This window comes from Acartia tonsa, chromosome 3 (genome assembly GCF_053477335.1).
Source record: "Acartia tonsa isolate MP-2025a chromosome 3, ASM5347733v1, whole genome shotgun sequence".
NCBI lineage: Eukaryota > Metazoa > Arthropoda > Copepoda > Calanoida > Acartiidae > Acartia > Acartia tonsa.
In genome coordinates, this window is record NC_137262.1 from 50258035 (window position 1) to 50330123 (window position 72089).

Here is a 72089-nt window from a genome sequence, read left to right on the forward strand (position 1 = left end):
AGTCTTATGTTAATATAATAACAGTAGTAGTTTTTAACTGGGTAATAAGATTATTTTCCTCCTATCAAAAATTGTATTAAATTTTATTTTTATTTGTTTTATTTATACTTTGAAAATAGTTTTAGGAGCTGAATTGCTTGAAGATTAAATGTATCCTACTTTTATCAATCCCTGTATCTCTGAAGCTCCATGTTATACATAAATTATGATATAACTACTATGTTGTTTTCTTGTATGAAAAAAATATGGCATACAATTTTAACTTATAGAATCTTGAAGTAAAATAACATTATCCTGTAATCTATTATTTTTTTCTTGCCTGTTAAACCACAGAACCAAATGAAGTCTTAATTTAGAGTAGCTTCACAGGATAGTCTTATCTTTTTTATGTTTCGTGATGGTTTTAGACTATTTTATGCAATATAGGCTTCCCTCAATAAGTTTAGAGACCTTAAATACTAAGGTTGCAGCCACAATTGTCAAATTTCTATGCTTTAAAAGGTTAGGATAGGTTTTTTGTCTTTCAAGATCTTGTTAGCAATTTGTGACTGCAATCGTGTTTTCATGCTGCAGGTTCAAATGATTAGGGATGGCGGTGTTCATACAAAACTGTCACAATTAGTTGACGCCCAGTATTAGCACAAACAGAGACATGCATTCTTGCCGTTGGGGGGGTATCTTAATAGTTCTTACAGCTGCCAATGCTATGGCAATTTGTGACGTTAAGTTTGATTTCGGGGAAAGGGAAACACATTCCTTTGCAAAGTTAGGACTTTCAGACAAGTGCTGTGTAATAAAATGAATATTTGTATATTATTTGTAAGAATTTTAATGCCATGGGAGAAAAGTGAAGGGAAGGGGATACAAGAAACAAATCATAAACCTCATCCCTGTAAAATATTTTCAATAGAGATCCAAGACATGCACTAGATGCATCAAAATATCTCAGCTACTGCTTTAGATAATCTAAAAGTATGTATTTTCTCTACAGGTTATGGCTATAAGCTGAGGCCAAAATGACACCTTTAAAGAACCATCAAAAAATATAAGATTAAACTGACTCTATGTTAAAAACACCGTTGATTATAACCGTCTATATCCGGCTCTATGTAATCAATCAGTTAGAAGCATAGGAACCAGAGACTCTTGTTTTACACATAGAAAAATAGGTTTAGTGTTATAGACACGTAGACAAAGAAACAGTGTAATAGATTATTATCAATTATATGAAGACTCTATGTAATCAATCAGTTTGAATGCACAGGAACACTAGACCCTTGTTTCAGACATAGAAAAATAGGTTTAGTGTTATAGACACGTAGACAAAGAAACAGTGGAATAGATTAGTATCAATTATATAAAGGCCTTATGTATTATGTAATCAATCATTTTGAAAGCATAGGAACACTAGACTCTTGTTTTAGACATAGAAATATAATTGTAGAATTATAGGCTCCATTTAAACAATCAGTTAGAAGCATAGGAACTCTAGACATAGAAAATGTTTAAAAGGTAGACCACAAAAATAAAATAGAATGACAACAAGGTTTTATAAGATTTTATGTAATCATTCAATAAGAATATAGAGAGTCAATATTCTTGTAAGAATAAGCTTAGAATCATGTTTAGGTTAAATATCTACATAATATATAATGTAAGCATTCTAACTGCTTTAAATTCTATAAATATATTAAGTATCAAACAACTAGTCTATGGTTAGTTGAATGTAATATGCAACCAACTTATTCAGTTGTTTTATCCAAATGTAAACGAGTACCTTTACATTCTACTAGATAATTTAATGATTACATGTCTATAAGTACCTGACAAAAAGTCTAGATATAGTTTTCTATGACTGGTTGAATGTTATATGCAACTAACTCATGCAATAATCAAATCCAAACATTCATTATTATCCCAGATTCATTACTATTTGCCCTGCCCCTGCCCTACTAAGCCATGGTAGCTAAATATTGTCAGGGGTTGAAGGGATATTAAACATGGATAAAAATTACTTTGCAAGTAAAGAATCATACTACAAGCTTATTGAGTTTTTCTTAATCTTACTTAAAAAAACAATAACCCATTTCTTTAAATTTAATTTGTTGGTGGAAACGTTTGAACACTGAAATAAACCAATAGGTAAAGATTTAATAACAATAACCAAATTTATTCAGTCAAAAAGTTAATGATCGCATTTATAAAACTTTGGGTACCAGTGAAATTTAAAGTACAATGTTTCCTCCCTTCCATAGTAAAACTTGGTCCAATTACGTGAAGATGGATGTACTACAATATTGATAAATTGATTGTCACGAATATTTTATAATGAGTTGAGATATCCTTTTACTTCCTGTATCAAAATATCAATAATGAAACATATGGATTTATACAAAATATACTGAATTGTAATTTTTTGTAAATGAAAATAAGTTTATATAATATAGTACTGTGCGTTTATATGTTATGCTTATTGTCATTCTTATTTAAGTTATTAAGTTATTGATTTGATATCTTATGCTTGCCCAAAATATCAACAAGATTAATTTTTACCAGTAGTACAGAAAGAAATTTATAGCTTGTTTAAAAGTCTAAATTCTCCAAACCTTGTTACTTACAACAGTTGTTGATTGGGTTTAATATATAAACTTGTAATAGAGTGCACTATTAAAAGGACAAGACATTCTATTCTATAGAATTTAAGGTGTTTCAGAGTAGTTTCAGACATTAAAATAAAAAATCATAAGATTAAAATTCGGTCCCTCGGATCTAACAAAACTGGTATAACTTTTATGATTTTTTTTAATATGCGTGGAAAATTGTCTGTAATATGATGCTTTACATGTTTTTTTCAGCGGATATTAATCGGTTCGAAGCAATACTGGAAAAAAATTATATTGTGTTAGTTTCTATTATTTTTTTTATTTATTCTTTGGGTTTTTTCGGCTATTTTTCTGCATTCTTTCCTCTTTCTAAAACAAAAACCTTAGATACTTTAACTGCAGCCACTAGTAAAACTGATAATAAAAGTTTCTATTTATTTTACAGTTACATTTTCAAGACAGATTAAAATAAGAATCAAACGGACAATAATAATGATAATAATAATAATAATAATAATAGTGATGTTTTGTAATAATCTTCCTTCTGATTGATAGGAAGTGAATTTAGACTTTTAAATTGTAATCAGGAATAAAGCTACAGATAAAAGGGAAATTAATTCATTCACTGAAAGATAAAACGATAAAACCGACTTTATGTAAACTTTCTGTTAAAGTTTCACTAATTAATTGCAAGTTAAGTTCATAAATACAGGACACTGTTTATAAGGACATACTTACTTTTATGTTATAGAGATTCTTAGGCTAACATATAATACCTTGTTGTCCTAGGAATCATTATTCCAAAAATAAGATAATTTTATCATTCAAAGTAGTAAGGACAAAAGAACGGACATACCGTTGAATGCAAGGACGGATGTACAGACCCTATTTATAATAGATATCCTTTGTTCTTTATTCTCCAATTTAAGATTAATTAAGACCCTATCTGAAAGTAATATACAACAATCTAGCCGTTTCCGAGATTCTACTAGACAGATAATTTTGTAGCCAATTTACCAAATCCTTTATTAATGACACTGACTGACTGCTTTACAAAACTCTCATGGCTAATCATGTAAACTTTTAATTTAATAAATACATCAAAATTTGTCGGAGTAAAACTGTTATAGATTTAGGCTGTGTCCGTTAGAAAACGTTTGAAAAATTGTTGGAAAGGGATAATTTTGTATATAGATTTATGTATATGGGAATCTTTAAACACAACTTGAAGATTAATGCAACGATAAGGCATTCTTGATGGTTGTTAATGTTCTAAGGTCATTGTTTTGTTTAGCTTCGCTTCTGTGGATGTCATCATTCTTGGATATATTTTAGATTTACGTATTTCAAAACACATCAATAATTTGATCAATTATTTTATGATTCTTCTTTTTGAATCATTATTTTGAATTAAAAAGATGTTATTTTTTATTTTAAGTAGCGGATACGCCCCCTTGGGGAAATTTAATTTTACTTTTTAAAAGAATTTTTTGAGAGGGGGTATTTTTTCCATGGGCGTTTTTCTCTTGGGAAGGTGGAAGAATTCTCTTCTAAAACAGTTATAAACCTTTCCTTGTTCTATAAGTTTAAATGAGTTTTAAATGAGAACCATATTGGTTCATTGTATACATATATATAAATCAACAGAAATCAAAAAAAATTATGAAGTTTATTGTTTAGAAGTTTACTTGAGAATATGTAATTTTACTTGTAAAATGTAAAACTTTTCATGTTTTGTGTTTAGACTATTTTCTTATGTGGTGTACTGTAAATTGTTCAGTTGTATTTCCCATCATACTTTGATTTTTTGAATACTTTAAACCGATATGTTTCTCCTATGCAATGTAACTTCTCATAAAACCCAGGAAGGTTTATTAGTTATTTCTCGTACCGTATTATAAACGGCTTTCGCGGATATAGAGTGTACAATTATAAGATTAAAACTAGTTTTTTTAGCCCCGAGGTGCTGGAGGCACCGGCTAAAAAAACTGGTTTTAATCTTATGATTGTACATTTCTATATTCGTAGAAAACTGGATATAATACGATGCTAGACATAGTTTTTTCGTATGGATGAGAACCGGTTCCTATCCACCGGATTCGAATGAATACGAGAAAACTATTTACTAGAAATCGCCCCTAAAAAGTGCCACTTCGTACTGCACTTCCTTGTGTAAAAGGGTACCGATTTTTTCTTTTCTATAATTTAAAGTCGACTTCCCTCACCCCCCTCCCCCCTCAAGGGCTTCAACAAACAATAAAATAACACGTACGTCATTATTGTTAAAAAATAGGAAAATAAACTAGGAATTACAACTGCACACTACCAAACTTGCGTTTTCAAAAATCATGAAATGTAGAAGGAAAAAATTGGCAATGTCCTTCATAATATTTGTGGAACACAAAAAAAAACTTTTTTAAAAAAGTATTTTGCTACATTCTTATCCTGGGTATGTTGATAGGACGTTACAGGGGAGGTAAAAACCTCCCAAGAACAAGAAAAATATTGCTTTCTTAGTTTTACAAAACATGTGAATCTTTGCGTTTCTTACACTCCATCCAAAGTTTCAAATTACTCTAGAAATAAAATTCTAAGGGGAGGATAAAGGATGTTAATGGTCCAAAAGTCATTTCAGGGATCTAACTAAATAATTTGACTACAGCATTGTATAAGATTTTTCCACATGGTAAGGTTTATTAGGGCTATAATATTCTCAGGGATATAAAGGGATAAGGCAAAGAATGTAAGTCCCCAATGGTATAAAACAAAATAACCCTTCAATAGATTTAAATTATTGGTTGAAAAGTGCCGACTCTGCAAGTTTGAATCAACCAATTACATAATAAAAGTACTAAATTGTTTAAAGAGAGTCTTTGGGTATCATTATAATTTACAATCCACTATTCCCTCTCTCCCTGATTTTTTTCATTGTTTTAATCAAATTTGTCGATAAAACAGAATAGCAATGGCCATGTAAGGGAAGACTTAAATTAATTGATGCATGATTTTGTGCTAATTTTTTAGAAATAAAAAAATATATCTCTCATAAAAACCATATGCAAACATATAAAAACATTAACATTATAAAAATATCTTCAAGCAAAAAACTGATTATCCTCTAAGTCTTGGTATAATACAAGACAGTCTTACTGAAGTGAAATATAGAGTTACAGAGTAGCTGAGCTATTGATAATTCTTTCATACCTACATAAAACTATAAGGGCAAACGACCTAATCTTTTCTATGTGTATTAGTAATTTTATAAACGCTTTGCTTTTAAATACACACGTGTGAATTAAAGTTTGTCGTTTAATTCATTCATTTACCAATATCTTATTTCCAACAAACACGAGAAGGATAGACGGAAGGACATATCTATAATACAATTTAGAATGATGTCTGTCCGTCCGTCCCTTAAGATCTCGGTAACAACTGAACCGATTGGATTCTACTCTTCAGTGAATATACCTACTGGTCCTGTGGTGGTTTTAGGCTAATTTCTTGGGTTGTGAGACATAAGCCATTTTTCGCGAAAATTTGCGAACCATTCGCAATTTTTGTCGGCTAGGTAGTTAATAGAAGATGTAATTATTATGTTACTCACATTATTATTTTTAGACACGTACCTAATATTTTTTTATTTACCTCTTTGGGCGAAGCCGATAGTAAGTTATAGAGAAGTTGCTTAAAAGTTGAGAGAATCATCACAGAAAAAATCCAAATTTTACAGAACGATTATTCCGGTTTGATTTGCTGAAAAGTTGGATTATAATTAATCTTCAGATGTCCCTGTATTCTTTTCTTTCTAAATTTAGGTTGGGTTAAGTAGGGTTAAGAGAGTCCCGCGAGGGCTAAACTTAATTTGTTTTCTTTATTTTTTGTGGGGGGGAGATAAAATGTTACCCGGGGAAAGAGTTCTGGCCGTCATTTTACATGATTCATGGTTTATCTTCCTTTAAAGCCATGGAAATCCTCCTTTGAAGTATTTGAATGAATGAGAGGGGGGCTTATTATAAGAAACAGTACACTTAACTATGTGTGTAATACTTCAATACAAAATATAACAAGATTGACAACATACATAAGAAGCGAAGCAAAGTATTTGACAAATATAAATGGATGGACAATGTGCATTTAATAGAAGAAAATAATATATGGAGAATCTTCAACAAAATTTAGATGTCTATATTGGATACTTTACAAGTCGAGTATAAACTTTTTCAAACCACTCCAATTCCCTAGTTATTTGTGGACAAACAGACGGAAGGACTGAGATATACAGTAGGTGCTTATTGGCAAGAAGAATCTTCACTAGAAATTACAGAGTCCTATCTTTAATAGGAGCCAAAATCAAATCTCACCCTTATAATTTCTCATGTTAATGGCAATGGGTAAATAAAAAGAGTAAGTTACAAGGAAAATTCTCTTTGGATTCGGGAATCTTTACGTGAAAAGTCACCAACATAAATCGACAGACAATCGACAGAAATGGTTAAGAGTATTAGCAAATTGAAATGAAAGATTTTCCTACAATGAAGTTGGACTTATATGTCCTTGACCAGCTAACGTACCCCCCCTCCAATAGTCCCCGTACCCATAGTATATGGCATCTAGTATATTGAAGGGGAAATGAGGAGTGGGTGACTAGTATTTGAGTGTGTGTGTGTCTGTGTCTGTGTGTGTGTGCATGCTTCTTAGACTTCACATCACTATTTAATTAAGGACTGTATTTTTGAATTTTTCTACGACAAAAACTTGGTCATCTACTTCACCTTTTTTTATTGATTATAGACGTAGACTTCAAACCTAACAACACCATTGTCTTAAAATTTTTTAACTAAATCTAAGAAAAATATTATCTATAAAAGAAAAGTCGAATGTACAGTCCTTCTAGGCACAATTCTGACCAGTCACGTGACTTTTACGCCCTCACCCCTTCTGCCTGTTTAACCACCCCCCTCCCCCCCCGGTATCACCAACTTTAAAGTAAATGTGCCTTCCCCTTTATTAAGGATTATTGAAATTCTTCCTATACTACCCCAAAAACAAAATCAACCCCTTCCCATTTTTTCTACCTTGTTCGTTCTTCCTTATTTCCACTTTCTCTGCGGCACATGTTGATGTAATATTCTTAAGTCATGTGTGCCTGATCAACTCTTTCATCTAAAAATTATTTTTTTGGTTGAAAATAAATTTTGACAAGACCATTAATTTTTGTTTTCTATGCTTATTTAAAAGTATCAGGTTGTTTATCTGTCTGTCTTGTGTTTAGTAAATTTCTCTAAACACTAGACCGTTCTGGTTATCCTTTACAGGAAAGCTTCTTATAGTCAAGAAAGGGTTTTAACTTTTAACTTGTAGAATGCCTTAACCCTTCCAAGAAAAATGAAGATGATGTTTTGAGCTTTTTATTCCTACCTAACAGCCTTCCAAAGTAAAATGCTTGGCTAAAGGCACTATGAAAGGGACTTGAGGGAAGAGGGTGTTCTTTAAGCGATTTGCATTAGGTAGGTGGAGGTACCCTTCACCAAAATAGTTATAAACCTTCCATGGACCTATAAGAATCTTCACTGAAAAGGTGTGCCATATCAATTCAGTGGTTAGAGAGTGCTTAAGCTACAGACAGACAAGCACACAATCTATAACTTATATAAAGGATTATACCTCCCATTTTCAATAATCTCACATGACATTAAACATTAGTTAGTTATACTTAGGATCGTCCGTCCGTCTGGAACGGATAGCTTTTTTCCGTTAATTTAGTCTCTATAATCGTTACCCGAATGTCCGTACGTATGTTTAAACATATTGATTATTAACTTTTTTAACAACAAATTTGTATGTGATAAAATTATCCGATTGATCTGATTTTTGGAATACTGATTCCTAGGACAACAAAGTACAATGTTATAAGCGAAGCATCTCTATAATAAAGTCCTAAAAACCTAAGTATGTCCTTAACCATTATCCTGTATTTACGCATTTTTTCAACAAATTTACTTTGACTTTTGATTCGACATTTATACATTTATGTTCTGATTTTTCAGTTCTGACACTCTACAAGTTGCCCTACCGTTTCAGAGCTTCGCTTTTATAGATGTTGTCATCCTTGTTTTTATCAAAAACACGAGTTTAAACAGCAAGGTTTTAAAAAATTTCTAAATAAGTATTGACAAATATTCATTGTTGAGATCCTAGTGTTGATCACACTGTATTTGAGAATGATGGCACACAAATCCTGCAAAAATTGGGCATTTCACACATGCACTACGCACCACACCGACGCACCACCACAACATATATGTAAAATAAGAAGATTTTGGTTGGGGGAGGGGGGGATTAATATACATAACATAGAGGATTATGGAGGGGGGGGGGGGGTAGATTTTACTACAGGTGGATGATATTGAAACATATTAACTCAAATACCTTCTCAAGTTAAAGGAAAGGGATGAATTTATAATGTAAAAGTATGTATATTGTATGTGTATATATATGTATATGTGTTGGCTTTCAACTTGACTCAACCAACCTATGTTGAATTCTATATATTTGACACATGTTTTGGATGGGTAGGCATATTTGGACTTTTGAAAATTTTCTTGGATTTAGGTTTTTGAGACTTTATTTGTTAACTACGAAGGTTCTCTATCTTTAAGAATGTCCGTCAGTTTATGATACATTTATTATTGGTAGAATTATTCTACTGTTTTTAACTTTGAATGAAGTTTTTGATATATCAGCGTAGTATTTCTATAAACAAGAACTAGATGAATATTGGTGTATTTTAGCAGTTAAGCCCTTAGCATCTAGGGGCTCTTTATTCGAAGGAGTACGGAAATAAAGAAAAATAGCCTAAAACCAATCCCAAATCTATGTGAAGCTTCCCCTAGATTAATGGAGAACAAATCGGTTCAGAAAAAAATCATAAGTCTACAGTAACAAGTAAATCTTATGTTTTTGATAGACCAAATACAAACAAACAAACAAGTTTAATAAAAGAGCTTTGCTTCTCCAAAAGTTTGTAAAAGGGTTGATTTAAAGATCTTAGGAATGCTTATATATTTTTGATTCCTGGAAATTTTCTTGCTTTAAAGTATTTGTAGGTTTTTTCAAGGCATATTAGCATGTTTTTCAAGTTAGGGGTTTGTATTTTCAAAATATATTACAAACACAAAAAGGGCTAATAAAAAGTGGAGCTTCGTATAAGTTCTTTGATTGTTTTTGTCTATTTTTTGGCAGAAATAGAATAAGATCGTCATCTGGATTAAGAGAAATAACCCAAAACAAAAATTAATGAAAAACTGTTCTTCCAATGAATAACTTTTTACTCCATATATAACCGAAGCCTCTATATTAGAGGCTACTACATAGTTCCTATTTTTTTGGCATACTATTTCTTACATGTGTGGAAAAGTTTTTAAAAAAACCTAACCCTTTTCTTTTATTTTTGACCATGGCTTGAAGTAGGCAATGTAGTTAAATTTTATTAACATTGTGTGACAAATAAATGTAAGTTCCGTAGCTACTTTATAAATAGAAAAGATCCGTCAATGTGTACAAGTATGTTAACAGTATGTACATTTGGCGTGAATTTTTTTTACACATTTCCATACCTACAAGGCACATCAGAATAATTTATTGGCAGTCTATAACTCTAGTTGTTTTTTTAAAGCCTCGTATAATTGGATTGAATCATGTGTGACTTAATAAAAACATAAATAAGTCTACAAGAAATTCTTTTTTTTAGTTTGAAAGAATATTGTGTCCAATTGACTATCTGACGCATAAATATATTCCCAAACAAAACGCAGCGAACATTGAACTTGTCATGCTGCCTATGAATCAGTATTTTCCTTGTTGCTTAATAATGAATAAACATCATTTAATCAAATATTTTCATTTGTGCACATACAACCGTAGATCTGCAGGGATGGAACAATGGACGGTAAATTGATGTACATTCTTAATAATTATGATTAGATTAGCCCATTTGTAGGTTATAAATATGGGTTAAAAACTTTAGACAGTGCAGTGTTTGTTTTGCCCAAGAAATCAATATTTAATATTAGTACCGAAAGTTTTCCAGCGTAAGTGTCCAATGATTGTAGAGTGTGTCTTATTATAAAGTTTAGATTTTAATTGTAGAGTAGTTGCACTACTTTAAATTGGGGATGGGGATAAGGGTAGTTTGTTAGTGATATAATTTTGAAGAAAACTTTTCATATAAATCTTACGATGCTTTTCTATGTTGAGTTAAAGTTAAAGTTATGGGGACCTATTCTCCTGAAGCTTTGTCGTTAAATCCATAACCCATAAAGGATGGGTACATCACAAGAATAACGTCCTACAGATAATCAACCATGTAAATACTTGGATTTTGTCTGATAGCAAGCATGGTTCTATTTATATAGCTTTTTTAGGCCAAAGAATTCCATTCTTATCTTACTATTTTCAAGCGCCTAACATTGCAGCAAAACTAACTAATGCCACGCAGTTTTGGCTGGGACTTGAACCCACAACCATCTTGACAACGAGCGAATTTAGGCGTTTTACCAATTGTGAGCTCTCTTTTATTGTTGGGCTGAGAATATAATGAATTTAAGGAATGTTGTTTAGTGCCTAGGGTCACACTTGGAATACAAGTCTAGTTTAGAACTCCTCAGTCAGGCGTGTATCTACATATATACACACTCACTAGAGGTTCCACAGATTTTGCAATGTTGTAATAAAAAACATGACCACCTACTCTTGAAGATAGTACACTCACTAGTATGTACATGTATATTTACACACTCACTAGAGGTTCCACAGATTTTGCAATGTCGAGGTACAGAAACAAAACCCCCCAATTTTTAAATAAAACAACACATCAAGTATCCACTGATTTTGTATGTTGCAATATAGAAACAAGATATCTTACTTTAGAAGATAATTCATACACACTAGATGTTCCACAGATTTTGCAATGTTGGAGATCCATGGATTTTGTAATATTGGAGTAGAGAAACAAGACTACTCAATTTAGACGATAATATTAAAAAATATTTTTTTTAAAATTTGGTTAAGATATCTCTAACCACTCTAAGTGATCCCTAAATGGCAAAACTAAGAGTTTTGTTCTATATAAGTATCATAAAAATGTCCTTCTTTTAAGCTAAATTTGCAAACTGGTTTTCTGATTTCCAAATTTAAAATTCCGTGGACCCCTAATACACACACATACAAATATGTCCACAATTTTTTAAATAGATAATATAAATATATATGTAGATAAAAGGGGCGACTTTTTATGCCATTTACATCTTAAAACCCCCATTCTTCTTAGTTAAGTTAAGCAGTTGGATTGGATTAATTGTTACACATTTATAAAGGCATTTTTTTCTAAATGTTATGGATTCAAAATGGATGGATGGAAAGGGTCTTAAGTGCTCAAATGCATTACTGTAATTCCTATGTAACTGAATGTCCAAGTTTTGCCAAGAACAGTTAGATGGCGGACTGATAGCCCGTCCGGCGCTCTCATTGGCTGGGAGAGCGGATTGGGCTGCGGATAGCACCTGTTGGGCCGCGGCTAGCGTTCTATGGAACTAGGCTAGTGTGGCCTGTCCAGTCCTAGACATAGCTTAGATGCACAGATATAATAACCACCTAAGGATTTAAACCATAGCTTTTTTGACAACAAGATTTTGTTTGCAATAGAAATTTGTTCAATATTATATAGAAAAAAAGGTAGTTACTATCTTTGTAAACTAAAACTAAAAAAATGATGAAATTTAACAGGTGAAATAATATCAACAAAATAAATTAAAATATCAATTATTAAAATAAAGTTTTTTTTTCTTTTCTCCTCAACTAGTTCTCAAAAGGTTTTAAAAAATTTTCTTCATATTATAAAATATAACATTTGTAAAAACAAAAAAAGAAAAAAATCCAAATGTTTTTTCTTAAATATAAAAATGAAAGTGGTTTTTTGTAATTTGAATGTTGTCAATGTGGTATCCACCTTTCCATTTCTGCTACCCTTTCCCCATCCCCCACCCTTCTGACAAATCAACTTTCCCTGATATATCCCTCCTGTCCTGTCCCCATCCCTTCAGTCTTGAGCAAGGCATTTTGTTGCCCGAGGAGATTACTTCAACCTGTCTCTCTCATACACTCTCTTTTTCTCTATCTCTCTCCTCTGAGAGTGGAAATAGGAGGGTGGGGGGAGAGTGAGGGACAGGTTCATAATCTGCCTGAGGCACTATACAAAAGGGAGGAGAGGTTAGGGTGGTTGGAAGGGAGGGGGCAAGAAAGTAGGTTGGTCTACATGAGGAGAGAGAGAGGGGGAGGGGTAGACATTCCATGGTGCGAAGTGTGGTTATACTATATAGTTAAGGGAAGGTTATTTTCTAGGGGATGGGGGAGCATAAAAGGGTCAGGGGGGGTGGATAGATGGTTTAACTATGCCTCTGGGTTGTAGATAAAGTATATCTGACATGAAAAATATATCTTCTAACCGGTTTATGATAATAACAATAATAAATAGAAAATCTCATTATTCGCTCTTTTTTTAAGTGCAACTACAAATCCTAGCGATTTTAAAAGACTAAAAATTTTTCAGTATTGCTTAGAGCCAGTTCTAATCCATCTGATATAAATCGGTTTGAAGCTATACTGGAATATATATTTATCGCATTGTATTATAGACTGCTTTCCACAGTTATTTATAATGAAAAAATATACAAATAAAACAGGTTTTGTAGGCCCTGATGTGCCTAAGGCCCGTGGTAAAAAAATTAACATTAATTTTATGATTTTTATTTTAATAATTGTGGAAATTTGACTGTAATACGAAGCTAAACATGATTTTTCAGTATTGCTTTGAGCCAGTTCTAATCCATCGGATATAAATCAGTTTGAAGCCATACTGGAATAGTTATTTATTGCATTGTATTATAGACAGCTGTCTGCGGATATTAAAATGGAAAATTATAAGATTAAAACCAGTTTTGTAATAAAGGCCTGTGATAAAAAAAACTGACATTATTATTTATGATTTTTATTTTAGTAATCGTGGGAAAATGTGGAAATTTGACTTTAATAGGAAGCTAAACATGATTTTTCAGTATGGCTTAGAACAGGTTCTTATCCAGCGGATATTAAAATGGAAAATTATACAATTAAAACCAGTTTTGTGGGCTCCAAATGGCCGAAGGCCTGTGCTAAAAAAACTGACATTATTCTTTAGGATTTTTATTTTAGTAATTGTGGGAAAATGTCTGTAATACAATGCTATACATGACTTTTTCAATATGGCTTAGAACAGTTTCTTATCCAGCGGATATAAATCGGTTTGGAAGCCTTACTGGAATAGTTATTTTTCACATCGTATTATAGACAGCTGTCCGCAGATATTAAAATAGAAATACAAGAGTTAAAAACTTAAAAACGAAGTGAAAAATGTTATTCTATAGCCATTAAATTACTAACAATATTTGTTAAAAAGTATCGTTAAATTGGATGGTTTGTAACGTAAAAACAACGTAAAAAATTGATTAAAATAATGGTTATTCTATAGCCATTAAATTGCTAACAATATTTGTTAAAAAGTATTGTTAAATTGGACGGTTTTAACGTAAACATGATGTAAAAAACTATTTAAAAAAACCGTTATACTATAGTTATTAAATTACTAAAAATATTTTTATAAAAAGTATTGTTAAATTGGACGGTTTTAACGTAAAGACCATGTAAAAAAGGATTAAAATACGTTATTCTATAGCCATTAAATTACTAATAATATTTGTTGAAAAGTATTGTTAAATTGGACGATTTTTAACATAAAAACAACGTGAAAACGATTCTAAAGCCATTAAATTACTTACAATATTTGTGCCAAATTGTCTGTAATATGATGCATTTCAGTATGGCAGAGAACCAATTTTAATCTAGCGGATATAGCCATATAGGTTTATAAAACTTTGGGTACCAAATGTAATTTACAGTCCAATGTTTACTAAAGGTTATGAAACTTTGAGTACCGAGTGTAATTTACAGTCCAATGTTTACAAATGGTTATAAAACTTTGGGTACCAAATGTAATTTACAAACCAATTTTTACTAATGGTTATAAAAGTTTGGGTACCAATTAGTCCTGATTTAATATTGTTTGCCTTATTTATTATAGGTTTATTAATAGAGAGAAAATTGCCTGTAATATGATGCTTTTCAGTATGGCTGAGAACTGATTTTAATCTAGCGGATATTTATCGGTTGCAAAGCTGTACTGAAAAAATAAAAGATCCCTCATTCATGGAAATATTTACAAGGTAGAACATGTTGTATAGTTAGGTTGCTAATATGGACCTCATTTATTGGTAAGGGGTAAGGGGTTGGGGGCAGACCCACATGGCAGGATTTATGCTAGCTTTCGTTTACTAGGTTTAAATTTCGGATCAATTACTTTTTTCCTGTAACAAAATTTACATTAACTTTTCGTGCAAAAAAACCCACTAAAAATAAAGAAAGGAGTCTGAACTTTTTTGTAGATTCCTTAGGCAAATAATAATCGCAGTTCTATTATGCTTTGTGCCCGATTTTTACGTTTAAACCCCTATAGTTATGTAATATTTGTCCGTAGGTTTTTGGTTTAAATTTCGGATCAATTATTTTTTCCTTTCACAAAATTAATGTTAACTTTTCGTACAAAAAAAAACACTTAAAATAAAGATAGGAGTCTGAAATTTTTTGTGTAGATTCTTTAGACAAATGACAATCGCAGTTTTTTCATGCTTCATGATCGATTTTTACATTTAAATCCCTTTAATTATGCAATCTTTGTCCGTAGGTACTACATTTAAAAAAGTCTTTTTTTATACTATTAAATAAAAAATGTTGATTGTCTTTGAGTGTCGTTAACTCGTTGGCCTTTCAATGTAGATCGATGAAATTTTAAACATAGCTAGTTAAAGTAGTTGGTAGTCTCTGTATGAAATTTCATTAATATCACATGAATACAAAAAAACTTATTACAATCGTAAAAAACGACACTAAAAACCATAAACCCCAAATGAAAATAAAAAAAACATTTTTAAAATAAATTATTTAAGACAGTTCACGTTATCGTCAGCTAAGGGGTTAATACGAGCCCACTTATTGAAACCATTTTTAAGATTTTTCATGAAAGCGAAAGTGTTCCCCATTTTCAGGCCATAAAGGGGGAGAGGGAAATGGCCACAAACCGGTTTCAACATATCCAACACAATATAGAATTAATCTATACTCAATCATGCCTCTGACATACAGAGTGAGAGAGAGAGATGGTACCTGGTTGTGAGCATGCGCAGTGAGCGGCTACCTGCATACCTCAGTATAAACCAGGCACTTCACCTGTTGACAGCCAACTCACAACTGAGAACAGTGAAATCTTTGCAGCCATTTTTATGCCACAAATAGCGAATAATGTTGTGTGTTACAGGTGACAAATGATGGAATAGTGCATGCAGTTTCAAATTATAAAACTAGTGACAACAAATATTTTGCCATGGTGGAGTTAAATGAGTGAAAAGTGAGGTGTGGTGTCGTGGCCTGAGATAAACAGGTTTCATAAATAATATATACCAACATATATATTAACATACAGTCCTCATGTCTGTACTAACCAATATTAATTAATTAATAAAAAAATAACAGTTATATAGTTAACATAAAAAATACACATATAAAAAGTGAAAATAAAAATGCGGGGACATCCGAAGCGTAGTCCTGAACACCCTCACCATCACAGAGTATCGCCCTCAAGAAGTCGGGCTTCAAAACCATCGCCGGGGCGAGATCTAATGCGCGGCCCTAGCGGCGACCTAGACGACGGGCCGACGCCGATTTGCCGGTGCCGCGTCCTTTATTTGGGCTCCTCGGTGCCACATGTCACAAAAGACGGCCTCCAAGGCATCCAAGAGCCGCTAAAGGAGCTCTACCCTGAAGAGGGTGGTCTAGGCGCCAAGGGTATCGACTCCTGGCTGTCCGTATGGTCCAACGGGTTTCTGTTAGAGAACGTTGACGAGAATAGAAAGAAATTGTCCAGATTTTTCCCGATAGACTCCTTACATTACTGTGCCGCAGTTCGCTATGTGCAGGTGCCCGGGACCTCAGGCGAGAAAGTGCAGCGGTTCCTGCCTCTCGACTCGCCATTCGCCAGAAATCCCAACCTGAACCATCCGCCGCTGTTTGCGGCCATCTTGAGAAGGACAACGGGAATCAAAGTTTTGGAATGTCATGTTTTTATCTGTAAACGAGAGACTGCAGCTAATGCATTAGTTAGGTAAGCTAACCCCTGCGGGTGCAATTTTGATTATTTTTAGGTATTTTGTGGATAAGGACTGCTAATGTTCCAAAATTTTATGTGAATTTAGGATGTTCATAGTCCTAATTGGTTAATTTTGAGGACATTCTACAATAAAATATGATGTTGTTATTGTTATAAATCAAGAAAATGCTCCATGTTGGACTGTTGTTTTAATAGGGAAAAATTGATGGCTTTTGGAAAAATATATCTGTCCTTTTTAAGGATTCTATCTACATTTGATTTTTGATTTTTAAATTTATTTATTCACTTTAAAAATTTAATTGTTAAAGGATAAAATTTGCTTTGTATTTAATTAAAAATATGAAAATTAAACTTGTGAAAAATGCAGATGTAAGAAATGTTCAACCAAATGTTACAAATTTATATGTCAGATTATTTTAATGCAGTTTAAAAATTTAATTGGCTGATTTATTTTCATAACAGCTGATTTGTAAATCAGAATCCTTGTAATCAGAGCATAGCTGCACTAAGAGGGGGGGGGGGAGTTTTGACACATTTACGTAAACAGTGAGTATAGGCTTTATCTTTGGACTGAGAGGATAGGTTATTAGAGATAAAATCATTCTTATTTGATAAATTTTTGAGATTTTTTGGATTGGCCTCCAGGTTCAGGAGCTTCAGGCCTCCAGTTGCTCTAGACCGGTTAATTTTTTTTTGAAGAGTTAGAAGACATTTAAATAAAAAAATATGCATATTTTAAATGTTACTTACATATTTGAAGCAAAAATATGCATATTTTGTTTAATAAGTTGAACTATATATATCTCTTCAAAAAAATTTAATTGTTATATTTACCGGTCTAGAGACCACATGGAGGCCTGCAGCTCCTGAACCTGGAGGCTTATCCAAAAAATCTTAAAACTTGGGAAAATTCATCATATAAGAATGATTTTTTCTTTCATAACCTATCCTCTCAGTCCAAATATAAATCCTATACTCACTGTTTACGCAAATGTGTCAAATCTCCCCCCCCCCCCCCTCTTTATTGTTTGAATACAGATTCTACGCAATTTTTCTCTACATAATTTCTAATTTATATATGTGATTAAAACAATGGATTTAGTATTACTTGGATCTTACACCTGATTATCATGTACTCTAATAAAGTGAACTTCGTAGCTGACTAAAAAAACAACCCCCCCATCCATACCTTTACCCTATCCCATCCCTTCCTCTACTACTGGTTGAACGAAATGACCAATCAGTAATGTCCATATTAGCAACCTAAATTGACGACAATATTTCCCCTGTCATAATATCCACGAAATATATTCTATTTCATTGTGATAACCTTTACGTGATGATATAAGTCATGAGATTTTTAATTAAAATTACTGTTTTATAGTTTACTTTTCTACTGCAAGCTTTGTAAATTATTCTTCTTGTTTAAAGATGGTTAATTTTAACATTCACTTTTAATGTCTATAATAAAACAATTAAATAAAATGCATATTACTTAAATAAAAATGATAGTCATAAGTATTGGTTTTTATTGTGTTTATGGTAATGAATTTTATATAAATAATTTTATTATTTTTATTGATTATTTATATTTTTAAAAGATTTAATTTAGTAATCAGTAAATGTTTCTACGCATAGATTAACCTACTTTAATATAGAAGATGAATAAACCTAAGAAAATAGGGATAGTTCAATGATGATAAACAAATATTTGCTAAATTTTGCTTTGGTAGCTTGTTATTAATTTGAATAGAGGTCAAAATTAATTTTCTGCCATAGAACTTTCACTCTCTGGAAAAAAAAACCTGTTTGAAAACTGTCCTATAAAAAGAAATTTTATTACCCTTAATGTAGGTACGTACTTTAATCTACTCACATTTTTGTGTTAGCTCAGTCCAATATTTCGATTTTCTGATATGACTAGAAAAAACATCCACAAACCTTTAGTATCGTTTTATTAATTTGACAATAAGTCGCCTTTTTAATTTAAGCATACGATCATCTATGTATATGCTATGAATTATTGTTAAATTGATTTAAATTCATCCTTAAAATTTGCTTTTAACCAACAGTTGAATTTGTTTTTTTAGCCATTTATGCTCCCCAATTTTTAATTTGGTTCTATTTTGCTTGCTGTTTATACCTTATTACATGTATTTGGTTGATTAAAATACTTTGGGGGTATTTAGGTGTAGATTACCTTGATTTTAGTCTATTAGAAGTATTTTAATATAAATTAGACAGCATTTTTATTTATTTGCCTTTTTGTTCAAATGCCCATAAAAACATCAAAAATCTTAAATCAAAATTATGAACAGGTCTAATTTATATGTATGTAAATATTGGTCCTTTAAATGTAAGTTAGCGACATTATTTATGGGTTCATATCAGAAGGAAAAATCTTTCAATTCCTTAAACTTAAATTTGCAACCTTTTCAGACGAAAATAGCACAAGGAGTTTCATATTAAAAGGTGGAAAATAAGGGACACTAATATTAGTTTAATTTTGCCTAACCAAATTATTATGACAGTTAATAGATATACAGTTAATTGATATTAATAGATACAACCCTTCAACCAATATTTACCATTTACGTGGAGAATATTTTTTTTCTTTAATTGTCCTATCATTGAATCCTAAGCTTTATATTGTTAATAATATCACCTTAAATAACAGGCACTTTATATCTTGCCTTATATTGTGATAACAGTGCAAACAGATTGACACACATACATACTACCTAGTAATACTTACAGAGAAGCTTCTCTATATCTTTCTAAACGCCTAATCCTTATATTGCAACCTTTAAAATTACCCCCTTGGCTAGTATAGACTGGAGATATTTAGGAGACGTGACCACTTTAATTCAATTTACTTACAGCCCTACATAGAATAGTTAACCAGAAAAGAAATGGGTTCAATTCTTAAAAATAATCAGAAAGAAAAAGCGATACTCAAAATGGGGTTAAAGAAATGGGTCTTTTAAAATTAAAAGGTTTAGTCCTTAAATAGAAAAGTAACAGTAAAGCCATAAATGCAATCTAATTGTGTAATATGATTATTTAGGGTACAGAGAAAGTAAACTTATGAGCCCCTTTAAAAAGTTTGAATTAAGATTTCCCCATAATATGAAAGGAAGTTTATGGGGTCGATGACAAATTAATGCCACGCTGTATCACGGGATGGGGGCGTGATTTAAATGTGTAGTATACTCCTTTGATTAAACTCAATTTACGGGTTTTTATATAATTGCAACGTAGTTATAAGACTTTTGGTAGCAATAAATTGAGACGTTGGGTATCCCTCTAACTGAACCGATTTTTGATTAGTCAATGGTCTAAATTTGTCTCGGCCAGGATATGATTAAAAGCCTAAATCGGCCAAGGAATAGCCGAGTACAATATTTTTAAACTTAAAAAATTAAAAATAAAGAGCTAAATGATTTATTGCGTCTTTCTCTTTTTATCGACAGACGCACTTGGATATATTATTTTCATAATTAATTATATGTATTTCCCATGTTAACGTCACCTTATGTGTAAATTTGGTGAGCTACATTATTGAGCAGCGTTGTTAAGTTAGGATGGAAGAATTTTGTAATGAAAGCAAAAGTGGGGTAGAGGATAAGGGATGGGGTAAAACGAGTTATCAAAAGACCAAAAAATCTTGCCAGTGGAACAAATTCAACCGTTTATGGTGGTTTAGATTATGAAGGTGTAATATGCCCACACTGTAAAAAAATTCAGTTCTATATTTCAAACTATTATTACAGTTTTTCAATTTATATAAAAGATAAATATTTGTTAAAGTTCTTTATATCTTTCATTATAGTCTATTGGTTTACCTTAGGTTAGGTTATAGTGGGTAATGGGTAGCCCTTCGCAGGTGGTTGGCATACATCCCCCCCCCCCTCTAATCATCCTTATTTTCAATCTAATTCAAAATTAAGGGGGGGTCCTTGGCCCTTGAGAGAAAGCCCTTAAATCGTGTAACAAAAATTTAACATAATTGGATGAAATTATGAGAGTGTATGCGTGCCCTATTACTTGACAGATTAATTTTCATTCACAACTAATAACTACATTAGAAAAAAGGTTATCCTCATCTAAAACATGGACAAGAATTCAGAGATTTTGATAATGTTATGTTTGAGTTTTTTTTTGTGAAATATGGAATTATTTTGTCAACATAATTATGGTATTTTTTTACAATAGACAAATGTTAAATGTTGTCATAACTTACATGTTATCGACTTGTATCTAAAACTTTAAACACAATACATTTGGAACCAACCAATCAAAATTCAGTATGAGTATCCAAAATGTTTGAGCCAACGAATAAAATAGCATAACTTTGGGTACCAGTTACAGCCCCTTATTTCTGGCCATTATTTGTTTGAACTATATATAAATCACCAAATAACATTCCGTTTCCCTGATTTTTCATGTTCCTGGGTAAAAAAATCCCCCAAATTAATCTAATTAAATTTAGTCAGGGTCGTTGTAGAAAAATATATTAGGTAATTAATTTTGATTTTTAAATTTAAGTTTTTTTTCATAATTTAAAATGAATTCATTAAATAGTCGATTGAAATTTGTCATTTAATTATGGAGTAGTCAAGGCAAATTGAATTTATTTGATTTTGTGAATAAATCACTGAATATGAGAGTTCTAATTGGTTTTAATCAAATTATGCTATAAATTTTTTTAATGAAGAATTTTTTATAAAAAAAAAATATTATTAGAAAAAGTGTTTTGGCATTTTTCTTATTTAATTACAAACTAAACTTATTTCTTGAAAAATGAATAAAATAAAGAGAAATTATAGTTTATTTTGTATAAAAAAATGCATGAAAATTAACGGAAAATTTTTGTTTCTGATTGATCTAGGGTAATATTTAACTGTTAGAAAATTTTCAACTGACAGAAAAAAAATTTCTAAATATTTTCTCATAATTTGAAATATTCCCATACTGCAAAATTTATTAAAATTACAGTTTTTCTTGCTGTGCGATTGATTCATCTTTCAACTAAGAAAATCATTCATCATTTTGTAACGAGAAACATGGACAATTAAATCCAAAAGTGGCATTTAAAAATAGTTGTAAAAATGGATGTAAAATGTACGTGAATATTATTACTGAGGAAAAATTGTCGTCAATTTAGGTTGCTAACATGAAACTTGTTTATTGGTCAGTTCGTTTATCAAGTAGGAGGGGAGGGGATGAGATAAAGGGTGTGGAAGGAAGGAATCATTATTTTAGCCCGTTGCATTTTTCACTTTATTAGAGAACATGAAAATCTGGTGTAACATCCAAGTAAAAATATATCCAATGCTTTATAAGACTTGAATAAGAAAGTCCTTTTATTTCTGTTAAATGTTATGTTTGCTATTGCATATGTTTTATTTGATGAGTCCTTTTGACCTACGACTGATCGTCCAAACATATCAAAAATGGTGTAGAGGAGCTTTGCTCCATACAATTATGATTGTAAGGATGTCTTTATCTTATGTTGTGTACGTCATGTGCATTGGTTGTGGTAATTTTTTATCCTACAACCTCTGTAATTTATATTTATTATTATTGTCTTTAATTTCTAACATGTAGTTACATTTCATAATTATATACTTAAGAATAATTGATTTTTAGATGGAAAGCATCTCTAAAAGTATCTTTATTACTTTTTTTTCAATTTAACTTTTTAAAATTTAAATAAAAATTATTCTCAAATACATGTTCAACTGTTTATCCTGAAGTTATTTGTCGGTATTACCTTAAACATCATATCAGACAAGATATTACAACTAGAAAGCTATATCTACCATATTGGCATTGTATTATCGATGACATTTTCAAAATCTAATGCTAATACTAACACCAAAGTTTAACACACGACTATTCAGATTTCTTTATGAGAAAAAAGCATTTGTTGCAAATGCCTTTTAATGGCCTATAAGCTGCAAATATTTTGTATGTAAAACGAGAGGAATTTGATTGTATATTGTGAGGGTATCGTATTGTACCTACAGGGCGTTGCAACTAAATCGTCCACAATTCCTAATAAATTTTAAAAGATTAAACTTTAACTACAATGCTTCTTGTAAAAAGAAATGGTTAATGTGTAACATCAAACGCCATTAGTACCTAAAAAGTATATAATTTGTTTGTGAATCCAATGATTTTTTCAAGCTACCAGAGCCTTCATTTATAGTGACGCAATCCATCTAGGTCGACTTTAGTTGAATATTTTATCCCCCAATTGATTATTAGTTTTGAAAATATACAGATTCTGCTCATTTGACTTCTCTTTAAACATTCTAAAATAATTTGACAATTTTCCTGGCACACCCTGTAGTATAGTATTGTATAGGTTAATCTGCTCATTTTATTGCAATACTCTGTAGTATGTATATGGGACATTAAGGGTATAATCTTCTAAAAGATATACACATTTACTTCCATCAAGGGATAGGTCAATAAAAGATAATTTAATCCTTTCTTACACATATTACAAAGTAGCTTTTCTCTAGGATCTAAAGGGATAAGACAATTACCGATAAATTAGTGTACATCTCCAACGATGGTACACAAAATTCCCCATCTGAAGATTACAATTAGTGGTCGAAATGTTTGGACACTCAACTAATAACCCAGCTAATCAAAATTATAAAAAAAGTCCTCAAAGTTTTTAAGCCAATGAATAAGAAAATGTTATTATAAATATTATGGGCAATTCTGATATATGATTAAACATAAGCTTAATAGAACTATTTAGACTGATAACATAATATCCTGGCCACTTTATCTTTCATTTATCTATCCCTGCAGCCCTTATATATGTCCATAGAGACAGACTAAATTGAGAAAATTCTTTGTAAATGTTATTTTACTAAGAAAAGAACTGCAATGTAATTATAGTTGGAATCTTAGCATGGATCAGGGATATGACACTTGTAGAAAATATGTTTTACCTCTGATTTTTCAATAGTCTTGTTTAATATTGTATTATTAACTTTCTTACAATTACAATTACGGCATAGACAATTACAAGCATAAGTAGATACAATAAAGTCCAAAAAAGATGTATATACAGATAACTTCCTGCCCCCCTTTTCCAAGGACCTTTTTCTTCTGCTAGCAAATTGTTTTCTTCTACTTTGCTGTGTTAATATTTCCGACACTAATGGTTGATTTTAAAAGACCCATTTAAGAGTTTTTTTAAGGTCCTTAGGATTGGGACATACTGTTTTCTAACCCCTTCCCCTCTATTGTTTTACTCTAATCATTCAAAAACTTTGTTTTTCTTTAGTATCCCTTTTCTCTGTATTATCTGTAAGTTAAAACTATTCATTTTATATTTTTTCTATGTTATTTTACTTCCATGTTTCTTACGAAGAAACATATAGGTTTTTATATTTCTTTATTAAAGTAAAAGTAACCTAGTTCATAATTTTTGAGCTATTATTAGAAGTTTTTGAAATTTAACCGAATAACCTTCATAAAATCTTTAAGAAAATCTAAAATGCCCCCTATAGTTTTTTAGAATAGGGTTAGGACTTACAGAAAAAGATTGAGTCTTAAATCCACCCCATGTTCAAAATGATAATTCTTCGTCAAATGTATTTTTAACAGCAACTTTAACATATAAACTTTGCCTTTTGTGTACTTTTGCAAATAATTTTGCATTACATTTCTTACATACCTGTCTGTGTTTGCATTTGGATAAACCATTCCCTGTTAAACTTAACCTCTCGTATTATGTCGACATAAAATTATTGTCTGAATTTCAATAACGTAACATGTTATGTAATATTTTAAGACATCCCTTTTTTTCCCTAAAATATCAATTAGTCGACATAAACCATAAAAACTGTTAGTCAACCGAGGAATGCTAGGTTTAACACGGACTCTTGCAAAATATTATTTTTCCTTTTGAATAAATATGTACATAAGCTAGGTACGCTGAAGGTACAATAAAATGCTTTATGCAAAAACAAGGATGACAACATCCATTAGAGAAGCTCGTAAACATTAAAACAATTAACTTCAAATTTCAAAATAAAAAAAAACAGCCAAAATGTCCAGTGGTTTAGAGTAGAAGCTGAGCAAGAGAAACTTTACAGAAAATGTCAGACATTTATCTTTAATCGCAGCCGAGAAAATAGCTTTTTTCTCAGATATTTAATCCTTACATAACGGACTATTAGATATTAAAGTAAATGTCTCTTGGTCCAAAAAATATGATATCTTAAAAACGTAGCTTATTTTGAATTATAGAGTAGCTTCACTACTAAAAATGTGCAATTAATTACTTTAAAAATCTTCTTAATTTTCTCGTAGTAAATGTAAGTTAATTGCTTTTAATTTGACTCAATTAATTATCATGACTTACTTATACATTAATATCTAGTTTATTCAATTTTTATGAAAAGAACATTAAAAATTAAAACGTTGAACATAACTACAAATTATAACTTGTTATTGCTGCGCATTGTACAGATTTTAAGTAGTAAAAAAAGTTTCTAAATTAACATACAGTTGACAAAATCTTTTATTACCTTTTAAAATTATTTGTCGTCAAACATTTTTTATTGTGTTATTAATATTTCAATATAAGTTGTTTAGTATAGTATTTAAATCTATTAAGAAAAAAATTTTAGGATTTACTATCCTATTATATAAAGTAGTAAGCGTTTTTTGTCTGCCGAAGGATCTCGCTAATCGCTGAACCGATATTGTTCTCCTTTAAAATGAAGCTTCATATAGGTCCTGGGAAGGTTTTAAACTTTTCTGGGAAGGGTGTCATCACCCCCCTCCCCCCATAAAATATTTTTTTACTCTTTAGAAACTCAAATTTAAAATGGGATGCGCGGTCGACTTTTCCCCCTCCTACCTCAAGTGTTCCTAGAGGCTTCTAGAGGCGTAGCCGTTAGTTTCAAATAAACTCAGTATAATTGTTAGTGAAATTTCAAGGAGTTTGGGGAAAAGCCCCAAAAAATAGATAGTAAATCGTTAAGCTACAAGTTACAAGCTTCTAAGTCAGAATTTGGGGGGAAAATTAATTTTTCCTCCTTTATCCTATCCCTTACTCCCTGATAAAATTGGCAAGCGAAAAAAATAGTTTTGGGGAAGTGTATGGGAGGGGGATATAAAAGGGGGAATGGATGGTTGATATAAAATGTTATGGTGAGCAAAAAAATGGCTGCGGCCAAAAATGCTCTGTAAACAACCAGATTTTCTAGATTCTTTCTCTTTCAGTTTTAAGCGTAGCTTCTTTGTAGCTACGTCTGTCTGTCTGTACAAACATTCATTTAGTAAAGAGCGTATCTCTACCTGTTTTGACTAACTTTCAACTTTACAAACTATAAATTTTAAAATTCTCCGATAAAGCTATAAGTGAAGCGCTACATGTTATACAATCGTAATATTTTCATCCTTGTCATGTACATATGTATATATCTATGCCCTCTCAGTCTTTGCTATTTAATTTTCATTCATTAAAGCTGATAATAATCACTTTTCATTAAGACTGAGCCACAAAATATTCCTTTTTGCAAGTAGTGGTTCTTATAAACCCCATTTTATTTAGTTTGACATTTGATATTTATTTTTAATGTTTCTTTTAGGTAAGTTAGGATTGATAGAGTTCAGAAAAGCCCCTTATGGTTAGAAATAAGCCCTTCAAAGGGGGCGTTGATTTGTCCACTAATTGGAAAATATGTGTTTCAGCCAGTTAGACTTAGTTACAGAATTAAGACATGCAAGAAAATAGATGGAGGGTAAAAATAAACTACGAAGCTAAATTAGTTTTATAATAGAATTTATCGCATCGTTTTATAAACAGCTCTCCGCAGATATAAAAATGTACAATTATAAGATTCAAACATTTTTTTTATATTCGTAGAAAACTGGATATAATACGATGCTATACAGGATTTTTTTTGGCTGAGAACCGGATATTAATCGGTTTCGAAGCGATACTGGACCAGTATTGGTTCCTATTTAAAATGTCAACAATTACAAAGATATAAAATTCTGTATTTGTTAAGGGGGGAAAAGATTGAGATAATCTAAATTAATCTGCCATTTCATATTCCTGTATGCCTGGTGTTTTATGCATTGAATTACTTGCTTGCAAGTCTGTGAGAGCCAACAGGGATATAAGGATATGAAAAGCAAAGATAAACCAATTTTTCCCCAAAAACATAAGTTTAAAATTATGACTTATATTACTATTGCATTGGAAGGATGTAAATTTTCTGCTATTTACCTTCCCTTTATCCCTGAAAGACTAAAGAGAGTTGTAGAGAGCCATTTTCTTTGCTAGTAACTATGTACAAATTACAGGGATGTAAGAGGTTACATTTTAGAAAAAATGTGTATTTTTAGCTACTTTAGAATTCACTTGGTCTTTCCGTTCCGCTATATGGGAAATGTGATTTTTTTCAACTGCTTTTCAAGATAGACGGCTTAATTTTTAGAATATTCGTTATACTAAAAAGCATCCAGTGTGTAATTTATTTGTCCGTCGGTCTGTCAGTCATATTACAAAATGCCGCAGACGCTGATCCACATATGGACACTTAAACTTTACTTTATCCCTGCAGGAAACTAGAATTTCTTAATGGAGGGATTAAATAGGATTCTAGATGGATGAAAGCTACGAACACATACAATTTAAATTTACAAATAAACGGCAGAGCTATGGTAACTGAAATTATTTTGATTATTGGTCTTCCAAAAAGTCTTGATTTTTGTTATGCTATCGACTGCGCCTTTTGCATAAAGGGTTGATAATTTAGCCATAGACCATTGTGAGGCTACACTAAAATGGAGAACTCCATCGGTTGAGTGGTTAAAGATTACATTAGAGAGTACATACTTACTGATACACCAAACAATTTTTCCTAATTTGGTACATACCAAAACATTGACTCATCCCATAAAAATTTTAGAAATTCCAAATTTTGCTGTCTCATTAATTTAAATAAATTGGCATGTATGTCTTTAAATTCAGGGAGGGAGAGGACAATAGCTGACTAATTAATCTTGCAACAATTCCAACGAGTATATGGGGAGGGGTCGAAAGATTAATTTAGTTTCCAGTGACCTATCTTCACATGAAAGAAACATTTTATAAAATATTTGTAAGTTGATTAGATTAATAGATGTTGTAAGAAAAAGTTCTCCCATATAGAGTTAGTGTGCATTCAATTGCGCATCAAGCACAATAGCAAATTAAATTTTAATATCAATCAATTAATAATTGAAATCAGAGAGAGAGAGGACAATGGGCTGTTTATTAAACTAGTCCCCAAAGTTTTATAATAACGTTTTCTTTTTCGTTGGCTTAACAACTAAGGGGACTTTGAATTTTGATTGGTTGATTATTAAGTTGACTCTTCAAACGTTTCAATCACTAAGAAAATCTACAGAAGGGTTAATTTTGTGTACCATCATTGGTGAATTACATCAATTTATTGGCCGTTGTCTTATCCCTTTAGATCCTGATTTGAAATAATCCATATAATCATCAAAAAGTTGATTTTTTTACCTTAGTTGATGTCTCATGATAAGCGAAAAATGTCATTTAGCTGAAATTACTGCACACCCGCATAGAGTTGATGATAAATAATCATCATAATATAATATATTCATAGATGTACCCCTAAATGTAATGTTTATAAAATAGGTACCACATTGATAGTACATCATGGGCTTTATTGTACCTTTATTTCAAAACATTGTTTCATTTCAAAACAATTGAAAGATGATAGCTTTAAATGAGAGCAAAGCTTTATGATAATTGCTATCTGTATTAAATAGGTACCACATGGGTAGTACATCATCACCATTATTGTACCTTTTATTTCAAAACATTGTTTCACTTCAAACAAGGATGATTGTTTTAAATTAAATCAAAGCTTTATGATAATTGCAATGTTTTGAAAAATAAGTACCATATGAGTAGCACATCCTGACCATCTAGTATTTATTTCAAAACATTGTTAAAAAAGCAAAAATGATTATGTCCGTTTAAACGTTTAAACGTCGTACATAGAATACTTGTAGAATAGATTTGCTAGAAAAAAAGAAGGTTTGCCCATTTTAAAAATTTACACTGAAATATTTATATCATATAACTGGATTATTTAATTATTTCCCCAAGAAAAGTTTATTTGCCATTATCCCATCCACTTATCTTTACTATGAACAGATTAAAAATGGGGGGCAGGCGATTTTCTCGTAATGGCTTTAACCAACTTTTTATATCATCTCTCCTTCTCTCTTTCTTTAGATGATAAGTGAACAAAAAAACTGATCTAAAATCAGATAGGTTTTTTAAAGAGGTGAAAGAATAAGAAAAAAATCACCAAGAAAAGGAAAAATATATAATTTTTTAAAATAGTTTTGAAAATTTAAAAAAAAAATTTAGACACCCCTTTCATAAGACCGTTGATTACCTAAATTACTATAAAACGAGGAGATAAATTTATATTTTGTTTATTTATTTAATTATCCATTTATCTCTGTTCTCTTAACATTCTAACTTTGTTAACTAATGTGTATATATGATGTAAAAACTTATCAGCAATTGATTAAAAGTAGGTAGACAGGCGTTGGACAATGAATAAAAAAAAATCAGAGTTGTGAGGGCACAATGGACTGTAAATTATTCTGGTACTCAAAGTTTTATAGACACAATGTAAAACTTTCAGTATCCATACGTTTCAAGCAATCATATTAATCATCAAAAGGGATAATTATGTATATTGTAATTGGAGGTGTATATTTATAGTCTTATGTCAATTCCCTGACAATAAGAAGTTAAGAATATACAATACATACATGTATATTAGAAGAAGTAATCAACCTCTAAATCCTCCCTCAATATGCATACAAAAGACAAAAGTTTCTAGATTTTATTTCAGGAAAGATTATTTTGTCTTCCATTTTTCAATTCCTGAAAAAATGTTAAAGAATTGTTGAGAGTATAAAGGTGGCCATGTCCTGATAATCTCAATTAAAATATAATTTTCCCACAGATAACAAGTTTTAATTAATACAAAGCACACAAGCATTCAGTGTCCTATATTATTATTGTAATTAGGACTTTAAAAGTACGCTGTTTGGTGATGTTAATTTTTTTTATAAAATATCATTAGGTTAATTTAATATTTAAAATTCAATTAAAAGTTAAGTTAGCATACAGTTAATATTTCTTGATAAAAAAAAGATAGTTTTTAAATTGTTAGACGCCATTATTGCCCAAGAAGTTATTTATTATTCTTTTTCGTTGGGTAACATGCTTAGAAAATAAGGCCTTTTGATCAAACAACTTTAATTATCCATTTTTTGATTTGTACATGTAACTTCCTAAATTTAAGACTAATAATTGTTGCACTTTAGGCTATAGCTGTGTGGCCTTTTTTTATATAAAGTGTATCTAGCACTCTAAGCATGCTGATCAATCTTATGCTGACTTTATGATGGATTCAACTTGGAATTCAACCTACAATGGGTTCATGTTTAGACAAACCCGCAAAAAAGACTTTTTTTATGCAAATTATAATGGCTAAATGATTATAATATGGTCACTTCTAGTTTAAGGTTGATTTAAGTTAGGTTTAAAATAGTACCATTAAGAATCAGGACTTCTGTAAAGCAAACTTTTAAGATAATAGATACTCACACTAAAGATTTTATTTTAACTACATTGTAAGACAATCCTAAGCATAGCTTACAGCTCTAGAGGGGTTAATAAAAAGGTGAAAACACTTGTTTTATACATAATTTTCTTGCAGTGTTCTATCATTTCCGCTAGTCTATGATTTTCATTTTAATTTAGACTAATAGTATATAAACAAAATAATATTACAGCTGTTTATCGCATTTGCTACTATGGTTTTTGCTGTATGTAACAATAGGCCTTGTAAAATTGAGTGCATGTGATGAAACACCCCTTTTTATAACCATTTTGTTGATAAATTCTTTTCTTGATTTCTATCTTAAACAATGCATGCATCAAAGTATATGTATGGGGATGTTTTGGGGTTATTATAACGTTACAGTGAGTGGACAATGACATATAATCAATATTTTCCCTTATCCAAAAGAGTAAAAAAAGCTTTAGGGTTATTGTCTAAGCTTTTTATTTTGATAATAAATATTAAAATAGTAGCAACTCAATAAATATAATTTTTCTTTGAATTGTATCAATTAAAAACTGGTGTTATGTAATAAATGACCTCTTTTTTGCCTTAATGGAGTAAAATACATAATTTAGGACAATTTATGGTAATGAATTAATATAATATAAAGCATAATATTCAATTGTCTTCTTTTTAGTAGTGATTGCAACATACCCTCCGACTGTCCAGTCGTAATTTATAAGCTATGGTTTGTAGGCTACAATTTATAACAGATGACTAAATGATCAATGAGCCTTCTAATCATGAGAAATAATTTCATATTGATGAGCTTTGCTCCTAAGGGACGTTGTCATCCTTGTTATTTAATGAATTATATAAATGATGAAATAATAAATTAGAGGACATTTAAAATAGCACCTATGGCGTTTGAGGTTTTCTTATAGTTTCACATGGCGATACAAATTGATTTTTTTTGGAAATATATTACATAAGACTTTTTAAAAATTTCACGAATAATAATATTTAGTAGCGCAGCTACTCTTTAGCTTGCGTATGTCTGTCTTTCAGATAAATGTTTGAAAAATAGTTATGCAATGTGCTATAAAAATCTTAATTTTTTATTTACATATCAGAGCATTTCCTATAAAATAAAGAAGATTTTTTTTCTATCAAGCTTAAGATCTCTGAAATGGCAGGACTGGTTGGGATAAGCTTTTCATGGAAGCTTTATGTATATCCTAGAATGGTTTTGGGATAATTTCTTTACACACTGTAGAACCCCTAGATGCCTGGGACGCAGTGGCTAGTTTAAGCATCGACTTACATTGGCATTTCGACTGCTTTGCTGACGTTTTTTAATTGTATGTTCAACTATATTTCAATTATAAAGTTTCATCCTTCTAACTATATATAGTTCATATGATGTAATGTAATGTAAACCAGAATTAAATTGATTCAGGAGTACAGGGATAGGACAATTGGTTTTAAATTAATCTTGTACCCAATTTTACAAAATGGTTCTTTCTTATGTAGCTTGTTAACGTTTTGTGGAAGATTTGACAGAAGACTTATTTATCTGCCATTGTCCTGTCCGTCCCTGAATTGTCCCCATGGCTAGTTAACTATTTGATCCACTTTCTAAACTAACTATTTATTTATGCTTTTGTCCATAAGTGGCGCAGCAAAAACAATCCAGTTTATTTCTAGTAGAATATAAAACTACATTTAAATACAGTATTGATAGTAAACATCTTTTGATATTTCTCTAGTAAATGTGATTTCAGAAGAGCTTTAGGTTAGTAAATTTGACATTAAGTGTGCTATGTTGAATATAATTTTATATATCTTTAAATGACGGACAGTAACTGTTGGACGCACGGACAAATCCTAGTTGTAGAGCAGCTGCGCTTCTATTTAACAATTTATGGTTTTGGCAGTCCGCATGTGAGGCGCTACATCTGAATCTAGCAGCGGAACAGATGTCAACGAAAATGAATTATTTTTTTGTCTAAATGTGATTGTGGTCTCCCCCTTTTTCCAAGGATATGGATAGGTCAATTGAAGAAACTTACTTGTCCAAAATTGTTTTATAATATTCTTTGTTGATAACAATTATAAAAAAAATACATTACAATTTTTCATGGTAAAAAATGTCTCCTCATTCAGTTGGAGGTATTCATATTTTTTGTCAGATTTTAAATTCCAGTCTATGTTTTTTTTCTCTGCTTTTTTTCTTCTGTTATTTATGAGAATATTTTTTACCCCATTTTAATTGAATTTCTGCTTAAATATCTTCGAAATGGATGGAAATTCTGTGCTTTTCAATGTAGCTTTGAATTAGTTCTGAGTGTGCTTGTTTAGAGTTTGATTATATCAACCCACAACAGAAAAAAAATAAACCCAAGAACCCCTTCCATAATATTTCCTCGTAGCTTTTTTCGTTTTTATACTTATAAACATAACTTAAACTTAAAAACATTATGTTTTGAGATTTATTTTTTAAAATGACAAAATGAAATTGGCAAAATTAATTGTATAGTTTTGTATGTTTTGGCAGTGCTAATTCTATAATTCTTTACCAGTGTAAACAATATTTCCTGTTTTGCACTGTTACTGTAGAATAGCATGCTTGGTGCTATTATAATTATACTGTGATGATATCTTTGTAATTAATACTTGGAACAAGCTCATATTTCCTACATTGTGTTAGCTTTCAACTTGGTCAAAAACACGTACTTAACAGATTTTTAAAAATGGATAGTGTACCTTTTTGCCATTCATAAATAATATTTAGTTTTTACGTTGATTAAAAAAGAACAATACATCTTGTCTATATAATAATTATTTTAATATAACAATATTAGTCACTATTAAGGCAGGGAAATTAAGATATAAAAATTTACAATAAATTGATATTATCTCTGATTCTGACAAGGGTTTTTATTTATTCTTAAAAATCTGCAATAAAAATGTTCTAAAATTGTATCCATTGATTTAGAAAATTCCTTACAAACACTCATCTACGCTTGTCATCAAATTTGAAGAATGAGACAACATTTTAGTGTAAAAAAATCTGCAACGATTCTTAAAATCATTGAAAAGAACACTGTAAAGGAAAATATAAGATAATCGAATTAGATAACCATTTTCGGCCCCTTTATTGGGCTATTTTCAATTTCAAATCATGTTTTTTAAAGGAGAAAAATTTTAGCTCTAGGGCATTGGTTTGGTTATCTATTGTAGCAAGTCTATTGGATAGACGACAAAGTATTAAAGCATGGCCAGATTTAATTTCAATGTCAGGAAATAGAAAATTAAACAAGAAGCACAAAATACAAGAAAAGTACACGTCCGACTAGATATACCTTAAGATTTGTAAGCTTTTTATGGACTTTAAACTAAACTTTGATGTATTTATTTCAGGTGTTCCTTCCACGCGTACGCTGACTCGACCTACGCCAAGCACCTCGAGAATGGTACCTCACTGTACGGAACTGTGGGCGCACCCACCCCCGTACCTCCCCTCGTCCCTGGGGAGATGGCCAGGGAGTATCAACAGTCCATGCTGGAGGTCTCGGATGACTCGCTGACGAGCATCGACAGGCTTGATGAGTATGGCAGGATTACGAATGGACCGACGGTGACGAATCCGTTGAATTTGTACAACCAGAGCACCGGTAGTCCCGCAGGGGTGTCTAGTAACCCCGGGGGCTCGGGGGCATCGCCAAGACAAAATCTTCCAAATGGAACTTCAAGTCCAACAGGCAATGGTAAGATCATATTTATTCTTTAATCGTTATATGTAAAGCAGTAAGGTTTTTTGTCTGTTTCTAATTTATGAAAGGTGCACATATGTGTTGGGTTTTTTAATTTTTATTTTCAAGTCTTGGGATGGTTTTAGCAAATGCCCTTAAATACCATTTTTAGTCTATAAGATTACAGCATCTTAGTTCAAAACTGTTTAAATCTTTGATGTGCTTTATAGAAGTACAAATTTGATATTTAATCCCCCAAAGTGTAAAAGATACATTTGTAATATTTTCATCGGTCCTTATTTTTAGTTGCAATAATTTTCTATAATTGTCATTTCATTTTTGGTAAACATATATAAAATATCTATTTATTATAGAACTCTACAATATTTTTATGGTCGGTTAAAGTTGCAACTATCAAAAGAATTAGTTAGCTGCATCTTTTTTGGATGTAGTCATCCTTGTTTTCTTGTGCGTTTGCAACCAAAGCTTTGAGATAATCAGATTTAAAAGGAAATTTGATGCCCATTTGGTAACATTTAGTTATGGATTCAAACATGTTTACGTCCAATTTATGGCCAAAAATGGTTTTAAAAATTTGAGCAAAATGAAGAAAAGAAAAAAAGCATAGAGTCTTTAAGCAACTCAAAAATGATTAATAAACGAGTTTTTAAAAAGATTAAATCTTTCACCAATTTGTTTGACAAAAATGGGCAAAAAACGCGTTAGTTAATAAAAAGTTCGACGCATTTTCGAATTAACCCAAAGAGGCCTATTTCTCAAGAAACTATCAATTAGTTTTTTTTTCATTTGATACTAACAAGCGCATTTTTTCTATAATTACGGTGTGTCAATACGTTCATTTCTCTGGTTTAAGAAAAATGTTCGCAACTTCTTGCAATTGATCCTCTTGTTTTAAACTTTTTTCCCAAAACTGTACATTTTTGTAATACAATTTTAAATCAACAACAATTATAACTCGTTGAACGATTAAATATGTTTTTAAATGTTAAAATCTAATTCATATTAACTCTAAATTGTAAAATCTGATAGCAGAAATGACATCTATTTTACATTTCAATCAATCTTCCTCATGAGGTTGTAGACAACAAATTTTATGCGTCAATGCGTCATTATACGCATATTTCCCTAATCTGTGGCTTCAAATAATTGCGTATTTTTGCGTAAGGTAGTAGGGATTTTATACATCCTTCTCATCCTAATCTAAAAACTCACAAAATACGGAAATTTTGATGAATTTTAGCCTTGATCTTCTCCCCCTGCCCTTCCCTTCTGGTTTCCCCTTTCCTAATGCCACCTATTTCGCCGCGCCTAATTCTCCCATCCCCTTCCCTTTCCTACTAACACTAGTAAAAAACAACAGGGAGGGAGAGGACATTGGACTGTATATTGCATTAGTCACCAAAGTTTTCTAATTCTTTGGCTCAACAACTTTGGGGACTTTATTGAGTTTTGATTGGTTGGTTCATTAAGTAGAATGCCCAAACGTTTCAACCGCTAATTGTAATTTACTTAGGGGGTAATTTTTTGCATCATCATTGGGGATGTACATTGTACATCAATTTATCGACCATTGTCTTATCCCTTTAAACCCCTGAGTAAAAAATGTGATAATTATAAAGGAAGCTATAGGTGCCAAAATATTCAGCATTTTTATCCAATTAAAATCTTATCCTACCTAATTGAATTTTTTAAATCGTAAATTCTTTAAATGACCAAGTTTTAGGTGCCTTTGAAATTTTTTGTATACTTTGGGCTGTAAATTATGTTGGTACCTAAAGTTTAAACAACAAGATTTTATGAATGATGATGGTTTCAACTAGCAGGGTCCAAATTTTTATTCAAATAATTTAAATAATCAATTCATCGTCCATTGTCTTATCTATGGTACTTTCTAGTTCCCAGTGATTTCGCTGAAGGCTATCCTATTTGAATTAATATTTGTTTTCCATTCTACTTTCGATTTTAACTCTTTTAACTATTAAAACATATTTTAACAATTTTTTAAATCTCCAAAATGTTTTCTTTGTGTGGTCCTTCCTTATTTCCTTTTCCCTTCCGTCAGAAAACATGGATATATTATTGGATTATTTATCTTTCCCCTAAACATAAAGATATAGTATTAGTCTTTGTATTGATAAAAAATTTAATTATCTTAATTTAATCTAGTGCGAAGCGCATTTAAAATTTGTACACAAGACTTTAAACTTTTAATGATTCCCCAAATATAAAATTAAGAAGCTGTATGATTAACTTAATGACCAATGGGACAAAAAAAATATTTTTGATGGGTGTGAACATCCCCTCGCTCGCGCACGCCCCTACACTTTACAATCATTTGTATTGTAGACCTTTTATGACAAGTTAGTTAATTAAGCAATTAACCTATGCTTAAATGTTTTGAAACAAGGCAATTAATTATGTCATTACTCACTTTTTATTACTCTGCTAATTTGACTCTCAGACTTGTTTAAGAAGCTAAGATTAATTAGTTTTCAATATAGATAGAATATATAAAAGTTAGATCTGTCTATCTATATAGAATCCTTTTTAGAGATACCTACTTATGTTATTTCAAGTAAGATTAAAGTTAAAAAGCCTAGCTTTTAAACTTTAAGTCAAGCAATAGACTTACTATATATTTTTTGTATTTAATTAAAAAGAAATTGATATTTAGTTATAAGTTTAACTATAAGGCCCTAATAGTTTTTTTTCATAATTTTTTCTTTTAAAAACTCTTAATTTTTTGTTGTTACTATAAAAGCAATCTTTTTTTTTTGATGTTCTAAATTTTAAATGTCTATTGTAATATGATAGTGTTAGCTAGCCAAGACATCATGTTTTCCCATGTACATGTGTCCTATCCCAATAGATTTCATAATACTAGAGTTCTTATCATCATGTTTTCCCATGTACATGTGTCCTATACCAATAGATTTAATATCACTAGAGTGATTTCATGTTTTCCCATGTATATGTGTAATATAACAATAGATTTAATAATACTAAAGTGCTTATCATCCTGTTTTCCCATGTAGACAATAGCATGAGGGTCATAGTCTATCTAATTATTGCACTCTATTGTTTTCCACAATTTTAGTGTTGTAACTCTTCCTCTCATTCAAACCATGTGTGTGAGTGTGTGATTGTGTGTGTGTTAGCCAGCGCTTGAACGTTTGGTTTTAAAGGAATTGGTATATTTTCACAAAATAGCAAATTAATCGCCTTATTTTATATTTCAAAAGACAAAAAACAATGTCTCATGCTTTCAACAATAAAATTAAGTTTTAAAACAAAAAGAGTTTGCTAAATTATACTAAATTACTGTTTTAAAATAAACTCTTTAGTATTAAAAAGTATGAGTTTGTTTTACGATGTTTTCTTTTTATTCAATCAAATTTCTAAATGCCTAATTAAATCTTGTAGCAAACAGGGATCTAAAGGAATAAGACAATGATCGTTAGTGGTTGAAACGTTTGGAAACTCAACAAAATAAAACAACCAATCAAAATTCAATAAAAGTCCCTAAAGTTGTTGAGCCAACGAATAAGAAAACGTCATTATAAAATTTTGGGGACTAGTGTAATAACCAGCCCAATATCCCATCCCTTCCCTTTCTTTAATTATAGTTTCAAAATATTTTAGTAGTAAAGCTACTCGAAAGGTCTCTTGGTCATATTTCAAACAAACGCACAGCAGTAAGAATGTATGTATTTTTATATCATGAAGAATTATAAAAAATGCAATAACGAAAGTTTTAAAGCTTTAAAGGCGTAAAAAAGTGTTTTAAATGTTGTTAATTATGTTGAGCTCAAAGCTTAATTTATTCATTTAGTCAGCCACCTCTAAAGATTTACTTTTGGATGTACTGCGTTTTACTTTGAAGCGGATATTTAAACGAAAATTAGGAAAAGACTGGTATAAATTTGAACATATTATCAATATTATGTGTTATATAAATATAGCCTATTTATACTGAAAAGGGTACATATATTATTTATATCAACCAATTATCACTATTCTAATACTCAAATAATGTCTTATATATTATCAGCGCACAAGTTTTGGAGGATTGTTTAATCTTCATTTGTCTTTTACATTATAGTTTTAAAATCCTCCATTTCTGTATAATTATTTATGTATATGAAAGGCTAAGCAAATAAGCAAATAATTGAAAAATAAGAGGGTGCTTTCAGTGTGACCAAAACTCTCTCTCTCTCTCCCTTCCTTCTCTCTCTCTCTCTCTCTCTCTCTCTCTCTCTCTCTCTCTCTCTCTCTCTCTCTCTCTCTCTCTCTCTCTCTCCCTCCCTCCCTCTCTCTCTCTCTCTCTCTTTCTCTCTCTCTCTCTCTTTCTCTCTCTCTCTCTCTCTCTCTCTCTCTCTCTCTCTCTCTCTCTCTCTCTCTCTCTCTCTCTCTCTCTCTCTCTCCTTTTCCATCTATCTCTCTTTCTCTCTCTCTCTCTCTCTCTCTCTCTCTCTCCTTTTCCATCTCTCTCTCTCTCTCTCTCTCTTTCTCTCTCTCTCTCTCTTTCTCTCTCTCTCTCTCTCTCTCTCTCTCTCTCTCTCTCTCTCTCTCTCTCTTTTCCATCTCTCTCTCTTTCTCTCTCTCTCTCTCTCTCTCTCTCTCTCTCTCTCTCTCTCTCCTTTTCCATCTCTCTCACTTTCTTTAATTTGTAAATGTAAAAAAAAGGATTGGGATGTATAGCATGAAAAACTGTTATACTTCTTACCTACCTATTGAGTTCTCAATTTAAGATAAAGCTTCTTATAGAAATATTTAAGTTTTGAGATGGTTTTAGGCTAATTATTTGCTTCCCCCTCCGCGTATTTATCCGAGGGGTAATATTTAATATTCCTCAGATACCTATTCCCTACCTGTGTGGTGAATAGTTTATAATATCAGATGACCAGTGCATGAAAGGCAACTTCTAATGCTTAGGAGCTGCTCCAAGAATTATTTACTTTAAGGTCAGATAGATATCTTTAAACAAAAGTATTGATATTACTTCATTAAAGATAGTAATATAGAACCAATTTCCTTATTGTTAACAGTATCAGCATGCTATTCTCCTATAAGGTAAAAACGATAGGTTTTATCTGAATCAAGATATATTTTTGTCACCTCTAGAATCAAAAGGTTCTGCTTACCAGAAGCAGGGATCAGAAAAATAGCTTCAAACCATCCAATGCCTATATAAAGCTCTCACCAAAAAGATACCTCAATTAGCAAAATATTACTACTTTACATTGTAGTTTTAAGCAGGTATTATCCTCAAATCTTCAAATTTTCATGGCTTTTAGTAAATTTACCATGATTTCTGGCAGCTCATCTATGATAATCATAACTTGGAATACAAATTAGTACAACCTTTCTCTCTCTCTCTCTCTCTCTCTCTCTCTCTCTCTCTCTCTCTCTCTCTCTCTCTTTCTCTCTCTTTCTCTCTCTTTCTCTCTCTCTCTTTCTCTCTCTCTCTCTCTCTCTCTCTCTCCCTCTTACTTACTCCCTCTTTCAATCTCTCTCTTTCTTTCTTTCTCTTCTCTCTCTCTACTTCTTTTTCTAAAACTCTTTCTTATTCTATCTCTTTCTAATCTTCCTATCTCTTTACTTTAAATGAGACAGGAATAAAAGTAATGAGTCTTTGTTAGAAAAATGTTAAACATTAATTTAAAAAAAATACATATACTTATTTTATTTCATACCTAAGATTAATTTAAATATCAGATTATTTGTGGAAAAATATATTAAAAATATCTCAGCTTTTTGACATTAGAGTAAAACACTAGAGGGGGGAAGGGATTAAATTACTGTATATCCCCTTCCCAAGGACCCTGTTTCCACTTTCAATTGGATGTTTGAAAATCAACGAATAGCGTTGAGAATATTAACTTGGCCAAGTAGCTACAAAAGAGCAGAAAACAACTTGCTAGCAGACGAAAAAGGTCCTTACCACTTTGGCCAGATAGTTGTCTGGGTTATGCAACTATACTTATACATTTATTATCTCAACTAAAAGAATTTAAATTTAAAATACTTATCCATAACATCCCTGTTTTAAAAAAAAGTTAGGTAGGGCTATATCTGTGGTGGTCAATGATGACCAAACAAAACCTGGTGGTGCATGCATCTGCGTGCTGAATAATGAAAACCAATGCTGAATTATTAATAATTTATTATCCCTACAATTATCTTAATGGTTCAACTTAATTATGGCCAGATAATATTTCATATTTTATTGAGTAGTGTCTTTATTTTTCATTCTTAAATTAGGTGAAAGCTTCTCTAGAAGTTTTTTTTGTAGCTTTTTCTGTTGATTTTAGGTGCTATTAGATGGTGTGAGGGGACAAAGTTGCTCAAAAAATCAGCATGTGACGTCATAAAAAGAGGGATTATCCATTTCTTTTTTAGGAGTTTTCTTTCCCACTCCTCCTCTCCTCATCCCTCATATTTATGACGTAAAAATATTTTTGAGCGACTTTGACCCCTCACATTAGATGTACGTACCATTTATGATAAACAAAATTACCCTTTTGTAGCTTAAACGTATTAGTGATAGTTTGGATAACTGGACAAGATTTAAAGAAAAGTGCCCAAAGTTTTTAAGCCAACGAATTAGATTACATATTTATGAAAACTTTGGGTACTTGTATCATGCTCCTCCTTGTAGTAAAAGATAAAATAAAGATATAATCGGCCAAAAGAACTCTTACGAAAGCGGATTAAAGTTGTAAAGTGGAAAAGATTAAGCTAAAGATATTTTAATAATTCAATTTAAGTCTTTAATCCGATAATTATTTCCCTCAAAAATCCCAAATTTTTCAATTTCTAGATTTATTGATAAAATTAATAAAATAACAAGTTTTTAAAAAATAAGAAAGTTTTATACTTTAAATAAAAATTATTTCTCGCATCGTATTATAAACAGCTTTCCGCGGATAAAGAATGTACAATTATAAGATTAAAACCAGTTTTTTTTAGCCCCGAGGTGCCGAAGGCACTGGCTAAAAAAATGATTTTAATCTTATGATTGTATATTTTTATATTCGTAGAAAGCTGGATATAATACGATGCTAGACATAGTTTTTTCGTATGGATAAGAACCGGTTCCTATCCACCGGATTCGAATGAATACGAGAAAAGAATATTAAAACATTTAAAATTTCGATACCCTTTTCTATAAATCACTTTTTAGTAATAATTCTTATCTATAGCTGTCTGTCTGTAAGAACAATGATTATCTGTCACTCATGCCAACCAATATACAGTTTCTACTCAGTCCTTATATTTATAATGCTAAACATAATAGTTATTGCTGGGCTAATTTAAAGACTTTCTGTTTTAGCTTTATTTCTCTCCCTCTCTGTTTTAGCCTGCCACTTAAATAAAATATATTATGGATGTCTATGAAAAATAAGTTAATAAAAGTGTCAGAACCAACTATTTGCTCTCCCCACCTCTTTAAATGCATATGTACACACACAAAGATGACATCATTATGAGTAGCACTTTTCAAAATCTAAAGTGCAATAACTGCACATTTTTTGGCTTAAGCCGTTGATTTCCTCAATGACGACAGTCTAAAGATTTAGGACTAAATCATTATGTATGAGAATAAATTATTTGGTGAAAGAACGGGGCGTTAATCAAGTGCTAGTGTCACCTCCCTCCCTAGGCTGATGACTATTTAGATGATTAAGTTGACTATCACTCGTCCAAGGGAGACATACAAATGCCTCAAAGGACACTCTGGTACTAGAGTTTAATTAAAAACTGTTCCCTTAGCATATAGGGGTATGTATTCGTTGAAGGGGGTGGGGGTAGAGGAAGAAGCTCAAACAAAGTAAAATCATCCCTGGATCAATCAATTCAGTGATTAGTTAATGCCAAAACAAAAATAAATATCTTACTATTCTGTAGGAAGGGTGTTGAAACACGATTTTTTTCTTTAATATTACTTATTTAATAACCCATTTCTGCACTCAATCAATTTGAAACTCAACATTCATTTATTTAAAAAGAGAAGAGTCTCCCATTAATGTTTTGTTCATTTATCCTGATATGTTTTATGACTTTATCAACTGCATTCAACATTAACAGTTGGATACACGAATGGATTACTGTGTACAACACAATAATCCACACATGTACTTAACTGTTAAATTAATGTTAAATCCTTTATCCCCCTCTCCATACACAACAAATCCACACGTGTATCTAACTGTTCCTTTACACCCACCCCATCATGCACGATAATCCATACGAATACCTAACTGTTAAATGTTTAATTTGCACTAACATAAAGGTTTAACTGCAGATTTAAGTTGACATCCTAATGTTTAAGTGCCAATACAACTAAAATCAGACAGGCATATTTAATCCGAAAAAAAATCTTTTAATTAATAAATTAATTACAGTAACACGTCTACTGTATAACGTTGACTCGTATGACCGTTCGTCACTAAAAAGATGTCTCTATGCAGTCGACAATATCTACACATTTTCTCTAAATCATCACAATTTATTGTTATTTTTTATCATAAAATACATAAATAATTGTTCTTTTATTTGTAAAGTAATAGTTTAGAAGCCAAAAAGTTATTCTTTGAGATAAATTATTCCTCCTCTTGAATACATTTTTGAGTGGCTAAGTGTACAGTATTAAGTGTATATGCAAATGCAAACAAAGACCAAAACTGCATTCTTTGCTCTCAACCAAGAATAGTTATTTATCGCATCGTATTATAGACAGCTTTCTGCGGATATTAAAATGAAAAACTATAAGATAAAAAAATTATTTGAAACAAAGTATTAATATTATGATATTTAATTTAGGATTAGCGAAAAATTGTTTGTAATTCAATGTTATGCATGATTTTTCAGTATGGCTGTATTTCTAATCCATTGTATATTGATCGGTTTTGAGTCATAAAAAACGTAAAATTTTTATTATTACAATATAGTTACAATGAAGCTCATTTGGAAAATTTGGATGTTATTTCGACTTTAATATTAGGTTATTGAAATCTTAAAGAATCATGTCAGTCAAGAGAGCTTTTATGTCAACACTAAACATTTAGATTTACAGAGTAATCATGAATGAATATTTACGCTTAAAGATGTTAAATGACACTTATCTTTTTTTTCTGGAAAAGGGGGGAGGGGACTTGTCTCTTAAAATCTCCTTGACTGCTGATATTGCGATTGACAAATGAACATGATCAAGCTTAAAATTTTCTATTTGCATAATATTTTAAAACAAGAACTATTATGCCCATAATTAGCGTGTCAAAGAAAAATTTCTAGGTATAAAAGATAAATAAAATGGATATTTAGAAAAAGATGTTTAAAGGTTGTTGCCTCCCACCCCAACATTTAAAAACCTTAAATTTAACCGCACCCCCCTTAACCCCCCCCCCCAAAAAAAAAAAATATTAGAGGTCTTTGCTATGCAACATTCTTAATTTGACGGAAGAACGTACAGACGTATACAAAAGACAGTGTAGCTGCGCTACTAAAATGACTTTAAAATGCTGGTAAAGTGTAAAGTCAGTTGTACTCTCCCAGCCTACCTATCCTAGTCTACCTTTCTATCAATGGATATAGAATATACGTGGATATATTGGCAGGACAAAATTTGTAGTCAATTTAGGTTGATAACATGGACCTCATTTATTGATCAAATCGTTCAACCAGTAGGAGAGTAGGAAATGGTTCAAGGGGGTGCGAGAATAACTTTATTATAGTACATGAATTTATGGTGCAACATCCAAGTATTAATATATCCATTCTAACTACCAATCCTTTTTCTGTTGAATAATAAAGATAAATGCCTAGCTATTAGATAATATTAAAAGTTCTTTCAGATGCTGAATATATTCAGATTTAAATGTTTATAACTTAACTTGCAATTTGTAGATAGGCTTTTCTGTAAATTAAGATAAATTACTTAAAGCTTTCAATGATTTTTGCGAAGCTTTTATAGTGCCTATAAAAAAATTGTCATACTGGTCTATTATTGGTCATAGAATGTGTACTGGTCTGCCATTGGTAATTTAATCTATGTATTGACCTATCATTGGTCATTTGTATTGTATGACGTCATTTTTTAAAGGTTCTTGGGGGTCATTTTTTTCTTTTGTGCCATAAATTTGATTTGAAATAGAATTTTAATATTTTTTATTTTTCAGGCGGCGGAGTGGACGATATATCAGTGTACAATGGTGATGACAACCACAAGGTGTGGCCAGGAATGGCGGGCGGCAGCGCCGGTCCTTCCACAACCGCCGCCGATACTCACGACGGCATCTACGGAGATTACGGGAGCACAATGCGCAGTTTCAGAAGCAATGTGTCGGGCATATCGTCCCGGCAGCGCCCCAGGCAAATGATGATGCAATCCCCGCCCCCTCCCCCCATCCCCGAGGAGTTTGTCAAAGAGGAGAAGGACAAGAAGGAGAAGAAAAAGCGGCGCAAGTCCAAGTCACGTGATACGCCGGACGACGCACATCACATGATGAACGGCGGCGTGCCTAACGGTAATGGCACAAGCACAGCTGGATCAATTATAAATGCCCCTTCGGGCCGGGCCAGCAGTATGATGGGCGGCCGCAAAATGAGTGCAGGCAGTTTTATGGGACTGTCGCCTAACGGCAGGCCGCCGATGAACGGCGGTATCCCGCCGCCTGGCCCTTATGGTCCCCCGCCCCCGCAGATGATACTGCCCGGGCCCAAGTCTAAAAAATCCTCGGGTACATTCTCGTCCGGGCGCAAGGGTGCAGTACCCCGTGGCCTGCCTCCCTACATGATGTACGGCCCTGGCCTACCGCCTCCCGGCTACATGGTACCTCCCGGTCCCCCGCCACATCTTATGCCTCCACTAGGACATCGCCTTTACGGTCCACCGCCTCCATTCGGGCCCTACGGGCCGATGGACGGCCGACGGGCAGAATCGCACATGGAGGAGCCTATCTACATGCCGCAGGATGCTCGACCGCTGAGCCCAGTGGCCAGCTACCAGCCAGGACATTTCCCCCATCATATGTATTACAGCCAACAACAGTATGCAACAGTCGACAGAGCTAGGTAATACATTTTGTCAAATTTTGAATAAAAACAGAGGTTTTTTTTCTATGGCATTCATTACTTATGACTTTGTTAAGCCTATAAGTTCTTTTAATTACGGTCGGAAGGGTAGGATTACTCTTCCCTAAAAATCACATCTGGAAATTAAAAAGTATTTCCCCCGAGAAAAGCACATAACACAATGTTATATTTTCTAATTAAAAAAAAACAGAGAGAGTTTCTGAATGTGATTTTATTGACCTTACACTAAAATTATACTTTTGCCTTTAGACTGATTTATTATAAACATTCAAATATAGAATAATTTTCATGAATAAAAACATAATAAATGATTATCAAAAGTTAATTCATTAGGTATCTAGATAAAATGATAATCCATAAACTATTTTTTGTCTCAAACATTTAGATTTATAGTTTTAGTAGTTTCAAAATATTTATTTATTTCGTAATTATTTTATCATGTTATTAAATTAAATTATAAAGTTGGAATCTTAAAATACATCCTGTTAGAATGTTTTTTTTTGTCCATAAATATCTCGCAAACCACTGAACCCACATGAGTTTCCCATTTTAGTGGAGCTTCCCATATGTCCAGGGATGGTTTTAGGCTATTGTATTTTGAGGTTTGAATCAATTTAATTATTTTTTTATGTGTAGGAAACATAGAAAGCACAAGAAGCCTAACCGCCACATTCACAGTTCCGACAGTAACGCGGAGGACAGCGAGTATGGCGGCAATGGGGCTGGCATCTACAAGAAGGAGCACATCAACGAGCGCGCGTTCGCCACCTCTATGCGCAACGAGCAGCGCTCCAGGTCCTTTGGCTCGCTGGTTGATATGGAGCCGGACGCAGAGAGTGCTACGGGTTACGACGGCCATCCCGGGAACAAGAAGGATATCCTTCATATCATGGAGGACTTGTCCATTGACGACGAGAGGATTGAGAGGAGTGAGGTGCCGCCAGATTTCTTCCCGCCACCGCCCGACAGCAGGCACGGCGGCGGTGGACAAGCTGCCGCCTCACCCCGCCATGGAATGTATCCGCCGCCACATTCAAACGGCCCGGTGCCGTTAGGTGCAACGGGGAACGGCGGCAGGCGACGGAGATAAATAATTAGTTACACATAAAGAGCTCTTACAATTTTGATAAGGGATGTAATGTAAAAAAATCCCCTAAAAGACATTTAAATATGTCCTGTGTTGTGAGCTAAGTAATCAAACCGTTCGCCGCTCCCGCGCTGCTCTGTCATACTTGTAAATCCCCCAAGGCGTTTGCGGCGATACGGCGGGGGTTGAACCCCGCCCCTACCATCTCCTCTAGTCCTAGTCATGCTGTGTCAATAATAAAACCCAAGCTGAATTATAAATTATATAAAAAAAAAACTATGATAAAATTATTTGTGAAGCCTGGATTCATATTAAGCACAGAACCATAAGAAATAATGAATTAATATAAAGTTAAAATATACATATATATTAATATATGATATATAAATTACTTGTAAACAAATCTGAAAAAAAAATCCAGTGGTTTTAGTAGCACAGGCGCTACTATGCTTTTTAATGAATAAAATTGAGTGAAAAAAAGATGTTCCGTGCCATTATACAATTTACAGTTTATTAATTTCACTTTTATACATTTTACCCCTACACACACAGACACACACACACACACATATTAGCACTACTTCACCTTGTGTGTAGTATGTTTTATACCATGCATTACACATGCAACATGTGTGTGTGTGTGTGTGTGTGTGTGTGTGTGTGTGTGCAAAGTAACTGGTTCCAACCAGCTGCAAAATTTTGCAATATTTTTTTGCATATACTGTGAAATTCTCTAGAAATTAAACATAGTATTTATAAATATTAGCTGGGATTACATATATGAATAGGTATACCTACTTTTAAATAGCTTCTAACAGGCTAATCTATAATAAATTGGTATACCTAATTTTCATGTGATTCCTTGAAAAAATATGTCAAGCCTTTTAGTTGTGTGATATACATAATATTTATGTACAGATTTATGTACATATTCAAAAATATTTTCATAGTAGCGGAGCTACTCTATCTATATTGCATCAACTTGTCACAAATTGTGCTCACTAACAAATAAGTTAATCTGTGATTTGTATAGCTATATATATGAAACATAAAAACCCACTTCTTAGGATTACAGCAAATTTTTATTATTTTTATTCTAAATTATAATATTATATATTGTTAAAATGTTAAAATAATTTGTAAAAATGCATTTTAAAGTATTTTAAAGTATTTTAAATGTTAAAATTTACCTTTTTTATCATATGCTAAAGAAATTGAACTTAATTTTTGTTCAACTTTTACCTAAAAAACGTTACTTAGAATACTGAAATTAAAGTTACTTTCAACTTAAGTTACTTATTATGAATTTAAATACTCAAAAATTCTGTGCTATTTTTATTAATATACAATTTTTACTTATATACACAATCATATATACATATATAAATCAATTATATATTATATAATATAAATATTATTTAAGATATCAAATTTTAAAAAGTATATTTAGAGGGTTTTTGAAAATTTAGTTATGAAAAAAGACACTGAACTATCTTATATTAAAAAAAGAATAAGAAAATTCTCAAATAGTCTTTAAAGTGATTTATTTAATTAAACCAAAAGTCCTTTAAACCATAAATCCTAAAGGAGGAAATTAAATTTCAAAACAATTTTAAACTCATGTGTGCTTATTTTTTATTTTGATGGTATTTAAGACATAATTACCTGTTAAACTAGAAGCATTCTGTTTTCATGCAATTTAAATTGTTTATTGTCGACTAAATTGGTAATGGCTGATAAAATATCAACGTGATTATTTTAAGAACATTAATAGTTTCTAATATATGCTATTTAAAAAGTGGTCATTGCAGACTTTACGACATTTGTTGATATAATAACAACACAAAAGTTAGACATGGTTAGCCTGTTGGCATTTAAAGATAGTTTTATTTGTAAAAAGTCAAAGGTAAATTGGTTTTAAGTACCATCCCTTTACATTCAATTGGTATTAGCTGCATATGTATGTGTGTGTGTGAGTGGGTATGTGTGTGTGAGTGTGTGTGTGTGGGTATGTGTGTGTGTGTAGGTGGGTATGTGAGTTAGTCGTGTCCCCGCAGGAAATTGTTTCCCGTTAACCCATCCTTTTCTAATTGCATAACCTTTAAACTTTTCCTTCAAACTGCATGCTACCCCCCCCCCCTCCTAATGCCCCTTTATCTCTCTCTTTTTTTATTCCACCCACTTCTCATCATTTGAAACCAACCCCTTCGTTTGCTAGAATACAGGAATAGGTATATGGAAGATTTATAAATTTTATAAAGCTACAGAATTTTTTCTCCTTTTTCTAAGGATACAAGGATAAAACATTTGAGTTTAGGATTTATCTCTCTCTCCCTGCACTTACTACCTTTGATAGCTTTTAAGAATTATGTGACTTGGGATATTGTTATGCAGACGTATTGCTATCATCTCTCTTTGTCCTTTCCCTGCAGGTTGGAATTGGTGAATATTAATTAATTTTCTATTGTCCTTTCCCTGTGTTCCCTGATCAAGGCATTTTATGCAATTACACTGTAACCAAACCCAACATTCCAAACTAAGAAAAAATCTCATTGCCTGCTTAAAGTCGCAGCAATTAAATCCGCCCGCGCCCTCTACAATTGCAACCCCCATCCCTTTTTTTGCAATAAATTCTTTGTTGTTTTTCTATCCTTAAAGGAATAAAAATAATCCTTAGAATTTTTTTGAGGCAGGCAACATTATTTTTATTTTGTACTTGAGACAAAGAATTATGATTTTAGGACACTCCTTTTTTATCCTTATCATCCCAGTTAAACTTCAATGCTGTTATTTTATCAACAATTGCCGTAGTCAAAATGTCGACGTAAGTTACAGAAAAAAATAGCTTTTTCATTATGGTTTCCAAACCGATTAATATCCACTAGAGACGAACCGGTTCTTGGCCATACTGAAAAATTATGTCCAGTATCTCATTACAGACAATTTTCCACGAATATTAGAATAAAAATCATAAAATGAATACGAGTTTTGTTAGCCCCGAGGGACCGAAGACGGAATGCTGTCTATAAAACGATGCGATAAATAACTATTCAACCACTTTTATTAAATACCTTAAAGTCGACTTAAATCAATAAAATTACGACTTAAATCAATAAAATTACCTGTCAACAAAAATCTTCTAGACCAACATAAATACCATCCACCAAAATTTAATGCATTTTTTTTGAGGATTTTCTTATTCAGGGCAACATAGTCCGGGCGCTCCCTTATTTTCATTACCTTAAAAATATTTTATGGGGTAAAAATTTAACTCAATGTTAAATAAGTTTAGCAAAAAGCTAAATTATTTTTAGAAATAAAATAATTTATAAAAGTGATAGATGTTGTTTTTTAAAAAAATTGTAAAAGATGTAGAATTTAATCAAATATTAGTAATTATTATTATAAAATTATTTGTAAATATGTATAAAATTCTGATAATAACCTGCTTCTTATTATTTTGGTATAAAATTTACCATTTTCTGTTCTTTTTGTCATTTCTTATTATTATCCTTTTATTTGAATTGTTAAACATTTAGTAATTTTCATTTATTATTATCTGAAAATAAATATTAAATAATTTGACATAATTGTTAATTGATCACCCTATTAAAATAAAAATAGGACAATTTCATCCATAAGTAGAGCAGCTATAACAAGCTAACTGTTGAGCAAAAACCGAACAGTAAAATTTTAATTATACAGTAAGAATGAAAAATCCTTTACTCAATTATTGTTTTAACTTTGTAGGATACTGTATATTAAAATATGAGTTAGTGCAAATAAATCACGGAATATGACATAGATAGGCCATAAAATGACAAGCAATCCTAGTTGTATAATTTAAAAATGAGTAAAAAATGATTGACGTACTAATGGAGATGCCGCGCTTAATTTTTAGCAACATTTTACTTAACATTGTAACTTTTCATCCTAGGAATCATATTTCCAAAAATAGATTAATACTATAATTATATTATACAAAAAAAATTTGTTGGAAATTTAGCAGGTTTCATATGAATTTCTTGTATATATCATACAGTTACTTCGCTTTTAAAATTGTACCCAACTGTTACAGGAATGATCATGCAAAGTTTAAAATCGACACAACTATTTAACATGCCTACATTAACGATTAGAGCTATCTGTTTCAGATGGACTGATCCTAATCATAGAAAAGCTTCGCAATTGAAGAGACATTCATGTAAAGGTCATTTATAATTAGTGGGAAATGAATGGAGCCCCAACTCATTCAGAGCTCATAAAGGAGGTTCTAATTGTTACTACAAATGCACCCCTTAATGGTAATCATTAACAGGGGGTGCCAACCGACTGAAGTGAAGTGTAGAAAAGTTTCGGTTGTGAATCAATGCTCAAAATTTGCGGCTTTTTAGCGGCTAATTTGTTTGTTTGTTTTATTGATGAAAAAAAGTGTTATTTTCTTCACTTTTATTGAATAACGAAAGTCATTTTCATGAGAATTCCTCTGAACAATAAGTAAATAGTTTATAACTCTTTTGATCAGTCAGTCCATTGGTAATACATTGAAAGACTAAAACATGTACAGGATAGATGTTTTTTTAAAAGCGAAGCTTTTCTTTAATTAGGGTCGGTCCGTCCGTCCGTACGTCCTTAACGGATAGCTTTTTTCGTTAATTTAGGCATGTTAGAATTGTCCTATCGATTTCAAATTTTGCATGGTGATTCCTTTAATAGTTAGGTACGATTTAGAAAGCGTAGCAACTCTATAATCATCACCAAAATGTCCGTACGTCCATTTTAAACATGTTGATTTTTTTACTTTTTTAACAACAAATTTTTATGTGATCTAATCATCCGATTGATCTGATTTTTGGTATATTGATTCCTGGGACAACAAAGTATAATGTAATAAGCGAAGCAACACTATAATCAAGTCCTAGAAATGTAAGTATGTCCATAAACATTATCCTGAATCAAGCAGTTTTTCAACACATTTTACTTACAATTTTGCTTTGACTCTTATACATTTATATTATGATTATTCAGTTCTGACACTATATAAGTGTTAATGTCCGTTTGTCCTACTGTTTAAGTGCTTCGCTTTTATGGATGTTGTCATCCTTGTTTTCTCTAAAAATATGTGATTAAAGAACTCAATCGGATAAAATCTTAGCCCCAGACAAAAAAAACTTACTACTTTTAAACAAAATGTTTAAATAGAGTTGCTATTTTTTTTTCATTAAAACATAGAATAATCGCGGTTGCGGCTGACGAAACCGCCAAAAAATACACGACATGAGCCTTGCAAAAAAGCTCATTGCAATTTCAATATAGCGCACTCACGTTACTGCTTCAGGCCTTTTTTATGCCTAATACTGATGTCATAAAGGAAGGGGTTGGTATGCTTAGGAAAACGGATTGATGAATATTCTCGAGAAAAAAATAGTTATACATTATAAAGAAAGAAACAGAAAGATATGTGAAGGATAGAAGTCTTATGTTTAGACCATTATTTTTAACATAATCTATCTTGTATTTATATATCTCTATATCCCTAGTACTAGGGTGGAAGTATTATAATAAGTTGCAACCACTATTCTAAATAATATTTATCTTGTATTTATATATCTCTATATCCCTAGTACTAGGGTGGAAGTATTATAATAAGTTGCAACCACTATTCTGATTCTATACTCAAAACCCAGGGATTAAGGATAAGACATATGTATATAAATAAAGTAAATGAAAAAATGGGTAAAACTAATATTCGAATGATTGACCTAGGATTATTTTTGTGTATGATTATTATTAAAACAAAGAAGATTCTTTAGAATTGTATATTTTAGAATTTTTCAGTAAAAAGTACCTTAGCCTGGAGAAAATTTTATATTTAATTATGTATCACTAAATCCCTAAAACGCCCCATGTTTGCTCTTTTTTCCCTGTGTGTTATGGTTGTATACAGAGAAACAAGGATAGGTTTTTGGAAGAAAAAATTCATCTTCCCGTAAATGGTTAGACTAACTGAATTACGCATGAAGTCATTATTTCTTGCTTATTATTCTATACTATTTCAATAAGTTATTGACGACTAGGTGTAATAGCAGCAAAATAAAAATGGGTTATCCTATAATATGGATTAGTCAGTTTTTTTTTGTCTGAAGCTAAAGTTCTCAAGAACTGCTGGTCTGCATTAATTGTACTTTTCAGTGAGGCTTTATAAGTGACTTTGGTTGGTTTTGGGTTATTTTTCCTCTCTCGCCCTCTCCTTGAGGCTGGGGGCGAATCAACTAGTAATTGATAATTCACTGGAAATTCAAAGTATTCTATCAAATAACGAGGGAAAATTTATATTCCATTTACTTATCCCTGTATTCCAGGGTTGCAAGGAAATGATTATTATTACATTTGAGGATGTAATTTAAACAAACATAACCTTTGCTATGCTTTTTAGGGACAGGAATTAGGCACACAATAGAAAAACTACTGTGATTCCTATATTCCCTAAAAACTTTGCTTGCATATTTTCTTTTCAACAGTAAAAAAAAAGTTGTTATATCAATAAATATCTATTAAAAAATATGTAGTAATGGATATATTGACAGGGGGAAATTGGTCGTAACTTTATGTTGCTAATATTGGTCAGTTCTTTCATCCAGTAGGAGGGAAGGGGATGGGGTAAAGATGGAGGGTATAGTTATTTAGCAAGCTGTGAATATCACTTTATTAGAGTATATGAAAATCTAGTGCAACATTCAAGTAATAATACACTGTTAAAAATAATTTTTTTATTTAGTATCAATTGATACTCTGGAGAGTATTGGAACCGTAAGTACGCTACAACTATATAATTAATATATAACACTATGTAATACTATATAACACAATAATTATTACTATACAGAACCCATACATTTTTTTAGTATCGATTGATACGCTCTAGAATACTGGAAAATACGGTACAGAAATGTTTATTAAAATAGTACTATTTGATAGACTCTAGTGTACTGGAAAATACGCTGTAGAAATGTTTTTTAATTTAGTACTATTTCATACGCTGTAGTGTATCAGACAATACGCAAGAGAATGGTTTATTAAAATAGTAACTATTCATACGTTCTAGGGTACGAATCCGTACTGTAAAGAATAATTGAAACAGACACTATTGGTGCATACCTCTCATGGAAGTGTTTCTGCTTGGTCGTTTTAGACAAAGATGAAATGTTACTATTTATGCTCAGATTTATAGTTTTGATTTTTGTAATTATGACTGACCATAGTTTTTATTTTTAAGGATCATGTTTAGTCCTAAACATCTTTAAAGTCATTTTTTTTTACTAAATTTACATTTAAATTAATGTTTTATTGCTCTGCTTGGTATGTTTGTTGATATAACAAAATGTATATGTACATATAATAATCATATATTATAAACTGATCTTTCATCCAAAGTAAAACAGTTTCATACTCTACAGAGTATCAAAAATTATGATAGAGGATATCAAAAATTGCAAAGGAGAGTATTAAAAACTTACTTCTACCGTATTGAATATTATTCCAAAGAGCGTATTGGATAATACTATACAGACAAATACATTATTTAGTACTACATGTTACTCCATAGAACACTAAGTATTGCTCAATACAGTATTGGAATCTTCCTTGTATTGTAATAAGGTTTTTTTCCTATAACGTACGGATTGATACTATACATTAATGTGAAGAATATATAGTATTATCTGATGCTAAAAAAAAAATTATTTTTAACAGTGTATATCTATTTTTAAAAGCTTTTAACCGTTAACTTAGGCATGTTAAAATTGTCCTATCGATTTCAAACTTTGCATGATGATTCCTGTAGTAGTTAGGTACGATTTAAAAAGCGTAGCAACTCTATAAGCATTACCAGAATGTCCGTACGTCCATTTTAAACATGTTGATTTTTCTACTTTTTTAACAACTAATTTTTTATGTGATCTAATTATCCGTTTGATCTGATTTTTGGTATATTGATTCCTGGGACAACAAAGAACAATATTATAAGCGAAGCAACTCTATAATCAAGTCCTAAAAATGTAAGTTTGCCCATAAAAATTATCCTGTATCAAGCAGTTTTTCATCAAATTTACTTACAATTTTGCTTCGACTCTTATACTTTTATATTCTGATTATTCAGTTTAGACACTATACAAGTGTTAATGTCCGTTTGTCCTACCGTTTCAGTGTTTCGCTTTTATGGATGTTGTCATCCTTGTTATGGTAGAAATATATTGGCCATGTAATAAGTTGTAACTTTTTCGTATTTGATTACAATTAGCGGCAACAATAATTTTTTTCGGGTACAATATCCCTACATCATTGACTCGTATTACGACAATGCACTACAGTAAAAATAGATTAGGATAACTTTGTATTTTAAACAGCAAAGCTTTTAAGTAATTAGGGTTTTAAAGACTGTATGTCAAACAGAGGCACTCTAATCATTATAATAGCATTTTGTAATACAGAAACATATATTTACAACCAATGTAAATGGTGCATCTTTAAAAAAGATAACACAAAAATACGAGTTGAAAGGTATTGAAGAGCGTACGATCCTAACCAAGTTATAGAGTGGCTACGCCAGTAAGAATGAGATGAATACGAATTAAATATTATTGTGGATTCGCTTGCATATTGTTTTAAAGTAAAGGCCAAGTAATTTAAAATTTTGGCATGTGCTCAAAATGTCATTTTGATTGGTTGGCCAAACAATTTTCATATTAAGTAAGGAATACATAGATAGGTAAATAAAGATAAATAATCTTCCCTTCATTTAACACAATTCCAAATGTCATACTGCATATCTAGACAATTTAGGGGGAATCAGGGTAAGGGTTACTATTGATAAATTAGTCTATCTCACCAATTTATAAAGCACAAAATGTATTATTAGTTCCTAAATCAAGCAATTTCCTTATTGTATTATAAATAAAAAGATAGGCCAATGAGAGACAAATTGATCTTATTTCTAGACCACGAATAAGCTATAATTTTAAATTAGTGGTGCTACTATAAATTCATCTTTAGACTTTGTAAACATGATAATCTTAAGTTTATAAGATTCCATATCTTGATGAGTTATCACATCCACAAAATAATGCATGAAGATCCCTGCGACGGTGAGGTATTACCTAAAAGGCATTGTAATCAGAAAAGCAGTGCGTACATTTGATCAATATAAATTTGTTTTCACTTTGTGTAAATATTTTTATTTAAAATCTTGGTATATTTTTCGTTCATCCCTTAGTTAAAAAAAATCTCCTGTTCGCGGAAGCCATTGAACATCGCAAATCTTTGAACATTGTGTATACAACAAATTTGAGTGATGAATCAATTTCGCAAAAAATCTTCTTTCTGTTATCAAAAATTTATTGTAAATTAATTAAAATGTTAAAGCATGAATAAAGTTCATGGATCTTAAGGAATAAGATGATTGATGATAAATAATGTGTCCAATTATGATAAACAAACTAACCCCTTCTGCAGATTAAAATTATTAGTCGAAGAGTTTGGACACTTCCAGATTGTGCCAACCAATAAAGATTTAGAAAAAGTTTTCAATTCAACAAACTAACAGTATAAAATCTCCAACCTTCCTGGCTAAGTTTTACCTCTTAATGATTTCCTAACCTCTAAATATAATATTCCATCCAACACATTTGCTAAATGTAAAGCACTTTACGTTAGCTTATATATACGGACACCCTCACCAGACCTACCTAAGTAATTTATTTGTGTGGATGGATGTGCCTGCGCTTCCGAAAAAAAAAGTTTTATTTATTTTCACAAAAATCGAAGGATCTCGCTAACCGCTGAACCGATCGGGTTCTCCTTAACAGGGTAAATTCTCATGGGTCCCGGGAAGATTTATAACTATTGCGGGGGAGGGTACCACTACCCTCCCAAGAGAAATGACCAAAAAATCGATTTTTTTAAAATATTTGGGAGACTTTAATGTAACATAAAGAGGTATCGTAAAATAAGAAATTATCGTAGAGACTTTAACAAACAAAAACATTTAAAGTGCCACTAGAGGCCTCTAGGGGCGTATCCGCTAGTCCTATTATATAAAATAGTAACCTTTTTTTGTCTATAGCGAAGGATCTCGCTAACCATTAAACGTATATGTTTGTCATTTACAGTGAAGCTTCTTATAGATCCTGAGATGGTTTTAGGCTATTTTATTTTTATTAGTAAGTTTTGGTTTGGTTTTAGGCTATTTTCTGCCCTTCCTTATACCTTCGAATATAGATCCCCTAGTAATTGATAAAAAGCAATCAATACTTTCCGTTGTAGAAAATATTTGCGTTTCTGATTAATTTTAAAGCTATACATATTACGAAAGTGAAAGGACACTAATGTGGATGTGGAGGGTTCATCTATTCATGGTTTATGCTAGACTGGACTCTTGAAATCTTAATCAAATCCTTTTTATTGGTTGCAAATCCTTTCAGTGGGAGAGGCCAGTTCCTTTGTACCTTTTTATCAGGGCTTGGCAGCCGCGCGTGAAAGCCTTAAATTTAATCCCGTTTGGATGTTTTTCCAAAAGAGGGTTTGCCATACTTGGACTTCTAGCTAATATATAAAGTTGTAAAAGGTAGATTTTCCTGAGGCTTACAGACGACAGACGCGCGGCTGCCGAGCCCTGCTTTTTATACACATACACTGCACTGCATGTATACAGCTTATATTCCCTTGCATGCAGTGATCTTACGGGATAAGACATTAGGCTTTATATTACTGTACAATGTACATCCATAATTATGACAAACATATTTACCCCTTCTGTAGATCAAGTTTGCCTGTCTATCTGATTATACAAATATAAACCATAAACTATGAACATATTTATTCTTGTTATTTAAAAACATATTGTAGATTTGAATATGTTTGTATGGGTCTATAAGAATGTAATATAAACCCTTTAAATAGGGGTCAAGGGACTGCAACCAATTTTTCAAGAACATTTAAAAGAAATTTGTAGATTTATGTTAGAAAAAGAACATTATTCGGGTATAGTCCCTTTCGTAACATCGCACCTTATGGGGCGATTCTTCGTATTTTTCACAGTAGCTTTTCTCCTATTTCTAGCCCCTGTGGGGGGCTCTAACCCTGCGGGGCCAATTACCTATCCCTGTGGGGCAATTACCTAACCCAATATAACCTAACCTAATCTAAAATAACCTATAAAAAGACATTTTAAAAATACGACGAATCGCCCCTTATGGGGCGATGTTACGAAAGGGACTATTCCCCATTATTCGAGAAGTTCTACAGTATACCACAAAATTCAGAACCTCTCATCTAAATTAATCCAATATCATTTTTTGGCACGGGCTAAAAAACTGGTTTTAATCTCATGATTGAACATTTTTATATTCGTAGAAAGCTGGATATAATTCGATGCTAGACATAGTTTTTTCGTATGGATGAGAACCGGTTCCTACCCACCGGACAATCATACAATCATAAGATTAAAACCACTTTTTTTAGCACGTGCCTTCGGCTTCTCGGGGCTAAAAAAATTGTACATTTTATATCCGCGGAAAGCCGTTTATAATACGATGCGAGAAATAACTATTCTTATTTGAGTTAAGTTTTGAATAAAATCTAAACATATCTAAAAATCAATACGAGTAATATAAAAGAAAAGAACCTCCTTTCCCTCCTAAAGCAGTTACAACAATTCATTATACTTACAGAGTAGCTCCGATGAATATAAAGAAAATTGATTTCCTCTGATACTTTCTATTTTCTATTAAAATCTCACTTTTTTGCAACTTTTATTTGTTTGCACAAATATAAAACAAGAACGTGTCCATTGGTACCCAAATCAGTTTGGATCTAAAAGTAAAATAAACAACATGCTAAGGGGGGGGGGGGAAGTTTTGACACTTTCGCTTACTCCGTGATTATTGGGCTAGGTATTAAAGTTAGACTATAGGTTATTTGGGATAAAAGTTTACTTTTGGTTAGTACTTCACGTATTTTTAATCATTTTTTGGATAACCCCACCCCCTAGCCCCCCGGGGCTCAAAATCCCCCTAAAAATAAACCTAACCTTAATTTTCTCAGGAACCATTTGACCAAAAGAGATGATTTCTTAAACTTAAGCTTTTATGCTTGTAAACTAACTTCTGATTTAGAAGTCACCCCCCTGCCACCAACCCCTAGCCCTCCGGGGCTCAAAAAAACCCTAAAAATGAACCTAACCTTAATTTTCTCAGGAACCATTTGACCAACAGAGATGATTTCTTAAGCTTTTATGCTTATAAACTAACTTCTAGTTTAGAAGTCACCCCCCTGCCGCCAACCCCTAGCCCTCCAGGGCTCAAAAAAAACCCTAAAAATGAACCTAACCTTAATTTTCTCAGGAACCATTTGACCAACAGAGATGATTTCTTAAACTTAAGCTTTAATGCTTATAAACTAACTTCTGATTTAGAAGTCACCCCTCTGCCACCAACCCCTAGCCCTCCGGGGCTCAAAAAAACCCTAAAAATGAACCTAACCTTAATTTTCTCAGGAACCATTTGACCAACAGAGATGATTTCTTAAACTTAAGCTTTTATGCTTATAAACTAACTTCTAGTTTAGAAGTCAGCCCCCTGCCACCAACCCCTAGCCCTCCGGGGCCAAAAAAACTCTAAAAATGAACCTAACCTTAATTTTCTCAGGAACCATTTTACCAATAGAGATGATTTCTTAAACTTAAGCTTTTATGCTTATAAACTAAAAGTCGTCCCCCTGCCGCCAACCCCTAGCCCTCTGGGGCTTAAAAAAACCCTAAAAATGAACCTAACCTTAATTTTCTCAGGAACTATTTGTCCAATAGAGATGATTTCTTAAACTTAAGCTTTTATGCTTATAAACTAAAAGTCGTCCCCCTGCCGCCAACCCCTAGCCCTCTGGGGCTTAAAAAAACCCTAAAAATGAACCTAACCTTAATTTTCTCAGGAACTATTTGTCCAATAGAGATGATTTCTTAAACTTAAGCTTTTAGGCTTATAAACTAAGTTTAAGTTTAGAAATAGCCCCCCTGCCGCCAACCCCTTGCCCCCCCAGGGCTAAAAAAAAACCAAAAATGAACCTAACCTTAATTAAAATTTCTTATTTGAAGAGTTAGAGATACACTTATTAAACCAAATATGCTTCTTTTTGGATATTATTGACATATCTGCTGAACAAAAATATAATCGGCCTCCAGGTTCAGGTGCTGCAGGCCTCCAGGTCCACTCAAGAGACAGGTAAAAATTTAAATTTCCTATTTGAAGGTTTAGAGGTAAACTTATTAAACCAAATATGCATCTTTTTTGATGTTATTGACATATCTCCTGAAAAAATTAGAATCGGTCTCCAGGTTCAGGTGCTGCAGGCCTCCAGGTCCACTCTCAACAGGTGAAAATTAAAATTTCTTATTTAAAGAGTTAGAGGTACACCAAATATGCTTCTTTTTGGATGTTATTGACATATCTGCTGAAAAAATTGCCTCCAGGTTCAGGTGAATAACTAAAATGGTTAGTTTGGAATTTAGAGGAAAGGTATTTAAATAGAATAAGGTTAAAGTAAATAATATAGTCAAATTTATTGTTTACTGCTTCAATATGTGTTCCCGACAGGCTCCAGGAGCCTGCTCAACAGGTAAAAATCCTTATTTGTAATGTTTGAATTATGATGAAAGGTTACTAAATAGAAATAAAAATATGTACAACAAGAAACTTAATCAAGGTATGAAAAATCTAAAGTTATCCTATATGATAGCTACTTATTTCCAGTGAGCAATATTGTCGCCATTTTAGAACTCTGAATTAAATTATTTGTCAAAAAATACAAAAAAATACAACTTACTTAGGGTGGGTCGATTTTGGAATTTCACATTAGTAGACATAGGCAAGGGTTACTAGGCCAACATAAAATAGACATTTTAGGTCTGTCTAGAAGGCTCCTAGAGGACACCTTGAGCCTGCTTGGAGCACAACTTTCTCTAAATTCAAAAAATACAATTTGTTTAATTTTCCCTATCCAGCAGTCGCCTGGAGGTCACCTAGACCCTGCCTAGAACACATATCTTTAAATAAGAACTTTTAATTTTTACCTGTCTCCAGAGTGGACCTGGAGGCCTGCAGCACCTGAACCTGGAGGCCAATTCTAATTTTTTAAGCAGATATGTCAATAACATCCAAAAAGATGCATATTTGGTTTAATAAGTGTACCTCTAAACCTTAAAATAAGAAATTTAAATTTTTACCTGTCTCCTGAGTGGACCTGGAGGCCTGCAGCACCTGAACCTGGAGGCCGATTCTAATTTTTTCAGGAGATATGTCAATAACATCCAAAAAGAAGCATATTTGGTCTAATAAGTGTACCTCTAACTCTTCAAATAAGAAATTTAAATTAAGGTTAGGTTCATTTTTAGGGTTTTTTTGAGCCCCGGGGGGCTAGGGGTTGGCGACAGGGGGGCGATTTCTAAACTTAAACTTAGTTCATAAGCATAAAAGCTTAAGTTTAAGAAATCATCTCTGTTGGTCAAATGGTTCCTGAGAAAATTAAGGTTAGGTTCATTTTTAGGGTTTATTTGAGCCCCGGAGGGCTAGGGATTGGCGGTAGGGGGGTGACTTCAATACTAGAAGTTAGTTTATAAGTAAAAAGCTTAAGTTTAAGAAATCATCTCTGTTGGTCAAATGGTTCCTGAGAAAATTCAGGTTAGGTTCATTTTTAGAGTTTTTTTAAGCCCCGGAGGGCTAGGGGTTGGCGGCAGGGGGGTGACTTCTAAACTAGAAGTTAGTTTATAAGCACAAAAGCTTAAGTTTAAGAAATCATCTCTGTTGGTCAAATGGTTCCTGAGAAAATTAAGGTTAGTTTCATTTTTAGAGTTTTTTTGAGCCCCAGAGGGCTAGGGGTTGGCGGCAGGGGGGTGACTTCTAAACTAGAAGTTAGTTTATAAGCATAAAAGCTTAAGTTTAAGAAATCATCTCTGTTGGTCAAATGGTTCCTGAGAAAATTAAGGTTAGGTTCATTTTCAGAGTTTTTTTGAGCCCCGGAGGGCTAGGGGTTGGTGGCAGGGGGCTGACTTCTAAACTAGAAGTTAGTTTATAAGCATAAAAGCTTAAGTTTAAGAAATCATCTCTGTTGGTCAAATGGTTCCTGAGAAAATTAAGGTTAGGTTCATTTTTAGGGTTTTTTTGAGCCCCGGAGGACTAGGGGTTGGTGGCAGGGGGGTGACTTCTAAATCAGAAGTTAGTTTATAAGCATAAAAGCTTAAGTTTAAGAAATCATCTCTTTTGGTCAAATGGTTCCTGAGAAAATTAAGGTTAGGTTCATTTTTAGTGGGATTTTGAGCCCCGGGGGGCTAGGGGGTGGGGTTATCCAAAAAATGATTAAAAATACGTGAAGTACTAGCCAAAAGTAAACTTTTATCCAAAATAACCTATAGTCTAACTTTAATACCTAGCCCAATAATCACGGAGTAAGCGAAAGTGTCAAAACTTCCCCCCCCCCCCTTAGTTCTTTGGTTGACTTCATAAAATAATACATAATCAAGCAATCTAAATCAACTTGACAAAGTCAAAAAATAGTTTATTTTCTTGTGGTAAACTCGGGGTAAATATACAATTTTCGGGATGCAACCAAATGAAAATAAGTAATTAGAATTGTTTGCAATAATCCAGAGGTGGATTCTTAAAAAAAATTTGCCCCACTAATCGCTTAGTGGGGTAAAATTGTTTTCGTGAAAAATCCACCAAAATCATATAAAAAATCTACAAAAATCAAACAAAATCATTGAAGGGTTATAAACATAAAATTTTATTTAATTTTTGTAGATTTTTATGTGATTTTGGAGGATTTTTCACGAAAACAATTTTGCTCCACTAAGCGATTAGTGGGTCAAATTTTTTTTAAGAATCCACCTCTGGTCCCTTACAACTGGATAGAGATAGAGCAGAAGTCAGATGAACATACTGGCAGATACTATAGAGCATCTGAGCTACTTACAAATCAACTCAGGGACGTTTAAGGATAGGACTGTGAACGATGAATTTATTTACATCCCCAAAGATTACAATTATTGATTGAAAAATGTGAAAAAAGTCTGAAACCAACTAATCTATACACAAAGTTTTTAGGCATAACCAAAAAGATAACTTGATTATAAAACATTGGGTACCAGTGTAATTTACAGTCCAATGTCCCCTCCATCCCTGATCAAACTGCATCATGTAACTACACGCCTTTATATCTTTCAATTTCCTCTCCCTAGCTCAGTTTTATTCCACCTTTTATTGGCATTGGATATTTTAACAGGGATAAAGGAATAGGTTAATGGATAAAAAATTTTCTTTCCAGAATGGCTTAGAAGCCCGATTGATAACCGCATGATAAGAACCGGTTCTCGTTTATACTAAAAAACCATGAACAGCATCGTGTTATAGACAGTTTTCCACGAATATTAAAAATAAATGATCATAAAATTAATACCAGTTTTGTCAGCCCGAAATTTCGACTCCTTGGTTTCCTTTAATATCCGCGGAAAGCTGCCTAAAATACAAAGCGACAAATAACTAGTCCTACCCTAGAATCTAATTCTTTTACAATATAGTTTTAAAAAATTAGGATAAAATAGCGCAGTAATGACAAGCTAACAAGTTTTTTGGTGAAATGAATTTGATATCAGCAGATATTTTTTAAAATAACTTTATTTAAACAGATTTAATTATTTAAATAGATTAATAACCTAGAAGAACTGTAAACTGAGGTTAGTGAAACGATGGACGTATGGACATGGGTATAGGGTAGAAGCACAATAATTTTATATCAACACAAATATCTACACTTCAATTGTTGATGAGATTAATTAATCAATCATTTGCCTATTCCTGTATTTCTGGACATTAATTTTTGATGCTTTACGATTCATAGATTTTACACGAGTTTTCTGTGGTTAGTCGATAGTCATTGCCTACATGTATATAAGTATGTGTGTAGAGTAGACTGGCTCATTCTAAAATTAATTTTTAAATCTAGGTACTAAGGTTTTTTATATTTATAACTGTTTTTGTTCTCAATTTTAGTGAACTAAGGTTATTTTATTTTCAAACTTTAAGTTTTTTTTATAGTTTAAAGCTATTCACTAATGTTATAAGCTCATTCGCTAGTGTGAAAAAAGAACATATCCTTAAATTAAACAGTGTTAATGGTATTAAAAGTTCAGTTTTGCATCATGCATGCATAAATTTTTTAACCAGGCTACTTTGTAGTTGTGTGTGTGTGTATGTGTCTCCTTTTATTATGTATCCTAGCTTATCAATAATTTTATAGAAAGGATAAAATCAAGTGCTTAAATAAAAGTAATAGGATATGTGTCTGTCTATTGCTGCTTGACTGGTAAGGTTCTCCTTTGCAGTAAAATTTCTTATACACCCAAAGAAGGTTCATAACTATTTCTGAAGGAAGGGTACCTTTACCCTCCCAAGATAAATCACTCATGGAAAAAATACTCTTCCCCCCCAAAAATAACTTTAAAACTAAATTTAAAAGTGAATGGTCGACTATCCCAACTGTTCAAATCATAGCAGAATGGCAGTCTTTTTACTTTACTTGATATGACAGACGGACAGACACAATCGATATTTTAGCACTGCAATTAAACAAAAAGGTTTAGAATTGTCTTTGAAGTAATTGACTGACTTTTGATTATGATCAATCTTGTTTTCTATCATTACATTTGTGTAAATTTATGTTTATATGAATGTGTTTAATACATATGTGTGTGTGTGTGTGTATGTGTGTGTGTGTGTATGTGTGTGTCTGTGTTTCTGTGTGTATGTGTGTGTGTATGTATGCATATGTGTGTGTATATTTTTTGAGGTTTTACAATTGATTGGTAAAATTTTCCGGTTGAATTGTGACTGTGCATGTAATGTTGATATACAATTTTTAGTGGCACAGCTTCTATATAATTAAGGATGGAATAATACACGGCACTGTTGATGAAAAGAGACTATCCAAGGAAAAACACACAGCTCAATAGTAGAAATATATTTCGATTAGTCACATTGTTGTATATATAATTAGGGTATGTACGTCATTTTATTATGTCATGAATAATTAATTTTGGTATAAAAAGTGATGTGACTTGGTTAAAATCACAATAAAGCAGCAACGCTCCTATATTATTGAAAACCAAAGAGATACACATATGTCGACTATATAACTTTTTGTGGTATCCGCCGAGGATCAATGGCAGACACCGGAGTTCAATTAGATTACGGCAGTGTGACAGACGTGGACACCTTACTATAGAGAAGCTACGCTTCTCCAGCTTTCACTAGATAATGATCAACATCTACTTTTAGTTGTCACTTTATTGAAGGCTTAAGATATACTGGGGTTATATACAACAAACAATAATTACATGGATAGGAATAAATAATCATAACATAAAAGCATAAATAATATATATACAATGGTCAGTTTGGGCAATAATGATTCCCCCATCCCTGGAAAGGGTGGGGGAGAATTAAGAATACAGTTAACCATAATAAACATGACAGATTCAAATCATTAATTCTAAGCGTAGGGAGGGGGTCACTAGACCCCTTCCCCAGGACTCGGGGGAGGGCCATTGACCCTCCACCGAACCCCAGATCAGGGGTGCCATAGACATGGCTCACGGTTGCCGAATACCACAACTCTCCCCTCGGAAGGCTGGGAGATGGTTTCCCTACCAGACTTCCGACAGTGGTTGAGGCCTTCGGCCCGCTTCTTAGGGCTAAAAATATATACAAACGATAATGATTCAATGGAATCCTAGTGGTGAGTATCTTCTTAGGGTTGATGGGCTCCCAATGTGGGATAGAAGGCAGAGGCTGCCTTGGGTTGGATACGTTGGTCAGCGCCGGCAGGTATCAGGTTTGGTGGTGGCACATTTGTTGCTGGAACGGTCAGCAGTGGGACCTGCGGGTTGTTGTTGGCAGCGGCTGGGGCACTGGCTGCCAGGTTGAGTGTCTGAGCAGCGGCCTGTCCTCCTGTGGGGCCGCGGGGTCTGCCAGAGGGCGGTCCTGGTCTACCTGGGCGGTCATGCCCGCTGTCAGTTGATTTCATAGACACCATTTCCTCGGCTGCTTCCCTGCCGATGGGGATGGCATCCCAGTCCACTGAAAAGTCCCGGGACTTGGCATGGTTGAGCCTGGCTCTAGCCATCGCTTTCTTATACAAGGCTGGGTGGTACAGGAACACTTGTGATATCGCATTCAGGGCTGCCCGGACTCCTCCTTGTGCTGCTGCCAGAGAAATGATGGTGAGGTCCCCCAGCAGTTTGAGGATCAGCAGCAGCAAGCACAAGATGGCGGCGCCATCTCCCCACTCGTGGATGGCTTGTCTAAATCCTGCCCAGACGTCCAGGGCTGCCTCTCCTTCCTCCGCCAGTCGGTCAATGTTGTAGGACACTATCCCATGGTCTCCTGTGGCCGAACAGCTGCCTTGCTGAACGCAGGAGCCATAGGATAGGCCGGTCAGCATGGCGCTCTTGTATGCTGGGAACGCCAGCAGCTGTTGCCAGTCGTTCAACTCAGCCTGTGAATACAAACCACCTGAACTGAAGTCATCTAAGGGGTCTGTCAACAACTGCTTGGGCGTATCCAGCGGGGGTGGCCTCTTCTTGGGAGCAGGGGTCAACTCTATCCAGCCTTCCTCTGCGTGCACAGTCAGGGGGTAGGTGGAGGAACAGGGAATCTTGGTGGCGTGCTCACTGTATACCCGCGTCACGGCGTCTACAAAACCTGTGGGCTCCACTGGCACTTTGTCCCAACACTCCTTGTGTTCGCGGACAACATACTTGTGCCTTTGGCAGGTCAGCTGCAGCAGGATGTCTCCCCTCAGTACCGAGAACGTGCTCCCCTGGACACGCACCGGGTGGGCCGGATCTAGTTGCTGGAGCTTCCAGCAGTTGGCCGCTACTTCTTCTGCTGCAGTGCTCCTCATGCGTGTTTCCAGGGTGAATCCAATATAACCTGCATGGATCTGTGCTTGGAGGGGAACGTCAACATCCCTGGCCGACACTCGGGGCAGCGCAGCCGCGGCTGGGTCAGCTGCCACAAACAGCGCTGGATGGTTGGTGGCATGGGCCTCGAAGTCGCAGTTCACAATTGAGGTGGGGCTGGTCATGTTGATGAAAAACTGGGCCTGATGGTCAACCAGATATGCATCCCTCACCAGGCTGGGCTGGAGGCTGCGGATCAGCCTCAAGGGGCAATCTCTTCCCAGGTGGTCCCACACGTAGGTGGCTTCCCCAGTGATACAGGACAGCTCAGAATGGGGACAGTCGAGGGTCAGGTGGTCAGACTGGGACTCCACCCGTCCATCCTCCACCACATAGGTCTCCTCCTTGACCAGCAGCCGCCGCTCCTGGAGCACTAATTCATTGCGGTAGAGCTGGCCCTCAAAGTGGACGTCCTCCCCCTCGCAACCCACCCCCTCGGGGCTGTTGACGAGGGCGCCCACTACATCAACGGTGAAGAACAGGGGGTGGTTCAGCTGGAACGTCAGTGGCTGGGTCTTGCCTGGCAACGTGTATACTCGGTTCCTGGCCAGGTCTCGGCACGCTTCTGGGTCTATCTTGGTTGGCCTCATGAGGGTGGGGACCGAGGTCACCTTGAGGTGACCCCATACCCCACACCTGAATGTCCACTGGGACACGGTGAGCTGACAGCTGAACCCAGTGGTTTCCCTCACCTTGACTTGCTGCAGGACGTGGATGTCGTGGCCCAGGGGCACCTCCTGGTGTAGGGGCTCCGTGTCACACATCTTTTCTTTGTTGTAAGACGTGACATGGGTGGGGTTGGCACAGTCCCACCCCACCAGGACGTAGCTGGTTGTAGGCCACACGGCTGCCAGAAGGAGGCCCCACAGGACCATCCACCAATGGGAGAGGCTTCCAGGTAACCATCTTCCTCGTGCACGCGGCTGGGGATCTCCGGTTCTGGTCACGGCTGCTTCTTGGGGCTGGACACGGCTGGGCTGCTCCTGGCTAGACACAAATTTCCATTGAGCGTTATCTGTATGCGGCCGAGGCACCCCGATACCCTCCCCAATGACAGACTGGCAAGCGACTGGCACTTGCCTGGGTGTCGGCTCCCCTAGCCCTAAATGCTCCCTTCCCTGGTCCAAGGCATGCCCAGTGGCATGGGGCTGAAGTGCATGTGGCACAGGCTCGCCCTTACTCAATGCCCTCCCCTGCCCTAGGAACTCAGGTGCATGTGGCACAGGCAAGCCCTTATTTTCCCAATTTTCAATCTCCCCAGCCTCAAGTGCAGGGGGCACAGGCAAGGCTGGGTGTTTACAAGGTTTTGGATTCAATACATTTAACAAATTCAACTTATCCTGATGGTGAGCCGCTGGGTTCCCTTGGCTGGTAGAGGGCTCTGGATGGCAGGTAGCTGGACTCTCCCTGCAGGCTGGTGGCGCTGGCTGGCATGTAGCTGGGCTCTCACTGCAGGCTGGTGGCGCTGGCTGGCTGGGGGTGACGGGTGTCACCCCTTCCTCTGGGACCGCTGGCTCGTTCCAGGACTCAGGTCTCTCGGTGGCGGCGACGGGGGTCGCCCCAGACATCAGGTTGGAGGCTGGCTCGTTCCAGGATCCAGGTATCTCGGTGGCGGCGACGGTTGTCGCCCCAGGCACACGGTGGGAGGCGCTGGATAGCACCCCCCCATCATCCCAGGTGGCGACGCCGGGTGGCGTCCCATACATCGATGCAGAGGTGCTGGCTAGCACCTCCTGCCTCTCTCGTTCAGCGGCTGCCAGGGCCTCCCCATACACCGTCTCAGGGACGCTGGGCAGCGCCCCTCCACTCTTGCTGGGTAGGCTCGGTCGGGCAGGTTCCATCATATTGAGACTGAAAGGCTGGGGCCTCAGCACCTCTGGCTCGGCTATGTTGTTGGGCTGTATCAGCTCTGGCCCCAGATGGTTAAGACTGAAGCCTAGGCCAACCCGGTTGGGCTCAGCCGCGCCGCCCAGTACGTTGATCCTAGCTGGGACAGTCCCGAACTGCGGCATCCCATCGGCTCGGTCCGCAGCTCTGGAGGCGGCTGCTTGCGGTGGTGGTGCTGGGGGCGCGCTCCCTTCCATATGGGCCACTCTGCTGGGCTTCCCTGGAGGGGCACCTTTGTCGGCGGTGCGCCTGCGGCTGGCTACCTGGGCCCAGTCAGCTCTACACTCGGCCGCCGTGTGGCCGTCATAGTGGCAACGCTCACACTTGGCAGAACGGTCACGGCGTGGCTGGGTGCGCCTCTCCTCTAGGCTAACTTCCATAGGCGTTGGACAGTCTCGAGCTCGGTGGCCTCTCCCCTGGCAGCGGTAGCAGCGGCCTGGAACCTTGTCATCTGGAGCGACCTTCCCCATCTGGTGGAGACCCGGAGCCAAGGAGCCAATCTCCATTGGCTCCGACTCGTCATATTGGGGCAACTGGATGCAGGCAGATCCAGTCAGCCCGTCGGTCGAGTCCACTAAGCACACACCCTCCTTCAGTTGCTTAGTAACCATGGTCACGGTGAACATGGCCTTGCGAGTGTACTCAGGTACACTCGCAATTTCATGGTTCATCATGAGGCGTTTTACATTGGCGTTACGAATTCCACGGTTTAATTCGTCCACCAACAATTCAAGATCCTCATGATTGTAGGCGTCCCTATACAAGGCGCACTTTGTTGATATGTACGCCTGTATAGGTTCTGTCGAGTGTTGCTTGTAGTCCCTAAACGCTTGTTTAAGCGTTTGGGACTCAAAAGCAGGACGAAATAACAATTCACACTCGGTCTTGACCTGCTCGTAGGTCAAGGCTTGGCCTGCCTCGCCAAACAGATGGGACGCCATTTCCGCCGCTTGCCCTACCAATGACAGTAGTAGGGCGTTGCGGCGGTTGAGGGAATCATGAGGTGGCACGCGGTAAGCCGCCCATGACATTTCCAGTCGGCGGATATGTGCCGACCAGGACTGCTTGGGCGGCCCTCTATACTCCGGCAGATTGCTCAGCATCAGCTTGCGGTACTCGGCTGGGGCCGGCTGAGGGTCATCCTGGAGCCATCCTGGGGCTTGGTCACCTCCTGGGACTTGATGCTGGTCCATTGGGTCAACGGTGAAACGGCGGGCACAAAGTTATACAGGACTACAATGAATGGGTTGTCACTTGAGGCTTCCTAGCCTAACAGCCAACACTGTTTGTATCACTAGGTTGGGAGTTTTAGTTGCAAAGGTATAACTTAGCTGTACTTATCAATGGTTAGATGTTGAGGTAGATAGATGTTGAGGGTCTGAACTGCTGTCAGGAACTGATTGGGTTTTCCCTTATCACACTAGAGCTAGGAGGAAAGAAACTTGCAATTCTTTATTTGCTAAAAATACCCCTGTTAGATGCTATGGAGTAGCTCTGCTCTGGTGTGAAGGTGTGTGTGTGTGTGTGTGTGTGTGTACGTGGAATCTTCTGTCCTTGTAACGCGCGTTCGCGCCGTCAAATCCGCGCACACGGGGAAAACGCGCTCTCACCCCTCAGCTCGCTCCCTCATTGGTCCGCTTCGTCCGTTAGATTTATGATGTTTTCCGCACTTTGTTGCGCTACCCGTGAATGGCGCTCTGTATATCCGATCGCTAGCTCCACACTACAGACGGACTTGGCCTAGTGTGGGTAGGAAGGGGGAAGCGCGTGAGGGGACGGGGGTAACTCCGTCCGTTCCCACTGTGAGGGAGGGGGTAACTGTGTGTTGGTGTAATGGGGCCTCTGCTTCTTAATCTTAGGCTTATCTGTTATATAACCCTGATTGTATTTGTCTTCAAATGGAGAGGGGCCCCCTCCCCTTCCCTTGGAATAAGGGGTGTATTTGTTATTGTGCTGTGGGCTTGAAATTGTTTTGATTATATTACATCTAACTTTTATTGCTGTCCTTATCACAATTACATAACAGATTTGTTGACCAACTCTGTTCTATTTTTAGCTGTTATCACAATAAACAGTAATCCAAGCCTGTTCTATTCTTAGATTTATCACAACACAACAATTTGTTTGCCAAGCTTTGCTCATAAATCTATTGTTTGGTCATCACATTAGGGTGGTAATCCCTGCAAATGTGATATAATATCTGTCTTCTAGATGGGTGGCTGCGTTGTAGCTTCTCAGGATACTCGGGGTTGACGTAGTTTTTCTCTGTTCTGGTGCACTACACCCGTATGTTAGCTCGCAGCTTGCAGCTATGTGGCATGTTTCAGCCTATCGGCGGCAGGGAATGTCCCGTCCTGCTAGCGCCACTGGTTCGGATCCTGCTATTTCTTGCAGTAAAGTTGGCCTATTTTCAGCCGTCTACACGTATTTGGCTTGTTTCAGCCGGTCCGCAGGCCTGTTTCAGCCCTTTTGGCGCTCAATTCTCCGTTAGATATCAGCGCTGCTCGCGGTTATTCGTCAGATTTCGCTGTTTTGCTTCCACAACTGCCGGATGCAGAGTTAAACTTTGCTGTCCAGGGTGGGTAATTCAGGTTGCTTGCGTCAGTTTTGCCAGATTCACTGCTGGGAGTACCTTAGCCTCAGATGCGCGTCTGCTCTACACTTGTGGTTCGCCGTAATCTCACACAGCTGTCACCAAAGTTGTGGTATCCGCCGAGGATCAATGGCAGACACCGGAGTTCAATTAGATTACGGCAGTGTGACAGACGTGGACACCTTACTATAGAGAAGCTACGCTTCTCCAGCTTTCACTAGATAATGATCAACATCTACTTTTAGTTGTCACTTTATTGAAGGCTTAAGATATACTGGGGTTATATACAACAAACAATAATTACATGGATAGGAATAAATAATCATAACATAAAAGCATAAATAATATATATACAATGGTCAGTTTGGGCAATAATGATTCCCCCATCCCTGGAAAGGGTGGGGGAGAATTAAGAATACAGTTAACCATAATAAACATGACAGATTCAAATCATTAATTCTAAGCGTAGGGAGGGGGTCACTAGACCCCTTCCCCAGGACTCGGGGGAGGGCCATTGACCCTCCACCGAACCCCAGATCAGGGGTGCCATAGACATGGCTCACGGTTGCCGAATACCACATTTTAATAAAAGAGGCTATGACTGCCATATCATCCTAAAAGATATTCTAATGATATTATGACTACTTATGTTGATATTTGTGTGGTTATATTTATAATAAAAAGTAGAAAGATGTTTGTCCGTCTATCTATCTATCTGTCTGTCCGTCTGAAGCATAAGATCTTGGAAACCAATGCACCGATTAGGCGTTTCTCTGTAGGGAATATAGCTACTGGTTTCTTATATTTGACTATACTGATTTAAATATTTTTTGTAACTGTCGAATTTACCTCATATGAATGTTATCATGCTTGTTGATTTTATAATTCATGCATATTACATTTACAGATGATCATAAATGAAATATTGTTATAATATATTGATTTCTATAGTTAGATCTTTTATTATGTAAAGCGAAGCTTCTCTATAAATTGATTCGAATTTTCTCGGATGTCATTA

At 34.0% G+C, this 72089-nt stretch overlaps 1 protein-coding gene across 1 annotated transcript; it reads left to right on the forward strand.

The window, feature by feature from the left end:
- The first annotated feature begins 15962 nt into the window (after positions 1-15962).
- On the forward strand, positions 15963-47063 carry LOC145314505 (uncharacterized). Its single transcript, XM_080154432.1, has 4 exons — positions 15963-16908; positions 33993-34339; positions 44527-45421; positions 46079-47063. Exons 1-4 carry the CDS (start codon positions 16328-16330, stop codon positions 46530-46532), a joined length of 2277 nt encoding a protein of 758 aa, XP_080010558.1. The 5' UTR covers positions 15963-16327; the 3' UTR covers positions 46533-47063.
- The last annotated feature ends 25026 nt before the right edge of the window (positions 47064-72089 follow it).

Excerpts from the sequence above, each read along its gene's own strand:
- LOC145314505 (XM_080154432.1), top strand. The coding sequence starts at position 16,328 with ATGCGGGGACATCCGAAGCGTAGTCCTGAACACCCTCACCATCACAGA. Across the intron at positions 16,909-33,992 it reads GCAGCTAATGCATTAGTTAG|GTGTTCCTTCCACGCGTACG; the intron begins GTAAGCTAACCC and ends TATTTATTTCAG. Across the intron at positions 45,422-46,078 it reads GCAACAGTCGACAGAGCTAG|GAAACATAGAAAGCACAAGA; the intron begins GTAATACATTTT and ends TTTTATGTGTAG.